At 44.9% G+C, this 72,089-nt stretch overlaps 1 long non-coding RNA gene across 2 annotated transcripts; it reads left to right on the top strand.

Annotated features, from left to right (window-relative positions):
- The first annotated feature begins 53,081 nt into the window (after positions 1-53,081).
- Positions 53,082-54,869, top strand: LOC133225555 (uncharacterized). Of its 2 annotated transcripts, none has more exons than XR_009729191.1 (4): positions 53,082-53,357; positions 53,677-53,818; positions 53,965-54,067; positions 54,739-54,869. It is a non-coding gene; the product is annotated as an uncharacterized LOC133225555 (long non-coding RNA). The 2 variants fall into 2 exon arrangements; XR_009729192.1 differs by having other exon boundaries at positions 53,556-53,818.
- The last annotated feature ends 17,220 nt before the right edge of the window (positions 54,870-72,089 follow it).

Raw genomic sequence — 72,089 nt, 5'->3', positions numbered from 1 at the left:
TTCCTATCTGAAAGCGTGGCTTCTGCCTATTCATCAGTAAAATCATATTTCTGACATTCCTTCTGGAACAGCTTCATAGCAATACCCAGCCTTCTCTGTGGAAGCCCAGATACACAGCAGCAGCTCCCAGAACAGCAGATCTGCCTTGTTCTTCCTTTAATTACCTCATTGCTTATGGAAAAAAGAATAAAAAATTTACACACTTTTCTTGCAAGTGGAGATTAAGCAGAAATTCAGCTCCTTAAGCAGAAATTCAGCTCCAGCTCTAAACTGTGTACGTCCCAGCTCTGATTTAAACAAACAGCTAAAGAAATCCCTAATGCCTAAAGCCAGCCACCTCAGACCGTGTGGAGGTTCCCCACATCACTAGCCTGATCTCCCAAGGTGACAAGCTGCATACGGCCCCCTAATCCTGGCATGAATTATCTGTATTGGGGGAAAAAAAAAGAGAGAAAAAGCCTGTGCAGAGACATGAACCCAAACCTTGGCTTCTGCTGCAACTTCCCTCAGCAATGAGTCCAGGGGATTTTAGTGGGTGACCAGCACTTTGGGTCAGTGTTGGAGCTATGAGGGCTGCAGCCAGACTCAGGCTTGCTTGGTGGATGCTGGGACCTGGCTCAGACACTGCTATAGCAGCCGGATCCTCAGTGAGCCTGGAGCTGGGCCCAAGCTGACCTGATCTGGCTCCCAGGCTGGAGGTGGCTTGTGCCTAGCCAGCCCTGAACATGGCCGGGGCAAGCATGGGTCTATCTGTACCTGACCTCCTGGCTGCGTATGAAATGCTTCCATCAGCTAAAAAGATTTACACCACAGGAGCACACCTATTTCAAATCTCCCCCTGGATCATTGTGGTTTTCAGGTTTTATATGGAAGCCAAGGAAAAAGGGTGCCCATCCTCAGATAAGGGATCCAGAGCTATGTTTATAAGGAACTAAAGATACATCTCTGCTGCATGATGCAAAGACACCCCAAACACCTCAGGAGCTAAAAATATTCGATTAAGGTTCACAGCTAAAATATTACAGTGTGTAATTCAGTTGTGGTTTTGCTGCAGAAAGACACCAAAACACAGTATTTCATCCTGCTGGACAGTGTCCAGCCACTAGCCCACAGCACATCCCAGAGTGATGGAGGTTACTGTGGTTCCTTGCCGGCTCCTGCGTAAATAGCAGTGTCCCCAGAGAGTCCGGAACAGAGCATGAGGGACACAACAGTCTTGGGGGGAGAACACCCACTTGGGAAGGTGGAGTCCCAACATCAGTGAATAGTTAATATGCTAATATTATTTAATCACTGATTTATATTTAACCACTTTGAGGGCACATAATACATATGTATTTGTGCTCCTCCCTGTGGAGAATGGTCCTTGAGTCCCCTAGTGAACGATACTTGAATTTCTCTTCCCCATAGAAATATTTCCTTTTGGAACAGACGATATGAAGCAGATATTAATGAATTTTTAGAAACAATTTCTTCATACTTTCTTTCCTGCCAAAGCTGTTTTCCAGTTTAAACTTCAACTGAACCGAATAATCTTGGCTTCCTACAAGCTGCATTTCTCCGTGAATAAATAATTTTCCAGTTCTCCCTCCTTCAGATCTTATGTCCCATGGTATGCTTGGAATATCTCTGCATAGATGCACGGCATCATTTTCCATATGGATCTGCACTCAGTTCCTTTACAGTTTGAGATAAATGATTGCACAAAATTAGTGCCTGAGTACGGGGAGCGCAAATGTTCCTTAGCATCCTCCCTGGAGCTCTGCAGCACTGTGATCTGGGCTACCAGCCTCCCACCATGAAGGCAGTTGCTGGCTTTCACTGCATACGATGTTTGCTGCTACAGGCAGTGCTCTCGGCACAGGCAAAGGGCACCTCCCTCATCCACCCATCACACTGCCCTCCTCCTCCTCCTGATTAGAGATGTCATCTGTACCAGCCCGCCAGGCTCCTGACAGTGTGGGAAGCCCGAACACAGATGTTCCTCTTGATCCCAGCCTCACCCTTGGCAGCACAGCGTGCTGCGCTCCCTCCCAGACATGCCACTGAGCCAAAACACACACACGGGGGGTTATTTTTAATTCAGCCCTTCTCGTAGCAGCCTAAGTTGTGTAAATCCTGCCCTTTCCTTTCCCGTGCTGTACTCCTATTTTGATGGCAGCGCACACTCAGGTTACATCCAAACCGGGCACATCGTACTGTGGAGCTGTGACTCTATTTTTACACCTCCTCCTCTCTCAGCTGCCGGCTCTGTGGTTTTTGATGCCGTAGGCAAACTGGAAAAAGAAGCACCCGCTGTAGCCCAAAGCCGCACACAACCAGCAACTCCCAACCTCCTGCCTGAGGCTGCCTCGGCCGCTCTGCCTGCCCGAGGCTGCCGCCATGCCTCAGCTGTGTGCATAAGGGCTTTTCCCTGCACACAGCACGGCTCAGCCTCGGGCTGGGTCAGCCTTTTCAGCGCTGTCTCCCCGGATCTGCTTCCAGACCCTGTGAATCCCCAGCTCCCTTTGCTGCCCGAGCTCCGAGACTGGGTGAGACCCTGAGGCTCCTACCACTTGCTCTTCCCCAGAAGCAAATGTGACAGAGGTTCCTTGTGACACCTGGGGGCTGCTTTGCTTTGCTTTGCTTTGCTTTGCTAGGGTTGTGCTCATCTTTCTCGTTGCTGCAGTGGCTGAGGGGCACCGTCTCTGTGACTGCTGTGCGGGGGGAAAAGCCGAGCTAGCGGAGGGACAACAGAAGGTTTTTTATTGCTTCTGTCCACCCTTACCGTGCTTCTTGAGCTATCCTTGCCCTCTAGCAGTCACGGGCACTGCAGCGTCACCAAGGGAGCAGACACACAGGCACGCAGCTCTCCCTCCTCCAAATCCCAGGGTACCTAAGTATTCATAGAATCAATGAATAACATAACCAACTAGGTTGGAAAACACCTTTAAGATCATCAAGTCCAACCGTTAGCCTAGGGCTGCCAAGTCCACCACTAAGCCAAGTCCACCGAGAGCTTCATCTACACGTTTTGTGAACACTTCCAGGGCCGGTGACTTCACCGCTTCCCTGGGCAGCCTGTTCCAGTGCCTGGCTACTCACCACCTCTTGGGATGCTCAGGATCGAGACCTTCTCCCGACCTTTCTGACACTGTCTCTGCCCGTCCGTCTGTCTGCTGCTCCAGACGCCGTCTCCCGGCGGCAGGCTGCAGTTTCGGGCCGCACACACAAGAGGCAGCCTGCCCTCGCAGCCTGCAGCCGCAGCCCGGCCGGCGGGGAGGGCACCCGGGACTCCCCATGGTTACCGAGGGAGAGATCCTTCTGCGGCACCAGCGATGGCTGCTCTTGAGCTGATGGCTCCGAAGTGCTCGGCGCAGGGCAGGAGAAGAAAAATTAAAATAGAAGGCAACTGCGATGTAATTAATGCTGTAACAACTTGTTTCCCCCTTGGAGAATTATACCATTAGCTGCTTCAATTGTGCATGAAATATAAATTACATTACTCAGAGGCATCGTGTCTAAGCAGACACAATCCTAAGTGACACGGCTTGCCACAGTGTATCATGCTCCCTGGTCAAAATTAACAGGAGCCCAGTTGCCTGAGGCTAGCAGATACTCATTCGGATATCAAAGTTACAACCATGGTAGTTCAACTGCCTTCCTGCCTCAGGGAATTTCCCAGGGGAAAGCAGTGTAACCAGGCTCTATCCCCCGATGAGAGCAACTCACAGGTTTGAAAAATGCTGGCGTGGCCCTGTCAGCTTCACAGCTAGCCTAGTGCTTTAACAACTCAGGGACACCGTAGCATTGCCGACCTCATGCCCACCTCTGATTTGCTCACATCTGATTTCTGTGTGACAGCAGCAATACCTGACCAGAATCGTGGTGCTAAACAGTGCAAGTATTGACAGTGAGAACTTGGCAGCAGGGTGGCTGAGGTGTAAAAGAGACTTGGAGGGCAGGAATCTTCCCCTCCCACTGAAGCAGGGCCTTTTCCTGGAAACAGGCAGCTTGAGTTCTTGTACTTGCCTGGCTCCTCTAATTTTAGGGTTAGCAGCTGGCTAGAGGACACATTTTATTCTCCTCGGATGCCCATCTATAATGAATGATTGCAACCCCGCAGCCTCGATTAGCTGTGTTTGTGAAGAATAATTTGCTCCACTGTTGGAATAGCATCCCAGTTTTGTTTTTTCCTAGTCACTTAATATGGACCTTTAGAGATGCAAACACTGAAAACACAGATGGAAATGGAACTGTAGTTTCCCTTCTCTGTCTTCGGAAGATTAGCTTTTGCCTTAGTTTGCTTTTGCAAAGTTAAAATCATAGACAAATCTCTTCCTTGGAAAAAAGAAGAAGATGGAAAAAAGGACAGTCTTGACAGCCAGTCAGAGCAGATCAGGCAGTAACTGCTGACACAGGGCCAAATCCTGCAAGGTGCTGTGTCCCATTTAAATCAAGGGGAAATGAGGATGCTCAGCACTTTCGAGGCTGAGATTTTGGCATTTCAGCATTTTATCAGTAACGTTGCCTAAGAACTGCCAACACAGAGCTGTCAGGGACAGTGGACTGTGCTGTCCCAGGGTGAGGATCTGATGCTGTGCAGGAGATGGCTCAGGCTGGGTATCACACATAAGGTATACTTTCTGAATTGCAAAAACTGCAACACCATTTTCATTGCAGGGGCCACATAGGTATGAGTTTTGCCAGTAACATTGCAAGCGGGGCAGTAGCTGTCAGATTCAACAGTAGGTGCTGACAGGTCTTGTCCAATGCAGTTTTGGTCTTTTGGTTCTTTGTGATCTCTGCTCCTTGGTAAAGCAGTAAGAGTGCATGCCAAGTACCTTGCTGTAAGCCAGCAAACTTGTCTGTTAGCAGAAGGAAAACAACCTTGGTCCAAATTGACTTTGGAAGGAAAGGTTGTTTTCTCTGTCTCTCATCTGCCTCAAAATCCAGGCAGCCAAAACTTCTTTACTCCAGAGAAACTATTACTAAATCCAGTCAATGAGCAAAAGCGGGATGATTTCAAAAGGAAGACTCTCAGCCTCTTTCCTATTTTTGATTTTTGAAGGGTTCAAAGTGCAAGATGCCTGGTCTCAATAGAAGGAAGTATTTAATAGAGAAGCAAAATCATCCCCAAGCACGTGTCTCCTGAAACACAGATCCCTTCCTTATTCGGGGAAGATGCTCCCTGCTGCTGGTGTATGCCATGTATCAAAACATGAGGGTGGTTATACTGGTCACTGCTGAAAGTCGTGCATGTGAATGTGCAGTCAGAGGGAGCTGGAGGCTTGAGTTTAACAGCAGGGCAATCCCAGGGGGACAAGTGTAATGCAAGGTACAACAGGGGGAGAGCTGGGATATGGCTGCTTCTGACAAACAGGAGACCTTACCAAGGGCTGAAATACCATGGCACCTTTCCTTCTGACCCTCATTGACTTCTCTTCAGCAGCCAGAATGGCAGCAAAGGTTTCTAAAAAAAGGACATGGAGGATGGAGGGAAAAGGGGATTTTCAGCAATATTGGTGTATGGGAGCCAGGCACCTGACTTGCCATGTGCACCTGAAGAAGTCTGTCCTGCCCCTACTGCTACAGATGATGCAAATACACCTAAATGTGTCAATATTCGCAACACAGCACTTCATAAAAAATAGCTGGAGGAACTCAAACATGTTGCTTCCTGAGAAGACCAGGGAATATCTATTCCCAAGCGCTGAGCAAGTTCATCCATTATACATTTCTATCTATTCTGCTAACTGCCTGCTTATCCCTTGCCTAGCTATGTGGGAGAGACTCTCTGGTTCTGTGTCCAGCACAGGGGAACTGCATCCATCTAAGGGACACCCCTATACCCATGGGTTTGCTGTCCCAAAACATTGAGATGCTGGCACTATTTCAGGGACTATTTTATTGGCAAGGTGTCCTGGGTTTGGCTGTAACAGTTATGTTTCTCCTTCCTAGTAGCTGGTGCAGTGCTGTGTTTCAGCTGTAGTCTGAGCACAATGCTGATAACACCGATGTTTTTAGTTGTTGCTCAATAATGTTCACTTAAATCAAGGACTTTTCAGTCTCATGCTCTGCCAGGGAGGAGTGGCACAAGAAGCCACACAAAGCAGAGACAGGACACCTGACCCAAACTAGCCCAAGAGGTATTCCATACCACAGCACATCATGCCCAGTATATACACTGAGGGGAGTTACAAGGAAGGGCTAGATCGCTGCTCAGGTTGGGCTGGGTATCAGTCGGTGAGTGGTGACCAATTGTATTGTTCATCACTTTTTTTTGTTGTTTGTTTTTTCCTTTCCCTTTTTAGTTTCATATTTTCTCATTATTTCCTTTATCATTATTATTAGGAGTAGCAGTAGTAGCAGTAGTTTTATATTATACCTTAGTTACTGGACTGTTCTTATCTCAACCCACGGTGTTTACATTCTTCTGATTCTCCTCCCTGGAGGGGGGGAGGAAAAGGGGGAGTGAGCCAGCGGCTGCCTGGTTCTGAGTTACTGGCTGGGCTTAAACCATGTCACAAGGGAAGATCTTGACTGTCTCTTGCACTTCGGCAGCAGCCGATATAGGAAGTAGCGATATAAATTCTCCTTCTCATTAAATGTGTCTGTCTGACTGATGGACGCCGTTAGAATTACACAGCGGATACAGATTTGTGGGTCTGACAGTAATAAACCAAATTTTCATATAGAATACATGTCTCGGAGGGGTGTCGGACGTGCTTTATTTCCATGAGTTATAGGTGATGCGTGACACAGGAACAGTGCTGGCCACCACTGAGGGGAAAGGCCACTGAAACCAGCCCAGCCCTGAAAAGCAGAGCAATGACCTCTCAGCCCTACACTGCATTCACTCCCCAAGAGGTGGGCTCACCCACTGCTCCTGTTCATCCAAACCCCCTTTTACTCTGAAAAGCTGCCCTGTATGTGTGAGCTGCTCTTGCACTCTGCTGCATCAGCCTTGGTGGGAACAGGCAGGAAAGGGAAAACTGGGCACAGGAGGGTCTGAGCTTGTCTCCCAAACTCACCATCATTGCTCCTGTGCCTGGTAACCTCTCCAAAGAGCTGCTGTGGCTAGGTAAGGGGTGGGGAAAGCAGTGCAAAGACCAGGCCACTGACCCTTTTCCCTTCTAAATGAAGTACAAGCCAAAGGTGTAGGTGCCAGGTCTGGGATACAGTGAGGCAAGGCAGCCAGGACACCTGGAGCTTTGTTTTCTGAATTGCCACAGCAGTGTCTGGGGTTAGATACTGGAGCTGTTAACTCATCTGCATGGCTGCCGATGGTAGAGTGGTGCCAGAAGGAAAGATCTGCACATTTTCCCACCGTGACTGTTTTTCAATACTGTTCTCTGTCCTGCTGTTTCAGGTGGGTTAATAAAAGAGGTAGAATAGTTCCTGGTCTTACTTTTGCACTTTGAGCTTCTGTTTTGTATACAAGGTTCTTCTCTTTTGTCACAACTTCTTCCCAGCAACCTGTTTCCCCCTGGCCCCACACAGCCGCCATGCTTACCCTTCAGACCCAAGGTGCAAGGTGCCATATCCCCTCTGCCAGCCTGGGGGCTGTTTTGGACTGTCCTCTCTACAGTGTCCCTCCCAAGCACAAGGTAAGGCTTGCGAAACCCTAGGACAGCTCACACTCACTGGCTGGTCTAATTTCAGGCCCTGTGTTCTGCACTGCCAGGCTGCCAAGCCCCATCCTGGATGTGCATCCCGTGCCCACTGCCTGTGGTATATGAGCATCACCCGTCTAACAGCCTATTTGCTGCTGTGATTGTGAGCTCTTCCACTGGCTTGGATTACTGTAAGTGAATCAGCCAGCAGCAGCTTTGCTTGCAAAGCCCTCTTGACAACACTTTCTCCCCTGGTGGAAGCATCAAAGGAAATTCCCCTTGACAAGGTTGCTGGCCATGGGAAATTAGCCAGGAGCTTGCAGAGTGGAGGGCTCTGGCAGGTCTCATGTTGCTGGTCAAATCCTGTGGCCCAAGAGGAAGGTCCTTGGGACAGTGGCTGAGTGGTCTGGGCTGCCATGCCCCAGGATTTTCTGAAAGAGGATTAGGCCAGCGCACTAAACAAACAGAGGGTGAGCAGAAAGCCCATTCATTTTGGGATTGCTCATCACAGCTGCAGACATAAAGGTGGAAAGAGAGACTTGTAAAATGAATGTGAAAGCAGGTCAGGCTTCAGGAGAGCAGCAAGCTGGTGGATGAGGTTACAGAACCCTCACACCTGGGCCCAATCTGACCTGACCATGCTCATGGATGAGGCTGGGAGCATGCCCATGAGCCCGTGAGCACTGAGGGTCAGAGGGCTTGCTGTGTGAATGATGGGTAGGACAGGTCCCAAGCTCGGGTCAGGGACCTGCTCCGCTGAGCCTCGCTGTGCCATACACGCTTCCCACCCTGCCCTTCACGTTGTGGTGCAAGAGGAAGCTTGGGGCAAGACATTTTACTACGTGCACATGGCAAGGCTTGAGGGAACACTAGGCACCTTCAGGATGTGTATTGAAGGGAAAAAGGCACAGACAATGAGACTGTGGTTAAGCAGATTATATAGAGATGAGGCCTCCTAATTGCTTTTTGTATCTATTTTCTCCATCAAAGGCTGTGGGCAGTTTCTGTGTTGATTATGGTCCTATTATCATGTTTGCTTAGACTAATATTTACCATGCAGTAAATGGTAAATCTGCCATTCCCAGCCTTTCTCCCCAGAAGTGCCCTTGGGGCTCCCATGCTGACAAGGCTCTCGCAGGGAATGCAGCTAGTGCTTACCTGTATGCTGGGGTTCTACCTTGCCCTAATTACTTGGAATTTTGTGCTGTTTCTAGAGTGGTGACCTTTCTCAGTCTTGGGGCTGTATGGAGTTTTATATTGGGTTTTAGGATTTGCATTTTTATTTAATACGTGTTTCTTTGAATAGCCATCCTCTAGCACAGATTTGTAATGCCTTGGAGGAGATTTCCTCAGTCTCCCCTCTCCTCCATGTCATTTAAAAGTAATATTTGATAAAACTAAGCTGATTTGTGCTCATTCCCCAGTTGATCTCCCAGAGTGATTGCGTGATTTCTAATGCCTTATTCTCCTTCCCCAAGCCCTGCATTATTCCTACAGGCCATGCAGACTGCTGCTCATCTGTATTGCTATAGAGGATGTCTGGAAAGAGGAGAACCAAGAGAAAACAGAGAAAATTGCAAAAATCAAAACCATGAACCCTTCCTCATGGCTTCAGAGAAGAAGCAGTGGTCATTTCCCAGATAAAAGCCATGTGTTGCAACACTTCCCAGAGATGCCTGTAATGCTGATCTGAAAATCCACCCTGAGCTAAGACTCATTTGAAAATCCCTCTTGGCAGTTTCAGATTTTGCGTTGAAGAAAAGGTCTTGATTCCTACGTGTCAACAAAATCCCTTTCTGAATATCTCAGTGTCCAAAGAGGTTGAGATCCAGCCTTGCAGTTCTCGCTTTGCTCTTTGACAGGCTGAACCAACCCTAATCCTCCCAGGAGGGCACTGGCTGTGCTCCATCCCTGAGCCAAGCTGCAGTGCCAGGCAAACTGCCTCCACAGAGCTTGGGCAGAATCGTGCCCCCATGTGTGCATAGAATTGAGTGGGACCTTGTCCTTCCATGCTTCCTTAGAAGCAAGGGAACAGCCACAAACCCTCACCCCACTTCACCCCATGGTCCCTTCCAGCACAGGGGGTCCTCTCCGCCAGCTCTTGTCCATGTGGGCACTGCTCTTTCGTTCCCACAATCTGCTCTCTCTGCTTCCCCAGTGCTGTGCTGTGGTCACCTCCCCCTGCTGTGGACTCAGCAATGCTCTTGTTTCTTTCCTTTGTCAGCTCAATGTGAAGAAACAAAATGCTAGGCCATTGTTTTTGGAGCTAGGTGTTCAAAATACAGTGCAGGTCCAGCAACGTGGTAAAAAGTTACACCAGTGAAGCTGCAAAGATGCAAGCTTTATCACTAATGGATATGGGAGTCTTGCCACCCAGTGTGGGCGGGTTCTAAATAATTTCCCCAAATCAGATAGGAAAGGGTTTTTCACTGGGTAAAATCTTCTGTTAAGAACAAGGTAAACAAAGAGCCTTTTCTGCATCTACCAGAGGGGAAGGAGATGGCATGGCTTTACCCTTGAGCCAGATGATACACTGGTCTAAAACAAAGTGATTTTACTGGCATTTGCTCTTCCTACCCCCATTTTGCAGGAGTCAGACAGCAGCGACTGGAGCTGTAGCAGCATATTAAAGGACTTGGTAAAGTTATCATAGCTTGCGACATATTTATCAGGAGCTTGAGCTCCTCTGAAAACCCTGATTGTACCAACCGTATCTGTTACTTGATTAAAAGTACTCATAATAATTCATACTCTCCCGCAGCTTTTGCAAGGAGCTAAGAGCTGAGCTGTTCTGTGGGAGCTCCTCTTGACTGATGTATTTCACCATGCGGTGTGTGGTAGATAAATACTATCGTTACACCAAATACTGGTTTCATTTTTGATAAGCTGGGCAGAGTTGTACCATGCTGCCATGAAGATGTTACAAAATACAAGCCGTCTGATTTGCTACCACTGGTAGCAACAGGCTGCACGTCAGCACTGAATTTGAGAGCACCGATTATACTTTATTTGGAACAGGCTCTATCTGAGCCAGATAGTTTTGTCCCATAGTCATTTGTGTGTTAGTGCTTAAAGACTTGCAATACAGTAACTAAATGGGGGTGCATATATAACTTTGTGCCCATTCCAGCCTCTGGGGGATGAGTGGATTGGGTTTCTTACTGCATTTCCTACTGCTAGTGGGTGGACGGAGGCAGAGCACAGCGAATCAAATGGCCGTCATATGAGCTTTCCCTACAGAGGCGGCAGCCCGCACCAACCAAGTCAAACTGAAGTCATGGCAGCTGATGCTGGCCACAGGTGCTTCAGGTATTTCTGATGTGACACTTTTGTGATGTTTCTATCCAGCAAGGGCTTCACAGTGGTGGTAGGGGAGTGTGAGGGCACCCCTTCTGAGGTGGGCAAACAAACCAACCAACACCCTCAATGCCTCTATTGCCCACTTTGTGGGGTGTGCAAGGGTTGATGGTGCAGCGTACAAATGGGCTGCCGGAGCACAGTGGGTACAAGCACGAGGATGTGGGGAGGAGAAAGTGGTTCTGAGCAGCTGAAGGAGATGGGAAGGACCAGGAGGACTTTAGCTTCAGGAGCTAGAGGAGAGTGTGAGGAAAACACCTTAGCTCTGAAGACTACACAGCTCCTGGTGGAGGAGAAAGAGCTGCAGAAGTGGCCCAGGAGCAAAAGGCACTCACCTCTTCTCTGCTCAGTGCCTTGTTTGGACTGAGTCCAACCCCAATCCCTTTGCAATTCAGACTCACCTACACAGTGTCAGCTAAGCCTGTGTGTAAAGTTAGAAACAAAAATCACAGTGCTGAAAATCAGAGGGCTTATGCAGACAGCTAAACATTAACAGTGAGAGTCCAACTTCAGGGCACCTTGCTGAGGACCTCACGCCTTGCACGTCAGAGGCACTCTCTCTGCTCGTGCTCTGCTCTCCTTCCAAGGGTAACTTGACCTGGCTTGCACAGCATACCTCAGATGTTTTGTGGGCATGAGAGGCTGTGGTAAGGAATATGGGAAGGGACAAAAGCAGGAGATGTATGTTGGGTGAAGGAGAACCATGCTGATGTCCCAGGCTGACCCATCTGGCTCTGGAAAGTATGAGGTCAAGTGCCCTCAGGCAAGCTGGGCTCCTGAGAGGGGGGTGGCAGGCACCCTGCGCTCCCCTGGGAGGCTGGATGAGGGGCTGGACTTGGTGCCCAGGCAGCCCCAGACCCGGTTCTGCTGCTCACTTCCGAGCTCTGTTTCCTGCACTCAGGAAGGGGGAATTTACGATCCTGACCTTCTTCCTGCTGTCAGATGAGCTGATGAAAAAGTACTGTCTAGGAACTGATTAGGGACCGGTCCAAATCACAACTATAAATCAAAATGCCCCCAATCAGGAGTTGCAATATAAGGCTGGATTTCAACATCAACCCTATCCATAATGGGCCAAATCTGAATTCTCAGTCTCCTCCAGAACAATTTAACTAAACTTTTCTGGGTTCAGCTCCTAAATGCATAAGTAGCAAGGAGTGAATTAGTGATCTCCAGCACTTCTGGAGTTAATCAAGAGTAGATTGACTTCTTCCAATAGATTCGGCAGGTCTGGCCATAAATCGTTTGTATGCCTGTATGATAAAAAGAAAATATAAATTAAAAAAAAAATTAACCTTGCATGGTGTATAAAGAGAATACATAATATTCTTGAGCATAAATACATCTCAAATCAAACCCATTGTGTATACACAGAATACGTAATGGGTTTGCTTGAGATATTTACCTCAAGCTGAGGCCAAACCAACAATCTTTTTATGACCAGTATGGGTCTTGCAACACCAGCTTGCTCCACACTTGTGTGTATACAATTTTGCAGGCACAGGGCAGACAGTCTTCAAGTACATATAGGTTTGCAAAGGCTATATAACACCTCCCAGAAAGCAGTGTATTAAATGAAGAGGCATACGTTCCAAGTGGAAGAAGAGGAAAAGAAACAGAGAGGATAGGCTGGAGTTCAGATCCCAGAATTGTAGAATCATAGAATGGTTTGGGTTGGAAAGGACCTTAAAACTCACCTAGTTCCAAGCCTCCTGCCATGGGCAGGGACACCTTCCACTAGACCAGGTTGCTCAAAGCCTCATCTAACCTGGCCTTGAACACTGCCAGGGATGAGGAAGCCACAGCTTCTCTGGGCAACCTGTTCCAGTGTTTCACCACCCTCAGAGTAAAGAACTTCCTCCTAATATCTAATCTAAATCTACTCCTAAATCACCTTTATCTGATGGCTTCAGGCAGGAATGAGAGACAGCAGCAAGAACCACACCAACCTGATGACTCTCAAGCACTCCCATTCATGTCACAAGGTGAGGAAAGATGCTGTAGCCACAGGAGGCACAGATAAAGCTATGTTGCTGCCCTGTCTTTGTGTGTGCTGTGACACCATGGCCCTGACCTGGCACAGTGCTGAACCATGCACTTCAAGCCAGCATGTGAACTAGCTACACAGGATTTGGAGAAGGCTGAGGTTCTGAATGACTTCTTTGCCTCGGTCTTCACTGGCAAAGGCTCTGACCGCACCACCCAAGTCTTGGAAGGCAGACACAGGGACTGTGAGACTGAAGACCTTGGGCCCACTGTAGGAGAGGATCTGGCTCAAGACCATCTTAAAAATCTGAATGTGCACAAGTCCATGGGCCCTGATGAAATCCATCCACGGGTCCTGAAGGAGCTGGCGAATGAAGTTGCTAAGCCGCTGGCCATCATATTTGAAAAATCACGGCAGTCAGGTGAAGGTCCTGATGACTGGAAAAAGGGAAATGTAGCCCCCATTTTCAAGAAGGGGAAAATGGATGACCTGGGGAATTACAGACCAGTCAGTCTCACCTCTGTGCCTGGCAAAATCTCTGGGAAGATTCTCCTGGAAGGCATGCTAAGGCACACGAAAAACAACAAGGTGCTTGGTGACAGCCAGCATGGCTTCACTAAGGGGAAATCCTGCCTGACCAACCTGGTGGCCTTCTATGATGGGGCTACGGAACTGATGGACAGGGATAGAGCAGTTGGTGTCATCTACCTGGATTTGTGTAAAGCGTTTGACACTGTCCCACACGACATTTTTGTCTCTAAATTGGAGAGACATCAATTTGGTGGATGGACCACTCGGTGGATAAAGAACTGGCTGGATGGCTGCACACAGAGTTGTGGTCAATGGCTCAATGTCCGGCTGGAGACCAGAAACGAGTGGTGTCCCTCAGGGATCAGTGTTGGGACCGGTCTTGTTTAACATCTTTGTCGGTGACACGGACAGTGGGATTGAGTGCGCCCTCAGCAAGTTTGCCGATGACACCAAGCTGTGTGGTTCGGTTGATACGCTGGAGGGAAGGAATGCCATCCAGAGGGACCTTGACACACTTGTGAGGTGGGCTGATGCCAACCTCATGAAGTTTAACCATGCCAAGTGCAAGGTCCTACACCTGGGTCAGAGCAATCCCAGGCAGAGCTACAGGCTGGGCAGAGAAGAGATTCAGATCAGCCCTGTGGAGAAGGACTTGGGGGTGCTGGTTGATGAGAAAATGAGCATGAGCCAGCAGTGTGCACTTGCCACCCAGAAAGGCAACCGTATCCTGGGCTGCATCAAAAAAAGGAGTGTGACCAGCAGGTCAAAGGAGGTGATCCTGCCCCTTTACTCTGCTCTTGTGAGACCTCACTTGGAGTATTGTGTGCAGTTCTGGTGTTCTCAACATAAAAAGGACATAGAACTGTTGGAACAAATCCAGAGAAGGGCCACGAGAATGATCAGGGGACTGGAGCACCTCCCGTATGAAGATTGGCTGAGAAAGTTGGGACTGTTCAGCCTGGAGAAGGCTGCTTGGAGATCTCCTAGCAGCCTTCCAGTATCTGAAGGGGGCCTATAGGGATGCTGGGGATGGACTCTTCTTTAGGGACTGTAGTGATAGGACAAGGGGTAACGGGTTAAAACTTAAACAGGGGAAGTTTAGATTGGATATAAGGAGGAAATTTTTTCCTGTTAGGGTGGTGAGGGACTGGAATAGGTTGTCCAGGGAGGTTGTGAATGCTCCATCCCTGGTAGTGTTCCAGGCCAGGTTGGACAGAGCCTTGGGTGATATGGTTTAGAGCGAGGTGTCCCTGCCCATGGCAGGGGGGTTGGATCTTGATGATCTTAAGGTCCTTTCCAACCCTAACTATTCTATGAATCTATGTCCACCAGCTGGGCAGTGGACTCTGGGGAGTATTGCACTGATACACCGATCAGATGCACTGATCCAGTCCAATGCACAAAGAGAAAGGAGCTGTTTGGGAAGTGACAGCAGCAATCACCCAGGTCATGATTTGCCTTTGCAGTGAGATGGTTCATTCTGAGATGGAGAGCACGCTGCCTGGTCTAGAGGCTGCAGGGAGCTGGCCTGGAGTGTCAAGAGATCACGTTTATGTGCGTGCAAATGCTCATGCACATGCACACGCACGCATTTGCTCATGCTTTTCCTGGACTGGTGTATGTCACGTCTGCAGGTCGAGAGTTCAAGTCAGATAATCAGACTGTTATTACTGTATCTGAATTAGTGTAGGGTTCATTGTCTGTGTTCACGTGGCAGGGCTCTGGTATCAGGGTAAACAAGTGCCTAACTGTATGTCTGGATGAGAAGCAGTGGCACACCATCCCCCTGTATATCTTTCCTGAAGCAAAAGGGGCAGCTGAGAGGGAAGGGGCAGAAACCAGATCCAGGCCCTACTCCTGCTTGGATACTTAGCAGTCAAACTGCAGCACGAACATGGGGACAAAGCTGTAGAGGGTGTGTGAGTTTCATAAGGGCATCACTCACCAGGAATGTCACTGGCAAACCCTTCCTGAAACACGAAGGAAGCTGGTTCCTCGAGGCTGGCCTTTTGCTTGAGGTCTGTTGCCTCTTTAATGTTAGCAAAATCCATCTCACCTCTATACTAACACCTTGTAAATGTAACTGCAATTCACAGGAAGCCAGCGCGTGCCAGAACAGCCGCGCTGCACACGGGAGACCTACTACAAGAGTGATATTTATTCCCCAGTTCCAGTCACAGGCCAGAGAGCAGATTTATGAAAGGTTAATACCCCCTTATATGGCTGCTGTCAGTTCTCACTTCTTCCAGCAGCTACGTTTTCGTCTGTCTTCCTGTACCCGATCCTTTCCTTCTACATCAGAAACACAGCTCCAGAAACATGAGAAGGAAGGAGGGAGGAAATGATGGCAGTGTTCCCAGCTGATCCAGGCACTGAAAGCATGCTAACGCCCGTGGCACTAAAAAACTGCCCGGGACTGCTCTCTCTGAGCCACCATTCTCTGCTCATGGTTTGACCATGTTTTCTTCTCCATCTAGTCCCAGCAGTGGCAGCCCTCAATCCAAGCAGCCACTCCAGCTACAGTCTTCTGTGATGCAACAGCTTTGTCCTCCTCCAGGGACATAAATTGTTCACCCCAAGTTTTGAGGTATGTTCACATGAAGCCCCTCCAGTCATCTACAATGCTCAGGTGGTATGGAGCCATCCTAGTGATTTCACACCCTGTTTCTTGGGACCACACTTGTATATGGGGTGAGGGTGTACATAGTGAGGGAATAAACAGGTCTACAAACTTCCTCCCTTAACCCTTAATTTCCTTACCTGTCTGTTTCAGGTGACACTAATAGAATTTGACATTGTGGCATAACTCGTTAGTCATCCTGCCAGACCAGTAATTTGGTCAAATGACAAACTTTCAATCATTTCAACAAATGGCTGTTTCGCCAGGGCATTTGATCAAATGAATAAAACTAAAAGGCATTTGGCCACATGATTGAAGATGTGATCGTGGCTCTGAACAGGTACCGGAACAGACTTTTATAAAACAATCAGACTAGAGTGTAATTCTTCATGCACCAGAGCTTCAATATGAGCAGGTCCTGCCTGCCACTGATGCTGTGAAGGAGCTTGGGTTTTCCTGCCTTCTCTCAGAATGACCACTCAAGTCCAGGGTGCCTGTATCTGACACCAAAGGCACAGGTGTGCTTCTTGACCCCTTTGGCCATGGGATATGGGCTGGAGAAGGGGTGGTCAAACTCCCTGTCTTCCCCTTTGCCTTCAACTTTGCCTTCACATATGCCTGCATTAGGGGTGCCTGGAGGCAAGGGCATCACAGCAACCCAAAGCAAGGGCTAGGGTCCAGCTGCTCTGCATGGGGAGGAAACATGGAAGGAGCTGAAATGTGGTTCTCCCTCTCATGTGCAATGGAAAGGCTCGGGGGAAATTTGTATTCAGAGGTGTGTCTGGGGTTTGATCTCTCCCCCAGAGATCCTTCTGGGCTCCTTATCCATTCCCTGTCTGTCCTCTTTATTTACGACAGCAGGATAAACACTTTCTAGGCAGAGAGGTGACCACAATCTCTCTTCTGTGGTGCTGACAAGCTATGACTGGAGAGAGAGGCAATGTTTATGGTGAAGAGCTCCCTGCAGTTACAGAGAGGTCAACAGGATGCTTACCAAAAATAAGGTTCAGTTCATTGAATTAATGAAGTTCAAGCAGAGAGCACAGAATGTACAAGTGAAGATAGGAATAAGGCTTCTAAGCCACAACCACTGTGGTGTATGTAGACAGTATTCCCAAATCACGATACTTGATGTTTTTACCAAAAGGTGAAAAAACCTCAAACCAACAAACCCCCCAAACCCAAGAAAGCATTAAAAAAAAGGCCATTTCATTGCTCAGCCACTGGCTCTTTTCAGGCTCTCTTGCACACTCTCAAGAAATGTGACCTTTGTATTCTGTTGCTGGGGCTAGGCCTGGCTTCTCAGAGGGATGGGAAAATACTTGATTCCTAGATGAAAGCAAAAAGGAAATGGCTCAGCCAGCAGCAACCCTGGAGGTGTTTCCAGCGCCTACTGTACTTGGAAGATCCAGCAAACCCATGTCTTCCCTCCTATGGACTCTGAAGGCTCTGAAGCCTTCCCTTTTAACACAAGAACACACAAAATGCTCCTCTGGGTCAGGCAAACAGTCCTTCATGCCCATTGCTCTGTCTTAAAAGAAGTAATTTAAGAAGAGCACATTAGCCCAGGCACTCTTTGTTACCCCCTCCCCTTCATCCATCCCCCAGCACCCACACCTGTCCGTGTGTTAAGGATGCTGAAAGGCAAATGGCTGTCTCTTCTTTTCCTTTAATACCTGTTTACAAACCTGTCACTCGTGACCATGCCTAATCCTTCCTATAGCTCTTTATAGAAAAAGAGAGGGGAGACCTCATCCTCAAGGCCCATTGTTTCATATTATGTCCAGTAAGCTGTATTCATAAACAGCCATTCAAAACATGTTGCAAGGGGTACAAGGTCAGCGGGTGCTCCAGCCTGAGGACTGCCTTCACCTGGTGTCCACACAATTTAAAGGGATCCCCATTTTGATCAGGAGCTCTCGGGAAGATGGAAACACAAAGACAACTACTTTCCTTTCTGCCTCTGTTCCTGCTTGTGTCTGCCCCTTTTGGGAAAGCCTTTTCATTTTTTTCTCCCAGTCCTTCCTCTGTAGAATTACATGATAAGAGGCTTTTTAACTAAATGCTTGGAAGTTTCTATTTGGCCAGGGCGCTGTGAGATTTTCATTAGGGTAAATGAGTGAGACTTTCAACCACTTGATTGACAGACTGTTCGGGGAGGAGTCTTACCTGCTGGAATGATTTCATGAATTTACTATTGCAATGACTATGATGTAGATCTGCACATATGGGAACTGCTTTCTCCCTAATAAATAATGCTGGCTCACTTGCTCCACTAAGGCATAGGGAAGACTCATTAATTACTGACTCTGTATAGCCTGGAAGTCAGAATATGCTATGCAAATACCACTTCCTATTTTGTAAAGCTAAAGGCTGTGTTTGGGTTTGAGGCTGTTTGGGATTTTTTGGTGAAGGCACAACCAGTAGTCTATTCTGTGGTAAGGCTATTCACACAGCTACTTGAAGCAAGTATAAATCATGTGGACTGGGCATGGTACAGGAGAAATCTACTCTATGCAAAATTAATGTTGGGCTGGCCCAGCAGAAGCAGTGCATGAAGCAGAGGTGAAGTGCACAGTCTTAGGGGGAAGCTGTGTGTCTGCCCACCTGGTAAATTTATGTCTTTCACCTCTAGAACTTCAATTCATGCACAGTGTGAGGTTGTAAGTGAAATGAATTTATTGGTGTCAGTTCATTCCCTAATGGGTAACAGTTCATGTCACAAAATCAGCACAGATAATTTGTCATGATTGGAAGTCTCTTCTAAGGAGAGGCTCCAGCACACAGGGGTATGGAGGAATTAGTTGCTGGCCCCTGGGAGAGATGGCAGAGCTTGGTAGAGAAGCCCATGCTCCAGCAGAGGAAACAGAGGTAATAACTAACCCTCCCTCCTTCCCTCGCTCCCTCCCTCCCTCCTTCCTTCCCAGCTCCTCACCCCCTTGTGAACTGCGTCAGAGAAAGTTCCTGTGCTGCAAGTTCAACACTAATGAAAAACAGGCCTCCTTCAAATTATACCTCGTCTTTGGATGGGAATGAGATGCAACAGTTATGTTAGATCAACACTAAAGTCAGTGTGAAAACAATGCTAGCAGAGCAGAACAGAGGCAATGGAGCATAATTGCAGCTGTACCAAGAAAGAAACATCACCTAATGACCCCTAAGTGTTTACTGAAGGGGAGATCCTGCTGGTATCTCCAACAGGTCTTGACACTGCATCAGGACAGCTTAGCCTCGGGAAGCTGGCCTTTTATTCCCCTCTTCAGCCTCCCTTTCCATCCCTTGGGGCAAAGCAGCCAGGAGATACTGACGCATAGATCAGACCCTTGAACCATGTGCGCATCTGACACAGAAATGCCACAGTGCTGCCGTCAAATGTTTCCCCAGATCTGAAATCCTCAAAATCCATCAACTGATGTGTAACATCAGTACTGGAAAGTACCGGTGAGCAGCATTTTGGAGCACTGCCTGTGAGAAGTGCCTTGTTCTGACCAGGATGTGATGGTCACACAAGTGTGACCTTGCTCGAGGCAAAGGCAGGCCTCCTTCTTAGTAACCTTTGGTGGGTCTGCCATGCTGAGAGGGGTAGCACAAGGACAGCCACATCACCCCAGTGATGTGTACACCAGCTGATTTTCTGAAAGCTTGGAGGCTACTGGGGAAGAAACAGCAAAACACGCGTTACACCCACCGCCGCATTACATCTTCGATCCCAGTTCTCTCGCCTGCTTGCCACAAGGAGAAGAAGCATCACAGGAGGTAAAAAAAGCCTGTAAGATGTCTCCTCTTACAAAAAGTTATTGCTAAAAGGATGACTAAAAACTCTTCTTCCTATGCCCTGGGAAATTCTGAATTTAAAACCTAAGGAGACAAGGAAGCAAAAAACCCAGCCAAAGAAACAAGCCTCAATCAAAATCTGATTCCAAAAGAGAAGGAAAACATACAAAGATAGGATTCTGTCTTCTGCAGGGTGACGTAGGTAGTCCCTGAGACTTCACAGAGTAGGCTGGCCAACCATGTGCTCTCTCCAGTGAACTTCCAGGACTCATTTGTTGGCAAGGAAGCCCAGCAACAGGGATGCGCTGGGAAGTCCTGCTGCCAGGGACCCAGGAAATGGCAGATTGGCAGCCTCTGTCCCCTGCCTGTCATCTCCTCACCAGCCTGCCAGGGGAGGGAAGGAGGTAGGGAAACTTTCAAAACTTGCTGGTGGGGAGGATGTCATCCTGCATCTGCCTGGTTTCTGCGAGGATTCCATCAAAACTGGGATGTTTTCAGTGTGTTTCAATGCTGGTGTTTTAGATTTTACTACGCCAGACAAGTATATGAGAAAATTTCTGACCAGCTGTACTGTGAACTGAGCACCAGCATCTACCAGCTTTAGCTCAGTCCATCTTTCCCATGAATGGCCTGAGAAGCCTGGGGAGCAAACTCACCCACCTTGATAGCGATGTTCCCGTGGCATTGACTTCAATGTTTCTATGTCATTGACTCCAGCACTCCTTCAGACGTGGGTAGTGCACCACTGGTGCACATGGGAAGCTGGTCAGAAGCTGGTCACAGCATTAGAAGGCTGGATCCACATCAAAGTGTGCAGAGGAGGGATGTGACCCGTCAGTCTTTACTTTATGCCTGATCTTGTAGATAGTCCCTGGGCTTGACTGTTGACCTGGGTTCATTTCCAAGCCCTCCCCTATCAATCAGACATGCACACATACTGTTCTAGTAATGAATCAAGCTGGCTTATTCTTGACCTCAATCAATCAAGGCTGTGTACCACACAAACTTTCATCTAGGTTGGAAATAACAGGTAAAAAAAGCCCCAAGCACAGCCTATGAAGAGTGACTCCCCATTGCAGCATTTCTGCCCTCTGTTGAGGGCAGAAATTTCTCAGTGTGCACAGGGTGCATGTGGTCACCAATTAAATGTGGAAAGGAAAAAAATTCAAACTCAAACATTTTCTATTAAAAATGTGTGAGAAGAAATGTAATACTATTGGCACAGAAAATTCAGAAGGCATTAGAAGCTCAGTCTCTGGGAGATTCTACCCTGTTACAGAAAAGCAGGAATTCCTGTCCTCTGCTTTGAAGCCTTCTTGAGAAAACCAAGCTATAAGAGTTCACTGCAGCATCTTCAAGCCAATAGCTGTGAATAGGCTGACCAGCAAATCTGTGTAACTACAGGTTTCTGCTAAGGTCTCATAAAGATACTGCGAAAAAGAACCATGCAGGCAGAGCAGAGGTGTTTGCTGGTCCTGGAACATGTCAGGGTGATGAGCCATCATATAACCTGACAAGGACTGATCTACAAGATAGAGCAGAAAATCCTTATTAAGCACCAGCCTGCTTATCAAGCAACTCGACAAGCTCTCCTTGAATCACTGTAAGAAAATGTACCAAATTCTATCTTTGTGAATGTCATTTTTCTCTTCCAGTTGTGCTGAGCTGACCATTCAGGATTAAAAAAAGAGCAAGCTGCACCGGACACACGCTTCAGACCCAACCAAACCCATGTTTATCAGCTCCTTCCAGATGTTCCTGCAGCTGTATCTCCTCAACATCACCACAATTTGATGTGGCACCAAAGCAAATTAAGAGCTGCATTTCTGTAGGCCTTCCCGAAGCTCTGTGCTGTGTGTACTCTAGCTCGCTTCGCAGCCTATTTTTTACACACTGGTGTCCTCAATTACATTTCCAAATGAAAGGGAGTCATGCTACTTTAATTAAACATTTAATTGTAGGAGGGGAAAAAAAAAGGCAGAGGGAGCTCATGTTTGCCAACAAGGAAAGGATAACGGTAAGAGATTGTGCTTCCAAATGAAACCTCACAAAGCTTCTTTCCGCAGCGAGAAGGCACCCTGGGCTGGGGCTCATGTATCAAAGTACAGCTCAGCTCCCATTCAATTAATGTATCTGTTTTGATGGGAAGGCTTTGTAAGGCATTGTTGGAAATGGTTTCTAATTTTCTCTTCAGTTTTTGGCTGGCTTAATTAAACTTACACCCACCGAACCCTTGTGTCTCTCCGAAGGCAGGCTGGTTATTGACCTAAGCGATTTTTTTTTAATCATTTCTATGTTTCCCTGGCCACCTTCACTGAATTAGTGAATCCAGCTTTTTTATTTGAAGGTTGATCCAGCACTGAGGTGTTTCTGCCCCCTGCCCCTCAAAGACCTGGCAGAAACGTGAATCATCTTTCCCTTGCTGAAGGAGTTTGAGAACTCAGTCAGCTGCAACTCTCCAGGCAGGGGGTTCCCCAAATAAGTCATGCAAACTAGAGGCTCCACATCAGAACCAGGATGTCTGGGCAGGAGTAGGATTACCTGTGAGAGCAAAACCACTCACACATATCAAAATTCATGGGAGAGGATCCTCATTAACTTATGGCACAGGTTTGTTTTGTGAGTAAACTGATGAGATCTGGTTTGCTATCAGCTTGGGTCTCAAGAGCAAGCGAACCACTGTGGGTTTGCTAGTGTCTATGATGGACGGAGTCACACAGTGGCATTGTCCTCACTGGGTAATTAGTAAAGTCTTTCTTCAGTTGCCTGGTCTGAAAAGACTTGGGGGTCTTATAATATATGGGACATCTCTCTCTTTCAAATGCAGCTGAAATTTTCTAATGGGCTTATAAGTTATGGGAAGGTCAAATGAACAAGCACAATTGTAGAAACCTCCTCTCCTTTGGAAAGCAGGTTAAAAATGAGGTTGAAGCCTGGGTTGTGTGTATGGCCAAGTGAAGGTTCATGCCATCCCGGTGTTATTTACTTGTGGGCCTGATTGTACAAAACGCAACACCCATACTTCATCTGATGTCATCACTGCAGGCAGAGAGCACCCTTGAAATCTAGGCTCTGCCTGTTTGTTAAAGGATGACAACACTCGCAAATGTCAAAATACAAAAGAAGGCTTACACAAAGAGAACATCCTGCAGCATATGAACACTGCTGTCACACAGTCATTCTTGTCACTAATAGAGGAGGGGGAGAGGGTGGGTAAACTGGGCTGGACTCATGAGGAGTGACTCATGGTGGAAAGAATAACAAGCCTGAGATAGAAAAGTGAGACTCTTATGACCAGGGTTGCCTACCTTGTTCTCATTTCCAAATGCTGTGTAAAAGCATCAGGATATGAAGTATTTCTCAGGGTATGGCTGACTAAAAATTCAAGAAGAAAGCATTCGTGTCTGCCCACAAAAGACTACGTAGGCTTGCTCCTGTCTAGGTCACAAAACTGGTGCCGTTCAGACCTGAAATCCTGTTGCCACACACTCTGTAGTGGAAAAGTGGTAGAAGTGCATCAACCAGCTGGATTTCCCACCCCCAGCAGGCAGGATAGCTACTCCTGCAGGGAGCAAAACATGGTTTCTGCTCAGCATAAGGACTGTGCTATGGATTAGATGCAGATTAACCCAGCAACCTGCCATCCACTCTCATCCATACCTAAGAATATAAGCAAGGGGAAGCTGATGAATAGGGAGAAGAACAGGTAAAGTTCAGCTTAAAGTTCAATGTCACTGAAAAAAACATGAATACCTAAACCAGAGCGGATCTGGTTTTTTTCTGCCCATAAGCCTGTGCTGAACCCTCTGGGTCATTCTGCTGAGGGTTCAGATGAGAGCCATAAAGGAGGGGTCCAACCTAGACCAAGGTTCCCAGAATGGGGTCTCCTTACGCTCTGTTCTTGTTTCTTCCACCAGCCAGCTCAGGGACAAGCCACACCACTTCTTCTTGCTATACTTCATTTCAACGACTTCTGAAGTGAAGGTACTAAAACATCCCCAACCACACTGGAATCTTGGCATTGTGGGTGTTTGCTCTGAATACTTGGGGATTACAAATGCAAGGTAAATTAGAAACAAACATAAACCAAACTCTCCAGCACAACCAGTTCTGAGACTCGTTTAGGAACAGAAGGAGAGGGATTGAAGACAGACTTAGTTTTACCTAGAAAGGAATAAACTTAATTTCTAGGACTGTTTCTAACACAGTAAAGACAACTCTTTCTGGCTTATGGCACCTTGCTAATCACTGTAGCTGTGATACAAATTCATGCATGCTTTTATTCTATATTCCTTTTCTAACTTAGGTAAAGGAAGTCTATTCAAGCCATGCTTAGAATGGAAACCCATGATATTTGTTGTTAAGTTTTCAGGTAACTAAAATCATATTGGCTTAAGAGTTTACCCTTCACGTGCACTTTACCCATGAACCTGAGGAACACCAAAGCCCAAAGCAGGTGGGGAAAGCATGATGAAGCAAACTTTCCCTGCATGATGTAGGTCAAAGTGGCTGTCTAGATCATTGCTTTCCATATGAATATATCTTATCTGGGCACTACTGTTAATTATTATTAATGTTCAGATAAGATATGGGCAGGAGTGTGGGAGCCTGGGTCCACCAGAGCTCTGTATTGCTGTGACAGTGTCTCTGTCTGGAAGGGCAGCAGTCAGGTTGTATACCCAGAGCAACCTATGTGCTTATTTTACCTTTCTTTCAGGGCAGTTGCATAATGTAGTGTATTCAAATATATGTTATGGTGTGTTCTCTCACTTGCTTTGAGACACTGTTCAATGAATAAGCAGTTCTGTGGATGCAGGCACTGAGAGGAACAAAATGCATGGATTTGTGTTTCAGGCATGGCTGGCTTTGAGCCAGAGAGATGAGTAGTGTTTGTCCCTTGATTTAGAAAGGCTCTCTCACTGGTGTAGGGTCTCCAGCATCTAATAGAGGCTGAGCTTGTTCATCAGCATGGCATCCTATCTAGTGGCAAGTCTCTTCTCTTCACAACTGCCTATTTTCACAGACCTTGTAGGAACTGAATTAACTAAGCAGCCTGTACCGTGCTTTTGTATTTTGTTTGCTTTGGCTCAAGGGTTTCAGAAGTTAGCACAGGGAGAATCACATACACACACCATGCTCACATAAGCTTTTAAAAATCCTGATCCTGCTATGCAGATTACCGTGGATAGTCCCCTTAACTGAAAAATGAGTCATAATTGTAGAAAACAGTGCAGAATTTGAACCTAAGCCATTAATGCTAATGTATGGTGAGAAAATACTATTAACATTTGGATGAGTTACAATACTCTGATTACCACACATTTGCATTCCTTAGCTTCTATGTGATTACAACCTCAGCTTTGAAGTTGTGTTACCACAAAGACCTCTTTTGCTGTTTCAATTTGTTTTCCTGGTGTGTGTGTATTTAGAGCCAGAGTCAGTTTGCTAGTATTAATAATATTGATTGCACAATGATTCCTTCAGTGCCCAACTAAGACCTTAGAGAGGGAGAATAGATGATCCTAAGAAGGTGAATTCCTTCTTAGGAAGGGGATTTCTGGAGATTTACATGGAATTGTGGCTGTTTAATAGCTCTTTAAAGGCCCAAGTCCAAGGTAGTTGTCCAGGCTTCCAGTAAGCCCAGTGGAGAGGGAGAAAAGCACCTCTAGAGGGCAATTCATTCCACTTATTGTGGCTGCCTCTGGCGCAGGGATCTCAGGCACCTGCATCCGTTTAGGTGGCTGGAGCTGGCTGGAGCCAAAACTCCTCAAGGTGACTGTGCTGGCTGCAAGGACTCAGACTGCGCAGAGGATGCTGCATTGCCATCCAGTCGGTCAGCAAAACGGCTTTTGCTGACTCACTTACCTGTACTTTCCTCCAGGTTTTTGCCTACAAAGACTTTTCTTGTGCATAAGGATCTTTTCTGGTCAGCATAAGGATCAGGAGGATTCTCTTCATCTTCCTCAGAGCTGCCATGCTTCATGCTGAGAAAGTCTTGTTCCCTGAATATATAACTCTGAGCAGCAGCAATTCAGAATCACCTTGAGAAAGGTACTGGAATATGTGCTGGCAAACTCAAAACAGAGCATACTCTGTTGCAGAGAAGGGAGCTTTCTATCCATGCAGTGCAAAGGGTGCAGGTGCCAAAGCTCACTCAGGAAAAGCTGAAGGCAGCATCACAATGCTGATCTGCCCCAGCCTTGGGCCTGGCCAGGAGAAAATGCTGACTGCTGGTTAGTATATCACAGTATCACAGTATGCTAGAGATTGGAAGGGACCTCAAAAGGTCATCTAGTGCAATCCCCCTGCCGGAGCAGGAACACCTAGATAAGTTTACACAGGAACATGGGAGCATATACACATCTAAGGGGAGGAAGGAGGTGCTGATTTTGTAACCAGCATCTATATTGCAGTTTTAAATTAATGGCAAGTTGTCTTAATCTTGGGACAGGTGTTCTTTTTTATTCTTGTCCCTGTAGCAGAATAAATGAATGAAATAAAAAATGACTAAGAACTTGAGCCTTCACATAATGAATATTGTGGATACAACTTCTTATAAATTACATTCCAGACTCCCAATGGGTATGTCTCATATATTTCTTGGATACTTACATGTTTTTTCAAAGGCTCTCTTACAGCAAACCCCTGAAAACTTAGCACAGCTCCTGCAGGTTAGAGATAGCCTCATGGAGGAGGAAAAACAGTAGGGTCATTAGGGAACATCGTTAGAGGCTTAAGAGCTAATGATCCAAAGCACATTGACATTAATGTGACTCTCCTCTGGACTTCAGGTAGCTGAGCACGAGTCCTTGTTTGTGATGTTCAACGTGTCTGGTTTTCATGCATGATTATTTATTATGGAACGGGAAAGGTTTTTTACTTCTCCTCTGTAGAGTGAAAAGCAAACAAAGAAGATCCTTGTGCTGGACAAGTCAAACTGAAGAACTGGAGACAACTTTTCCTATAACTGGTGTCATCATTAATTCTGCTGCTTTAATTGTTTTCTATGTTTATAAAGGCAATAACTAGTTCTATTGAAAGGGTTCAGGGTTTTAATGAAATTAAACATTGGAAATTGACAGTCACTAAAAGCATTCCTCCATGGCTGTCACAAAATACTGTTCCCATTCACTACACTTAGTCCACAGGGACATAACTAAGCCATAGGTGTAGCAGATGCATGTGATGAGCTATTCTAGCAGCCAGAGCCCATGAAGCTGCCCTATAAGCACGCTGTTCCTCCTTCCCCAGTTACACCGGGCAAGGACATAGTGAGCTCTCCTTTTACAAGAGTCTGTCCCACGCTACCAGCTAATGGCAGTGGCCAGCACTGACCATGGACACTGATGATTCAGGGGTCTCTGGGACAAAATTCACTGCCATACAAGTAAACCTTGCTCTTCCTGGCCAGTGGAAGCTAAGGCCAACACCAAGGGCACTAAAATACACTTTGTCTTCTGCTGCAATGAAGACACAAAAACCTATTGTCAAGGGATTAGCTGCAAAATCAAAATGTTCTCGTCAGGGGACACTGCTTCATGCTCAGTGGGTAGAGGGTTCAGACAACAGCGTTTCTGTGAGGGGCTCTGCACCTTTTGTGGTTCTATGTGAAGACTTACCCATCCACTTAGAATCCTAGAATCATAGAATAGCCAGGGTTGGAAAAGACCATCTAGTTCCAACTCCTCTGCCATGGGCAGGGACACCTCACACTAAACCATGTCACCCAAGGCTCTGTCCAACCTGGCCTTGAACACTACCAGGGATGGAGCATTCACAGCTTCTTTGGGCAATCCATTCCAGTGCCTCACCACCCTTACAGTAAAGAATTTCCTCCTTATATCCAATCTAAACTTCCCCTGTTTAAGTTTTAACCCATTACCCCTTGTCCTATCACTACAGTCCCTAAAGAAGAGTCCATCCCCAGCATCCCTACAGGCCCCCTTCAGCTACTGGAAGGCTGCTAGGAGGTCTCCACGCAGCCTTCTCTTCTCCAGGCTGAACAGCCCCAACTTTCTCAGCCGATCTTCATATGGGAGGTGCTCCAGTCCCCCAATCATCCTCGTGGCCCTTCTCTGGACTTGTTCCAACAGTTCCATGTCCTTTTTATGTTGAGGACACCAGAACTGCACACAGTGCTCCAAGTGAGGTCTCACAAGAGCAGAGTAAAGGAGCAGGATCACCTCCTTTGACCTGCTGGTCACACTCCTTTTGATGCAGCCCAGGATACGGTTGGCTTCCTGGGCTGCGAGCTCACCCTGAAGCCAGCTCATGTTCATTTTCTCATCGACCAGCACCCCCAAGTCCTTCTCTGCAGGGCTGCTCTGAATCTCTTCTTTGCGCAGCCTGTAGCTGTGCCTGGGATTGCTCTGACCCAGGTGTAGGACCCTGCACTTGGCATGGTTAAACTTCATGAGGTTGGCATCAGCCCACCTCACAAGCGTGTCCAGGTCCCTCTGGATGGCATTCCTTCCCTCCAGTGTATCAACCGAACCACACAGCTTGGTGTCATCGGCAAACTTGCTGAGGGCGCACTCAATCCCACTGTCCATGTCAGCGACGAAGATGTTAAACAAGACCGGTCCCAACACTGATCCCTGAGGGACACCACTCGGTACAGGTCTCCAGCCGGACATTGAGCCATTGACCACAACTCTGTGTGCAGCCATCCAGCCAGTTCTTTATCCACTGAGTGGTCCATCCATCAAATTGATGTCTCTCCAATTTAGAGACAAGGATGTCGTGTGGGACAGCGTTGAATGCTTTACACAAATCCACGTAGATGACATCAACTGCACTACCCCCATCCATCAGTTCCTTCTATGTCCATCATAGAAGGCCACCAAATTGGTTAGGCAGGATTTCCCCTTAGTGAAGCCATGCTAGCTGTCACCAAGCACCTTGTTGTTTTTCATGTGCCTTAGCATGCCTTCTGGGAGAACTTGTTCCAGGATTTTGCCTGGCAGAGTGAGACTGACTGGTCTGTGATTCCCCGGGTCTTCCATTTTCCCCTTCTTGGAAATGGGGATTATATTTCACTTTTTCCAGTCATCGGGAACTTCACCTGACTGCTATGATTTTTCAAATATGATGGCCAGTGGCTTAGCAACTTCGTTCGCCAGCTCCTTCAGGACCTGCAGGTGGATTTCATCAGGACCCATGGACTTGTGTAGGTTCAGGTTCTTAAGATGGTCTCAAACCAGTGTCTCAAACCAGTTCCTCTCCTACAGTTGGCCTAGGGTCATCATTCTCACAGTCCCTGTGTCTGCCTTCCATGACTTGGGTGGTGTGGTCAGAGCATTTGCCAGTGAAGACTGAGGCAAAGAAGTCAGTAAGAACCTCAGCCTTCTCCAAATCCAGGGTAGCCAGTCCTCCTAATAGCTTCCAGAGAGGGCCTACATTGTCCCTAGTCTGTCTTTTATTTGCTATGTACCTATAGAATCCCTTCCTGTTATCTTTAACATCCCTAGCCAAGTTTAATTCTAACTGGGCCTTAGCTTTCCTAACCTGGTTCCCAGCTTCCTGGACAACATCCCTGTATTCTTTCCAGACTTGAAGCAACAGTTCCTCTGCATGCATTTTGACCTGATAATGGCTGTGTGACAGTCCAGGATCCCACTTATTTACATTGCTCCCTGACAGTTTAAAAATTTGTTAGTGGCTCAGAAATAAATTCTCAGCAGACTTCCCTAAGGAGATGAAAAATGGGGGACATCACCTAATGAATTATCACAGAAATACTCTGAACAGAGAACCTGCTCTCCTCTTCCACCCTGTTCCTATAGCTAAATGGAAAGGGGCTTAGGTTTTACATTTCAGTTTTTGTCTCTGTTCTTCTGCAGAATGTGGCAGTAATGGAGAGGACCTCCCCATCTGCCCCGTGCAGTCCATATGGCAACCGTACAATCTCTACCTCTCCACCTCAGTGACCTCTGAACTGGAAGGGCAGCTCTGTCTGAAACCCAGCATAAGCACCGAGTAACTTTCAATTCCCATCTTGTTCTCCCTCCTGCCTGAGCAACTTATTTAACGGTGACAATTTACATACAGTGGTTTTATAGTGTGGACTAGGACGCCTCAGGGACTGATTTGAGACTCACAAATCCATTTCAGAGTCTCTGCGCTGAGGAGACAGTGGGGCAGATTCAATATTCAGCTATGCTCATCTAAATCTAGAGGTTCTTCAGGGAAACTAAGCCCTCCAGATTTACCTTGGTGTAGGAGAGCAAAATAAATGCACCTGCCTGGACTTGTAGCCGCTGTACATCAGCAAAAAATACCCTGCATACCAAATTCGCAGTGCTTTTTAGCTGAAGATATATAACAAGCATGCCACTATATATGCAAATATTGCAGAAAGCAGGAGGAGAGCGAAAAATAAACAGATCTTTTACTGCTAGGTTACTTTTCACTTCCTTCTTAAAAATTCAGGAGGTTTAGACAGTATGGAAAGCTGAACTAAACTTTGTCCTTGTCATTTCTATGATGAAGTTACACTAAAAATCGTTTTCAAAGTAATTCTTTCTTATGGATTGCACGGATAAGTGACCCCCATGTGAGCCACATTAATTTTTACATTTACAAGGGATAACAAGGAAACCCAGCTCAGAAATCACTGACAACACAAAACTAAGAAGGAAAAGAGTTTAAATAAAGTTATGGAACTTTTTTTAGCCTTAGTTACATGGAGATAGTGAAAATGTGTATTGGGAAAGGGAAGCCCTTTCACAGTAGACCTTTACCAGAAGCACTTTGCCAGGAAAGACCTTAAGCACCATGCCATTTGAGGCTGAAACAGCTGAGAGAGAAATAGAATGTGGAGCAGAATTCCTTGGCCTCTGTCACTTTCTAACAGGCAATTAATTTTATTTAAACCCTGACAGTTTTACTTAAACTCTGAATTTATTTTTTTTGCCATATATAAACATGAAACAGTGTCCTGAAATTAATAATAAATGGCAGACAAAAAAGTTGAAATAATCATGGTGAACACATTAGTTTTCATGAATACAATTGGTTCAATTCCAGTCTCAAAATTTAAATGAAAATGAGAGGAAAACCAGATGTAGATTGCTTTGTGCTAAAACCAGCTATTTAGGACAGCCATCCAGCTGCATGGTGCCATAGGCTAAAACAGCATGAAGAGCCACCAATTTTCATGTCAAAGGCTTGTTTTCCATCAAGAGTCTGGGAGCCCATGGAAAGAGTCAAGAGAGACTACTTCTCCACCTACATGTTTCCATTAGTTCTTGTGTAAGCAAACGCTGGGCACATTGCTGCCACTGGTGAGAAGTCTGCCAGCCATGCTACTTAACTGACTTCCAGCAAGCCTGAGGGTTGCTGGTGTCACAGCCATCACCTTCCATACCATGTGGGGCATCACGGTGACCTGCAGTGTCTCAAAGGGGACACAGTGGTCTCCTGCCTGCCTTCCTCCCATGGACATGGGCCCATACCCCATACAAATTCATCTCAAGTTTTCCCTCTCCAGCCATACTCTCCTATAGACCCCTGTGCTGCTGTGGATCTTTCATGGACCATCCATGCAAGGAAGGGTGTCCGCATTTTGAAGGGGAAGCAGCTTGGGAAATTTTCTAAGGTACTAATAATAGGAAAGACCCACCAACTTTGGCAGTGAGGGTCTTCCAACTTCTAATATGTATAGCAAAACCACTTCAAATGCGAAATGGCCCAATATAGACGAGAGTTGTCATGACTGATGATATTAGCTACACCAGCTTGCCTTCTGCAGGCAGTACTTGGGGCACTGACACCCCTCAGGCTAAGTTCAGTAGTTTTGCCAATAACCCTACATGCAAGTGAATAAAACCTGTGTTTCTGACTACTCTTCCCTACTCAATTGAATGATGGCCTTGCCACAATGAGTTCCAGAAGTAAATCTTGGCAAAGAGGATAACCCAGCTGTGATAGAGCAGGTCATGGGTGGGCTGTAGGGAAAGCATGCTCTGCAGGTGTGAAACTGATGGGTCAATTCCCTTGCTACTAAGCAGTTACTTAGAAACTGGTATAGGACAGTGTGTTTTCCAAGGAGGCTATTTGGTCTTTTATCAGTTAACAAGACACATGAATGTTTTCTTTTGGATGTATGTCAAGAACATTATATATGTATATGTTCCTGTGTGTGTGTCGCTGTGTATGTATGTTTTAAAAGAAAAAGTACTCACAAGCTCACAAATAAAAGATAAATGAATGACACTGTTATCCATGAGACACTGCCCTGGAGCAGAAAGGCCTAAGGCAGTTTCACATGCAGAAAATCACACTGGCTTTTCTCCAGCATCCCCTGTACTCAGACACCCACAGATCTGCCAATGGATTTCCAGATTCAAAGCTGCTCTGCACTCAGATTTGGTCCCTTCTGCCAAGCTGCAACCTCAAATCATTCTGAAATTACAAATCTTCCAGCAACCCTTCTACAGTTCTAAGACAAATATCCAGACTTCAATAGGACCATCTGAATTCTCTGAGCTCTCGGATTTCTTGGCAAGGTTTTCATTCAGCTCATGGGACTCATTGTTCCTCCTGTTGGGATGATGGAAAAGAAAAACCTACACTTGGATGTCAAGAGACAAAAAAAACCCCAAAAAACAAAAATCCTCACCAAAATCAGACAACAGAAATGATTAAATAGGAAAATATTTTTTAAATATCTCAAGGTCAGATACAAAAGAAATAATGAACAGCAAATGCTTTCAGCAGGTGTCTTCTAACCAAATCTCATCTGGAGAGTTCTTTCCTGATCATTTTTGCAGACCCATCAGGTGCTGTATACACGTTGAACTATTCACATGATTTCAGCCCTCCATCCGAGAGTAGCTCAGCCTCATGAAGACACAATCCTAATTCCCCTAGAATGGGGCAGCACAGTGTAGTTGGTGTGACCAGGGTGCAGCAGAGAAAGAGAGTCCAGCTGCTCAAGCAGTCCAAACTCAATTAGTTTACATTAGTTCTTCCATCACTGCTATGTTACAGCCTGATTCAACAAACACAACATCTCTGAGTCAGTGGACAACCAGAATGAAAAGCCATTTTGCATAGCTCTCCCATGTACATAACAAGGTTATATAAACAGCCATTAGTCTGCTCTTAAACTAACCATCAATTATTTTTTTTTTGCCTGAAAATGGGCAGAGAGGGCATGAGATGAATCATACACGTACACGAGCCTTCCTCCAAACCTCTGTGCCAATTGAAATTACTTAGAAGCCAAGCTGGCATCAGAAAATTGTTTCTATCAGTGTCGGGCCACAGCCAGCTGTGGTTTCCTGTCCACCTTGCAGGAGTTTCCAAATCACTCAGTTCAGTACTGCTCCTGGTGAGCAGGAGGTGTATGACTTAGGAAACAAGATCTTCCCCCCCTCCACCTCTGAATGTGCTTTGACTCTTTCCTGTGAAAGGACACACGTTACTTGTTACTGTCCAGAAGCCTGGGAACACATTCAAAAGAGATACAAAACCAAAAAAAATCCCCCTAGCCTTATATGAATCTCATTTATCTTGTCAGCTTTTCAGGGAAACATTTGAGGATCTTTGTACTGTGCCTAGCAAAAGGCATCCTTTCAGCTTTCTTTCAACTCTTTAAGAAGTAAAATGTGTTTAGTAACAGTCTCACTGAAGCTATTCAATCAAGAAACCCATCTTAACCACAAATAAAGCACCAGAACAGGACCCAGGAGGCCTTCTCTCTGTCCCACTCTGCTGTCAGTCCAGAAGGGCACAACCCCACTGTTGGGAACCCGACAGATGGACATGGTGCATGGCTTCTCAGACACAGCACAACAGTAGTGTGCCTCTCAAGCACTCACCACCAAGGCACCCCCAGAAAGCCAGAAGGCTTCTCCTCTCTCACCCCTGTCTTTAAGAAAAAAAGCCAAATGCTGTCCATTACCTTCCTACAGTAAAACATTGCTGCCCAGCTTTCACAGATGGAGCCTTGTCCTCTGCACAGACCCTAGCATGAGCGATTCACGCAGTCACAACCCATGCATGTCATTCACACAAGCTGCCAAGAAGCTCAGAGCTTTGAGAGAAGGTTAGGGCTGACTTACACTCTGCTCTTGGGAAGGTCTACCTAAATGTCTTGTAGAAACAGTACGCAAGGATAAGCACATACAGGCTCTGTATGGAAAAATAAAACAACAACAAAAATCTCCAAAGAAGTTAACTGTGTTTTGAAGGCTTGCTTTGTGTTTTGCCTTGTCCCCTTTATGGAAATTTGGAAGGATTTTTAACCTTTCTCCCATTCCCTGATCTTTGGTGTTTTGATATACTGGGGTCCGGACCCAAATGATTGTTGTTACAGTCCAAACCACAACATACTGATATTTGGAAGATTGAAGTTACTCTGATTTTAGTTTGCTCAGCCTTGGTGTCAGTGGAAGGCTGTGCTTGAAGCAGGAGCGCTGTTGTTCTGACATGCAGTCAGTAATAACACCAACCACAAAAGACGCAGAGTAGGGTATCTGGTCAGTGGTGCAGCTCTTCACATGTGGTGCAGGAGGTCTGCAGAGGTTACTCTGCCAGGCTGTATCGCAGGCAGGGATCTGAGGCTGAAGAGACTCCTGTTAAATTTCAGAGAGTTCCTGGTGGTGCCTGAATAATTTTCTGGTTGGAGAGGCTGTGAGGAAGGGAAGGAAGGAAAGAGATTTCCTTGCAGAGCTAAAAACTAGACATGTTCAGCATTACTAATGTTCCCTATTGGTCTAGGAAGCCCAATACTGCCTAGACGAAGCTGCTGGGGGCTTTGTGCATAGACCCAGTCTCTTGGGCTTCACTCTCAACCCCCTTCCCTCCGAGATCATGATTAACTCTATGGGTCAGGCTTAAATTTTAGACAGTTATCATTAGGAATTTGTCCCACTGTGAATTGTAAGTTTTCTGTCCTTAGTTATTTCCCTACAGTTTTCCTGGGAATGAGACTTTCCTGTGAAGCCCTCTAGGATTTGACAGAGCTCTTCACCAACACTGCACAGGCTTTGCTGTGCAATGCAGTCTTGAAAGGACAAGGAGGTTGAAGGCTGAGGTCACTTAAGCTTCATTCCTGTTCCTCCAAGAGATTCTGAACAATCTTTGAGGGTTTTTTGCTAGCTACATCCCCTGTGTGGCAAAATTGGGAGGGGATGATCTGGCTTCGAGCACTTTTTAAAAAGCTTGAGGACTAAGAGCATTAGCTTCTCCACGCTGGCTAAAAAAAGGCCTGCTAAACCCCTTGAAACCAACTGAGGAGCAGAGCAGAGTTAATCCTGGAAAAAGCTCACAGTAGCTCAGTGACGCACGGCCACGCAAAGGTAGAAGAGTGTTGCTAGTGATCTACTCAAAGAGGACTAGGAGAAGCTGCAGCTAAATTTTGGGGTGTGGGTCATCCCTCAGGGCTGCCTGAGTGAAAACGAGGGCTGCAGCTATGAAGCTTCTCACACTGCATCTTTAACATGTTGCTATTCTTTGTGTAAGATTTTCTCTGTTGGGAGTTTTTGACATGTTTTCTATCTCTCTTCTGAATTCAGGCTCATGGAGGACAGCCAGGAAGCACAGACACAAATGCTTTCTGCTTTGCAAGGGCTGTGAGCTCTAGTCTGTGCTACAGCTGGAGTAGTATTACCACTACTCTTTATTTTGCAGGGGTACAAACAGCACCTGTGTACCTGAAACGAGACTAAGGTCTCCCTCTTTGTTCCAGACACTGTACTTCCAAGGAATAAAATCTCCATTTTAACTGTATAGTTTAAGCATCAGAAAACATATTTAAAGTTGTGATGGCATTCTGACTGGATTAAACATACTTGGGTGAAACATCTTCCCTTCATTTAAGGTGTAAGAGGCCATAAGCACCTTTATTAAATTAGCTTGCTGAGGAAATAGCACCCTTCAGCCAAAACATGGGTTCATCTCAAGGTCTAGATGAAAATGTCTGAAGCTTCTAAGGAATCTAAATTGCATGGAAAGATGAGGTTCCCTAAGTATAGTTTTAAGAGAAGGCTTTGTCTCTGTTGAACGCAAATGCACAAGAGAAAGAAAAAGATGCACATGCAGGAAAAATTAAAAAAAAAAAAAAAAAAAAGAAAAGAAAAGAAAAGGAGGAAGCAGAAAGAAAACCTCAGAAAGGGATACGGAATTGCTGGTGGCAGGACCCAGAGAAATATCTGAGAGAATAGATGTTCAGAGTCTGAAAAGGGCTTGGAAGTTTGGCAAAGAGGGCTACTGACTGCTGTGTGCTTCCCTTGAGATCAAGGTCTTTGGGCAGTCCCTCTAAATTAAACGAATTGCATCCAGGAAGAAACTGTCATTAATTCCTTTAATTGAATCACCCCAAAGCTTTGCTAGTGGCTTGAGTTACAAAGAAATTATACATCTTAGAATAGAAATACACCACTTTTGCTCATTTCTAACATACTTCAGTTCCAACATTGAGTTCTCAACAGGCAAACAAAGTGTTGGAAATGAAAATTATTTTCTACAAATTATACTGCTGCAATATAGTGCTGATAGGACAGGGGGTAATGGCTTTAAACTGAAATAGGTTAGATTTAGATCAGATATTCAAAGAAATTCTTTACTATGAGGGTGGTGAAGTGCTGGCACAGGTTCCCCAGAGAAGTTGCGGCTGCCCCACCCCTGTCAGTGTTCAAGGCCGGGTTGGATGGGGCTTTGGGTAACCTGGTCTGGTGAAAGGTGTTCCTGCCCATGGCAGGAGGCTTGGAACTAGATGATCTTAAGGTACCTTCCAACCCTAACCATTCTATGATTCCATAACAAAAATCTTCCATGTGTCATACTGTATGTTATCAAAACTGTGCCAGACAACCTGAATTTCAAATTCTAGGTAACTTATCACACCTCTGTTTTGGTTTCTTTCAATTTGGTTTTGGTTTCTTTTAAGTAGTTTCTGTTGCTTTGCTGTAGAAGGATGACAGCCAGTTAAAGCCTGCAAGAATCAGGCAAACATTATCCTCCTTATACAAACATCACTGAAATCCTCTGATGCTGTTTGTTCCTTGACATGGTTTCCACAGGGGCCCCTCCCTCAAGTCCTTGTTTAATTTTCAGATTTGCCCTGGAACCAAATTATTCAATTATGCTCTGACCCCATGAGATTTTGCAAAGGCAGCTTAAGTGCAGCATTTCCAAACTCCAATGTGGCAAGACACAAGGTGTCCTCTTTAATGTGTCAGCAACCTGTCCCAGCTCTCCATAGGTAATCAGGAGGATGACGACTCTACAGCTCAGCTAATGGAGCTCTTAAGGATTTCAGATATCTTACTGACAAGCTAAGAGGTGTCAAGTATTTCTTCATATGTCACTTTGCCGTAAATATGATAGCCTAAGTAATTACAAGCTGGCATTAACTCCCTTACTAGGCTGACAGCTATAAAAAAGCTGGAGCTCTGGCCAGGGTCTTGGAAGAGATCCCTCTTTTGCTGCTGTTTTGCTGCTGTCCTTAGTTTGGACACAAGATCTGAGGAGGCAGGGTAGTCCTGACTCTCTCCACCTGCAGCATCATGAAGAGCACAGCCTCTGTGTGACATGGGCGAAGAGAAACTTCATCTGAATATGCATGACACTGTCTTTTCAGCTGTCCAGGCAGCTTCTTTTGGATCATTTCCAGGAGAAATCACATGTTGAAAAGGAAAAAGCAAATTCTAGTGCTGATACGAGTATCTGATCAATGCCAGTACTTGCTAGTCAGATGAGAGTTAAACACTATGTCCTCCACTCTTCTCATCCTTTCTCTACTGTAAATCAAAACCAACTTTCCTGAAGCCATGAAGTGTATACTGAAACAAAACAATCTATCAGACTGAGAAATCACATCTGTTCTTTCCCCAAATAAATGGCCATGTGCTTCCCTTCCCCCTCTATGGCAATGAGCTGATTTGATAGGCATCTAACCTGTGTCACTCTCCTGTCGTGTTCTTCACATAGCGAGATTTCTTCTACTTCTCCTCTATGCTGTTCTGTTCTCTAATATGATGACAAGGCAAAGTGTGGAAGTGGGTGTGAAAAAATCCTGAGGCTGTTTTCATTAACATGGAGAAAAGATTCAGAATAACCCTGTTTCTTGGAAGGTTTGAGAGGGAAAAAAGAAATATCAGAAAAACATTAATAGCACTTATTCTTTTGTTTTAAATCAGATCTGATGCATCCAGACCAGTTGAGAACTTCAAACTTGGTTATAGGGCTATAGTCCATAGACTCTTTTCACCACTGTGGTAAGGGGCTCATTTTCTTGAGAGAGATGCGATGGGAGTTTTCCTAGGGTACACAGAAGTTTTACCTCTTCCTCCCAAAGGAGGAAATATTCATGAGCTGCATCTGTAGGGCTGATACTGCAACACTAGCACACAGTGGTTTTGTTTTTCCTGCCTGAGTTGCATGATGCCTCATGACTTGAGAGCTCGGGTACAGCCTTGCCCATTCCTAAGGACCCCACTGCTGTGGCTGGCTTGTATTTCAAGGTTTGGCCACTGTTATGCTGCAACTGCCCCATCCTGCTCAGGAGCACGTCCTCCAGCCCTCAGTCCGGGCCACACTCTGCCCTCTTTGCTGAGGCTGCTGGCCTCTGTGGTGAGTGATTTTTCGTCAGACATGAGAGGCTTGGAACCACACAGATCCTACTAGGATGGGCAGCCAGAGGCTTTTGTTAATTACTCTTGCATGCTTCCTTGGAAAAGCTGCAGCACACAGGCAAGGCACTTATTTTATTCCCAGGCTAGCCAGAGGCTAGCCAGAACACACAGGCTCAGGAATCTGACCAGCATGTTTAAAATGAACAAATTCACTCCAGACTCTGCATGCTAATTAGAATCTACTTACTAGTAAAAGAACAGCTTTACTAGAAATAGGACTGATAGTATCCCTCTCACTGGGTTAATCAGCTGTCATCTGGTCACCAGAATAAGCAAGCAGATCTTCAGATTGGTGATGGGTTCTTTTGCAGATATGACCCTGATTTAATATTGTAAACAGAAGGAAATTCCTTTAGGAATTCTAGTTTATTGGATAAGCCAATAATCACTGGTCACCACCAACTCAGACCGGTTTGAGCAATTTACCAAAAAATTCAGATGTATGCACACCTGGTCCATTCTATGTCTATCTGTCTCCCCTTATCACTATCATCTCACAAATAGCACAGAATATGCACCAGGGCAAGATCTTAATGCTCTTGTTAAAACATAACACTTAATCATTGTCAGGCAGATAACCAAAGCCCACTGCTGAGGATACAGTGCACTTTTAAAAGGACATAAACAATTTAGCACAAATGAAAAATAAATCTGGCCTGTCTTAATAAAGACCTCATAAATGCACTCGTGAATTACAATGAGGTATATGGAGCTGGGGGGGAACATACCACTCTAATACGGATTTTTTCATCTGTGGTGTTGTCTCACTTAAAACAAATAAGGGGGGGGGGGAACTATGCCAGGTTACAAATGCGAAAGAGAACCAAAATTCTTAGCAGTAAATTCTCTCTTTCAAAATCAAGAAATATCCTTTTTGATGCTAAATGGTGTGGTTTAACCTCCCTGGAGGTGCACATAAAAACATACATAGGAGAAGAGGCTACTCACTGTCCCTCCACCTTTGTGCATTTTAAATACAGACATTCATACTTGCACATAGATAACCCTCTGTGTGTGTGTGTTTTTTGTAATTCCTGAGGTATGAGAGTTAGTGCTTCCCACAAGAAAGAGCAGTACCATCAGTCAGCCTCTCAAAAGTTTCTTGTGCCTGTATGAATTGTCACAAGGGAGGGAATCATGGCCCTACACAAGCAAGATTCCAAGTAACTCCTGGAGCCGTTTCTTTTTCCTTTCATGCTGGAAGGACAATGGAGAAAGGTTGTCCACTTTCGTAATAGGCATCAGTACTATCAAGCAGCATAATCACTGCAGGGAAAAGTATCTAGACTTTTTGGAAAGTCAAAATAGGTCTGTAAGAAAGAAACCACGAGAAACTATCCTAGGGAATGCCAGCTCCATTTCTTGAGTGGTGCTCAGCCCAGTTGCACACCACCAGTGCCTCATCTCCGTACAGGTTTTGTCTCTCCATCCAGCAAAGCCACAGGAATATTTTTGCTAGGTTCTGCCCTCCAAATCCTAGTTCTTCCTTCATACAAAGCAGTTGGCAATGATTCTACACTTTGATCTACATTTGCTCACAGCATCAAGCCTTTTCTTCTAGGATCTCTGCAGTCAACCCTCTGTTGCAACAGAAGTATGATCCTCAATAGACGTGAAACTCTCAGGTTTTAATAATCACATCATCTACTCCTGTTTCAAACAGATGTAGGTGGTGTTTTCAAATGGGCAAAATATTTTGGTATGGCAAAGCTTTGCAGAGAGCTATTGTACGCAGGGGTAGGTACCTCCTGGTGCCAGAGCAAAAAATTAGGTAGTTTACATGCAAAGTCTCCCTGGAGCAATGAAAGAGCAGATAAAAAGTGAGAAAAGGAAACGTTAAAGCTTAAATTTATTGCATAACATTAAGTATGCATCTCCAGACTTTGACTGAGTTCAATGGTAGGAGGAACAGGTTCTTCTTCCAAAATTTACCAAATATTCGCTCTTCTTTCAATGCAACTCTCTAGCTGATCTAAAGCTTCATTCAAATACAATATTCTAGGCTTGCTAAAGAAGCTTATGTTAAGGGTTTTTTTGTTTATGTACTTCTCATGACCTGTGTCATTTTCCCACATATGTCTGTTGCTTCATCTTGACCGATGTGCAGCTGCAAACATTATGTGCCAAAAATATCCTGGCTTCTTTTGCAGTGAAGGTAACATGAAATAAAGTTATTGCACTGCAGCTCTCTCCAATTTGACATGACAGATTTTTGTCTTTTGCATTTGTTTGCATTTGTCCCTTTTACCCGCTCATAGAAAACAAACATACAGTATCGTCACATTTGGTAAGAACATATAAAAGGAGACTTTACCAGAATTAGCACATTGTCTACAGAAACACACAGTCCCTGTGTATCGCTTCTTAATGGAGTAGACCCAGTGGTGTAGTAGTTCTGGGGAAATAACCCATTTTTTAGCTATTGATGAGGAAGTGTGAAATAAAAAAAAAGAGTTCTTTTCCAGTGGGAAATATGAAACTAATTATTTTTTCCCTTAAGACCACACATAGGCAATAACAACGTTTCATGAGAAGTATTTTCAAATAAATAAATATTGTGAATCAACCCCTCCGCCTCAAACCAACTCTGAAGACTGAATCTCACAAACAAATTTGGCCTTAGAGATTTCAGGTCCAGAAACAAATCCAGGATTTAAAATGGTCAGAAAGCAGTGCTAATTTTGTCACTTCTGAATAAAATTTCTTTTGCTTGTAGCAGCATCATTGTTTAGGATGCCCCCTAGATAGCAAATGATGTGCTTTAAGAAACTTCAATTTCTACCAGATCTACAAGTTAGCCCACTTTAAGCCCTGGAATTAACTACAGACAGCAGGAGCAACCTGCATATCAAAGGGAATAATATGGTCCTTAGAAACTGAGAAAAGGAAATGGGAACCTTTCAAATGAAAGGGAGAGAAGAGACCAACATCTCTCTCATTCCTCATTAACGAGCAAAGTGAACAAGCTTCTTTTAGAAAGGACAGATTTTCATCAAATTAGTTAACTGAGCAAAAAAATTTAACAAAGACTAGGAAGCTGCATGGGCTATATTTCAAGCTGAGAAATATAAAGACAAAACACCACCACCTAATTCAGTTCTCCCTCATTTTTGAGAATATGGTGTAACGTACTTGTTTTTCAGAAATGAAAGAAATCAGCGAATCTGTGTATGATGGCATTGGTGGCAGGCATCTGAAAATTACTGGAGGAAGCACCAGGTAGGATTTATAATGAATAATGTTAGAATTTAATTTTGTCTTTACAAACTTAGAGGTGAAGTAGACAGGATAAACTTCTTTAGAGAAGCCCAGCAAGCAGATAGCCTGGACTTACCCACATACTGCACCTCTCAGGGTGGCTAGTTCAAATTAAATCATTAGCTGAGAAGGAATAATCCTGGTAGGTTCAGAAAACCGGATTTAAATTTGGCCTGCTAGCAAAATTTTGAATGTATTTACTTTGGATTCCATTTCTCAACCCATATTAAAGCTCCATAGCATAATCAATTATGGGCTTATTGCAAAGTACAGTAGGATTCAATCTCCAGGAATGCCTCAGGGTATGTCTTAGAAGAACGATAAAACTAACAGTAATGGGTCTACAGCTTCTAAGGCTAATTTCCACAGTTACAAATTTTATAAATAAATAGAAGGAATGTCAACTCTCAGTCACTCAGCTTGAGGTCTCTCATGCTGACAATTCCTCTCTTTTCAGATACTCTCCCGTTTCTCAGATATATTCCTTTTTCTGTTCCAAAGCCCCTGTGATTTGTTCAAAGCACTCACATTCCTACCTTTTATATCACTAAATGGAGCAAAGAACTAACACATCCAGGAATATAGAGCAAGCACAGAAGGGGATAGCAGCCTCACTAGTCTTGAAGTTGCATCTCAAGGAACAATCATACCACCCATGACTATGATTTCATGAGATCTCAAACTAAGCAGCATGAGACATGCAGCAAATGGAATAAAGGCTGCCTTGGAAAATTCAAGAGCTATGGGTAGTGGCATTTGTTGTTTTGCAGTAGTTTCTCTTCAGTAGGCTAGATGACACAAGAAGAAAGACTCCCAAACTCGGTTGCTGTCTGCTGAAGTTCGTGAGATTATTTATTTCATATCATGTGAAGAAAAAACATGAGAAGCATTCTGCCATTGGAGTTGTGTTTCCCACTGGACACTGCTGAGTTCCACTACCAAGCATGATTATAATCAATTACATTGTGTGGTGTCCCACCAGCAGGCGAATTTCAGCAGAGACTGATGTTTGCCCATCAGTCTGTGCAGGACTTTGCAGAAGGGCATGCAGGGGGAGGCCAGAAACTCTGCTGGGAACAGTGTTCTTTGCTCAGCAACAGTGGTGCCATGCTATAGGGCAAGGCTACCCTGGCAGCTACCCCTGGCACATCAGGGGTGCCAATCAAGACCAAGTTCCTGAGCAGGAAGAGATTGGATCCACCTGATCAGGTGGGACAAAGCACCTTTGTCAACAGGCTCACTCAACCTGGTGAAGAGTACATTATACTAGGACTGGAGTGGGAGAGAGATTACCTGAAATCAAGTCAGGAAGTGGTAGAACAGGATGGCAAGCAAGGGTTACAGGGTAACAAGAGAGGAACCCCTTTTAAACAGAAGAAAAAAAACATTTTTTACTATAAGGGTGGTTGAACAGGTTGAGCAGGTTGTCCAGAGGGTTTGTGGAGTCTCTATCCCTGGAGATACCCCAAACCTGATCAGACATGCTCTGAGCAACCTGTTGTAGGTGACCCTGCTTTGACCAAGGGGACTGGGACTAGACAATTTCTAGTCTGAAGCAAAAAGAGGTGCCTTCTTGCTTCAACTATTCTGTGGTTCAGTCTTTCCTCTCCCTCCACTCCTTCCTGCATCTCTTTCAAACATGTTGTCTCACTGTTTCACACGTCAGTGCAGCTCTTCTCAGAGGTGCCAACACATACAAAAAAGTGTATGGCACTGCTACCTGATGGTGTGGTTAAAACTCCAACAGCATTTTGTCAGTTAACGTTTCCAGTGTCCTTATCCTAGGTGAGATTGCACTGGGACCAATGAGTCTAGAGACAGCAGAGGAAAATATACCTCATTACTTTGGAATCCTCCATTAAAATGTAATCTGTTGTACGTTGTTATAAATTTTGTCAACAAATATTGGCCTTAAAGGATAAGATTAAAAACCATGGGGAAATAACATGCAGTTGAAATGACCAATAAAAGCATACCAATATCCACACAATCTTCAAGATCTAATACGATCTAATAATAGAAGATCAACCTGGAAACCAAGACTGTCTAAAACCTTGCCTCTGCTGCTCCCTTGGCTGTCTAACCTCACACAAGTCATTTGATCTTTCCATAATATCACTTTACACACACAGTACTACTTGCTCCTACACCTAGCTGTGAAATGGGGTTTGAAACAATTAACTACCCACACTTCTTATTTGATGACAGAACTAATAAGTTCCTTTGTGTATGAAGAATTCTAATGCTGCTATTGCCATCAGAGTATTCCTTCTAGACAGTAACTGCATTTTATAAGAATACTAATACTGTTTCTAAGCAGTCACACAATGGATGTCTCATCACATACAAACATCATCATGCTTTGTATTGGATGTTTACATAGGAGAAGGGAAACTTTTGGGGGTCATTCCAAAATTCTCCCTCATTGAGAAACCCCTGGACAACATCATGCTTGCTGCCAAATTCTTAAGAGAATTTCAGCCAGGTTTAGAGTCACTGGCTGTCCCCCCTCTCCCTTCACGATCTCCCCCTACAATCGCCCTTCAATGACCATGGCCACCCGTCATCTCCCTTCAAAATCTTCCTTCATGGCTGCCCCTCCTTTCCCTTAATGATCTCCCCTCATGACTGCCCCTTCTTTCTCCTCATGATCTCCCCTCATGACTGCTCCTCCTCTCCCTTCATGATCTCCCCTCATGGCCGCCCCTCCTTTCCCTTCATGATCTTCCCTCATGGCCGCCCCTCTTCTCTCATGATTTCCCCTCATGGCCACCCATCCTCTCCCTTCATGATACCTCCTCATGGCTGCCCTTTCTTTCTCCTCATGATCTTCCCTCATGGCTGCCTCTCCTTTCCCTTGATGATCTTCCCTCATGGCCGTCCCTCTTCTTCCCTCATGATCTCTCCTCATGGCTGCCCCTCCTCTCCTCTCCTAATCTTCCTTCATAGTTGACCCTTGTTTCCCCTCGCAATCTTCCCTCATGGCAGCCTATTCTGTCCCCTCGCAATCTTCCCTCATGGCAGCCTATTCTGTCCCCTCATGATCTTCCCTCATGGCTGCCTGTCCTGGGTTCAGCAGTAGCAGTCATTTTTCTCCTTCTTAGTAGCTAGTGCAGTGCTGTGGTTTTGACTTTCAGCCTGGGAACAGCACTGATCACACAGATGTTTTTAGTGGCTGCTCAGTACTGCTCAGTCTGGCCAAGGACTTGGTGAGTCTCGTGCTCTGCCAGGGAGGAGGGGAAGCCGGGATGAAGCAGAGACAGGGCACCTGACCCAAACTGACCAAAGTGAGCACGTCATGATCACTATATAAACTGGGGGAGTTACCCAGAAGGGTTAGATCACTGCTCGGTCGGGCTGGGTATCAGTCGGCTGGTGGTGAGTGGTTGTATTCTCTCCCTGTGTTGTTTCCCTTATCATTATTATCATTGGTGGTAGCAGCAGTGATTTGTGTTATACCTTAGTTACTGGACTGCTCCTATCTCAACCCATGGGAGTTATAATCTATCGATTCTCCTCCCCATCCCTCTGGGAGCAGGGGGAGGAAGTGGTGGGGGAGTGAACGAGCGCTGCATGGTTCTGAGTTATGGCTGGGCTTAAACCACGACACTGCCCCACCTCTCCTATCATGATTTCCCCTCATGCCTGCCCCTTCTGTCCCCTCATGGTCTTCTCTCATGGCTGCCCCTCCTCTCCCTTCATGATCTCCCTTCAAGGCTGCCCCTTGTTTCCCCTCTCAATCTTCCCTCATAGCTGCTCCTTCTGTCCCCTCATGATCATCCTTCATGGCTGCCCCTCCTCTTCCCTCATAATCTTCTCTCATGCCGCCTCTTCTTTCCCCTCACAATCTTCCCTCATGGATTCCCCTCCTCTCCCCTCAAGGTATCCCCTCATGGCCGTCCCTCCTGGAAGGAGGATGCATGAGTATTTCATGTGGCTTTTCAGTCTGTTAGCCTGCTGGATAGCCTTTTTGGCTTTATTTTCAGCAGAACCCCACAGGCTGTTAATTGCTTAGTGGTACCTGCTCCCCATTCAAGCAAACCTAGCTCACCACTAGTTCTGGTAGGCCAACAACTGCAGGAAAAGCACCCATTTGCTTTTTCCTAGGTGTAATTCACCCTGAAATGCCAATAAGAAATTTTTACATGGAAGGATGCAGAATGAAGCAACTTTTCTTGGTATCATTAATGCTGTTGTAAATTCTGGCCTCTGTTGTTCCACTTGTGGTGCACAAAGACTGTCATTTTTCCAGGAGCTCAGTGTTACCCAGAATAATTCACTTTCAAAAGCTGCAACTGCCCTGACAGGCTGGCAGGACTAAGAGGAATAAAGATTGAATCACCAAATTGCAGGGGAACTGCAGGCAGGGTCAGTCACCTATATATGTATGGGACGACTGTGAGAGGGAGACACAACACAGGACAACATGGTGGTCTCTTGGGTCTTTAATATGTCTCTCATGTGGAGTGTTGTAGCACTGAACAATATAGGCCTTTTAATTAGAGGTGGAGACAGATACCTCATGCATCCATGCCAGAAATATCCAACCTGCCTGTTTTAAATAGCTTTTCATCCATGGCCGAGCTCTTTAAACTTTCTCCTTTTATTAAAACAGCTCAACTGAGACCATTTTAATGTGCCCCCATCTAGTTATTTTATTGGAAAATATTAAATGTGTGGACCAGATGAAATTAAATGCTTTGAAAGTGGAAATCAAGCAGTACTTTCAGTTTTTAAAAGCAGCTTCCCCTCCTTGTGCTGATGCACTTAATATTATCCTCTTATTTAAGACCTATTGTTTGAGCTAAAATTGTGAATAACACCTTAATGGGCACGAACAAAGGAAATGATAAGTAAGAAAAATACAGCTCATTAAAGAGAGTGTGATTAAAAGGATAAATGGACTTCTAAAGGCTTGGGACATTTTTCTCTGGTTATTAACCAATCTTCTTAACATTCTTTCCATGATGTGCCAAGGATAGAATAAAAGCATGAGAAGCCAAAGATAGCATGTCCTCCCCAGCTGCCGAGACCAGCAGGTCACCTCCAGGGGCAGGCTGAAAGGGAGGCACAGAACAGACCACTTCTATCTTGAGCACAGAAGTCATGTCTGTTTTGTGGAAAAGACCAAGCTGTTACAGATGCCACTTTCCAGACTGGCATGTCCTAGCTGAAGGCTTAGCCTGGATGGTTAAGCCTCATGCATGGGAGTCAGCTGACATCCTCACAACCATTTGGGCAAGTTAAAGCCCATAACCAGAAAGACAGCAGTGCCCATATGCCTCTTGCCAAGCCAGGTAGACAGCCAGCCTTCAAAGTACTTAAAATTTCAGGTGAGACTAGCTAAGAGAAGAGGGGGCTTTAGGACAGTAGTTGGCAAGAAACTAATTCCTCAAGTGCGTACACTGAAATTTTCTTTTGAGCCATGATTAAAATACCTCCTCCTGGTTCTCACTGAAGTACTGCGTTTTAGGGCCCATCTGACACTAAGGTCATTCATAGAGGACAGGAACAATACTGTTATCACAGACACAGGACTGTCACCACAATGGTATTAACAGCTGTGGTCCAAGCCCTGTGTCAGGGTGTATACAAGCCCAGTATGGGAATATAACCGTGCTCCTTATCCCCAGCAAAAGCTGCCCCTGACTGGGCTGCCCTTCTGTCAAGAGCAAGCACTGATGGAGTTGTCTGGACATTCAAAGAGTTCTCCTACCCCAAACAGGCATTCTCCTTGGCACAGCTTTAAAATAACTTGCATATCAATCGTTTGCCGCACCTGGTGCAGAACAGCCCTTTCTTTGTAACTAGATGTGTGTGATACGGTGGTTGCAGTGGGATCCCAGTGCATTTTTGTGGTTCACATCATGCAAAGGCTGAGAAACATTCCTCTAGGCAAAAACACAGTTCAAGAGCTAGCAAAAAGGAATTCCCAGAGCTGCAGGGGGACAGAGGGGGACTACAGGATACAGAGTCAGTGAGGCAAAAGGAAATAGCCTAGTGTAATCAAGCTGTAAAGGCTGACTGTTAAAACATGCCTATCCCATCTACCTTGACAAGAGCACCAGAGTAAGCTGTACTAATTCAGCTGGGAGGGAGGTGAGGACTTCCTTAAAGGCAGCATGACAAAGACATGACACCAAAGCTGGCCTTTCATGAACCTGCTGCAAGATGCAGCAAATCCATTTTATACAGCCCTGCTGAATGGACAGCTGTGTATGTTCATATCACAGCACTCTCACAAGAAAAAAGGAAAAGAGACATATGGGAACAGTACTTCGCCCAAATTTTGGGTTGTTTCACATTTTATTTTAATGAACAAAGCAATAAAGACATAGTAGTACAAATAAAAAATGTAAAATATGACTTTGAGAAAAAATGTAAAATATGACTTTGAGTTGACCTAAAGAGGATATGGGATATGGACAATAAATAAAATATTTCTGAAACTAAGGAATAAATCTCGCTCTGGGAATTCTCAGGGAGGGGAAAAAGCATTCATAAAAATCCACTCCTCTCTGAGCTGCAGCCCTGAACCTCCCATGCACTAGATGGGAGACACTGATAAATCTAGGAGGCCAAACGTGCCAACCAGCTCATATGTTTTCAGTGAACAATGACAGGGAGCCAAATTGCTTTATTCCGATTAGTGAAAGTCCTCTGACTGCAAAATACACTGTGTGAAAAAAATATTGAGTTTTAGTTTGCTGACACATCAATTTAAGAGAATTATTGCTCTCACATAGAGGCCAAAGCATGTACCTCCCTTCATGTATGTGCAGAAAAAACTAATTGCCAACTTTTATATAGGGGAAAAAGGGGAGGGAGGGATGGCAACGGTATCTTTCAGACCTGTGGCAGCATGTTCTGACTCTCACGTGTTATCTCAGTGGTAAACTACTGGCGTTTTATTTTATTCCCATGGACAAAACAAGCTCTCCGTAAATAGCATAAGCATGACACACATTTTTTTAGCTGCCTTTTCTCTAGAGAAGTTTCCAGAAAGCTGTTTCATCCAGCTTCTGAGCCATAACGTCTCACAGATGGCAAAAGAGACCACTGATGAAATCCATGACTAGACTGTCTCCCGCTGCGGCTTAAATCTTGCTTTCCTTTCAGAATTAATTAGGGGGCAGTGGGGGAAGCTGGATGCCAAGGTGCTTGGGGTATGTTGCCATTTCAGTGCCTCGTCCAGGTGGTTTTTAAGCCCTGTCATGTGCTGGAGCTGATTCAATTATGCTATTTCCTGATTTGCCATGATGCTCCCCTCACTCAGAGAAAGGGGGGCTGCGAGTCCTACGCACGCTAATACCACTCAGACAATAGGCATGCAAAATTGATGTTCATGCAATATCTTTAAGTCTCCGGAGATTTGTATTTTAGCTATTGCACGAAATGCTTCGCTTCTATTGCCTTTCTCATTCACCTCTGTTTCCCAGCTCACTGTCTCATCTTCCATGTTGGCTGGGGCTCCTGACTGCTGCAGGTTCCTTCATTGCATATTCAGGAGATCTACTGGTGCAAAGCAACTCATTTTCACCACCTGAAATTCACACCGTGAAGGCAGAAATAATCAAATATTTTGAAAAAAACTGGTGAAGCGAAACACTGCACATTAATTATTATGATAGTTATAGGATAATTATTAATTATGCTTTCCAGCAATTCCTCCCTAGTATTTCGTTGAAATCTTCAGCTCGACACAGAAATTTGTATAAACTCTTCAAAAGCAGCATTTTACAATGAAACTATATAGTTTCCTCCTGGTTCTGCTGGAAGGTTTTTCTCTGCAATAAAATAAGGACTAGCCCTCCCTAGGATCAGAAAATAAGAATTTACACGGCTTACTACTCTGGTGCTACCTGTGCCAAAACCAGAAGAAGAAAGAAGAAACAAAAATGGGTTTTTCTAATCCCAGCTTTCTCTTATCCCCAGTCATTTTGCCACTTCTCCATTTTCTCACAGTGGACTGCCTTTGATTTGCTTTCACATGAAGGCCTAGCTGAAAGACAACTGTAAGAACAAAGAGGCCCAAACAGGAGAGGAGACTCTGGGGAGGTACCAGCCATGAGGATGAGGTGATGGCTTGGACCCGGCAGGGGAGACAAGAGGGTTGAGGAGGCTGAGGGCAGGGCAGTGTTGTGCACAGTCAATAGGCAAATGAGAGGCAATGGCAGAGAAGAGGGATGGAAATAAATGGGATATGAAAAGCAAGGAAAGGTGAGGGTAAGGACGTGGAGTCATGGGGTGTCTTATTGCCTAGCCAAAGGGAAGAAACCGAGAGAAGCAGGATGACCTGCCTGCATGAAGGAACAGCCATGCCAAGTGGAGCTCTTTCTGTGACTGCCAAGGCTGAGCCCTGGTCCATAGGGCTTGGTTAGATGTCCCTGCTGAAGGGCAGTAAGATCCAGGAAGGAAGTATGAAAATGACTTTAGGAAACATCTTACACCTTTCCGATGTATTTGAAAAGGGATGTGGGACACATACCCTCACAGCACACTTCTCATGGCTGGGGAAGCATGAGGGTTCCTCTAGACCACCCTGTGATTCTGCCCTTGTGCCCAGGGTTGCCAGGCCAAGTGCTTCCTTCTGTGGGGTCAGTCTAAAGACACGGGTCTCAAACTGTGGGCAGGTCACTCAGGAGAGCAGGCACAGAGCTGACGATAGAGAGAGAAGTGGAAAAGTGCTGTGGAAATGCTACCAGGCCTTCACCTCTGTTCTTCTGGGTCTCCCAACTCCAGCAGCTGTTTGCTTTATGCTACTAGAAGACAGAGAAGAGCAGGACCAAAGGCTCAATAGGGGTGGAGATGTGCCTTCCTTGTGAGGGCTGGCTCACACTCCTCATCTGATGAGCTATGGCAAGCATGTCTGCATTTCATTTCCCCTGGGGAAAGCCCAGCCTTGCTGGCTAGGATGCGAGTGAGAGGGAACAGGGCCCCAGGACACCCAGGAGATAGAAGCCATGGATGTATGTCAGTGTGACAAGGAGCTGGGGAGGCAAACAGGAGGGGATGAGCAGGCAGGAGGCAGAGACAGGGTACAAAAACCTGCCACTGGGGAGATTTGTGGGACAGCTCTGAACAGGGTTAGGGTTGACATTGCTGGACTTCAGGATGCAGCAATACTTCAGCTGGGTACTAGACAACATGGGTTGTTCTGCATAGGGGAAACTGGAAGGAGCTGGAAGCAGGCAGGCAAGTGTTTGGGATAGACCAATGCATATTAGAAATGCATGCATGGGAGGAAGCCAAAGTACTGCAGGATTTAAAAAAAAAAAAAAAAAAAAAAAGTAAAAAGAATATTTAGGTTGTTTTAGAGCCACTACTTGACATAGCTGAACAGCATTCAAACATTCAGAACCTTAACAGCACTAACAGAAATGGAAATTTCTTAATGACAGCGTTTCCTACACAGTCCTTTACCATATAAGAGATGCATAACGGGAGCTGGGCAATCTCATGGAGATTAACTGCTCAAAATAAAAAATTAACCCCACAACACTTCTGCACAGCACTGGCTGCTGCCTTAGCTCCCCATCCTCTGGCAGCTTCCCAAACGCACAAGTTCATACCGTGAATGCTGAATTGGAAAAGCTGGAGGGCAGAGCTCTCGTGAAAACCACAGGGGGAGAGCATACATGAAGAAAAAGCTTTCTGCATGACAGGATTTAAGCTGGAAGGTACTTCTACTGGGGAAATAGTCCCACACACCAAGGCTGAGCTAGGGAAAAAATGACCTCGCTATAGTGTTGATTAAACCTACTGTAATCCAAAGAAGCAGTGATTTGCTACTTAATTGTAGCCATTCACAAAAGGAAAGAAAAAGAAAAAAGGAAACAGTAAGAGAGTATTTCCCCACTTTTTAAATTTTTGTTCGTGGTGACTTATTACTCATGCAGGGTGTAGGTATTTATTAAAATAATAGATAGATACCTACCTCCAGGTACAGAATTGGGCATGCTGCAAAATATGTAAACAAATTAAAGCTGGGCCCAGTGCCCAGATAAGAAAGCTCACCAAACCCAAACAAGCCAACCGCAAAAGCTCAGTTCTTAGCAAAAGAGAAGAGTCCCAAAATAATGTATGAGGTATGAGAGTAAAAAGCTGTAATGCTTTTTTACCTGACTGGAAATGCCTGATTAGTAGCATTACATCAGCCTGTGTGTCAAGGCTTTCTTATGATAAGCGCTGTACAACTATAATAGCGTGAGATGGCTCTTGCTGCCTACAAAGAAGAGGCAGTCAAGTCATGGGAGAGGAATCTGAGATTTAAAGAAGGTATGGGATTTGGCGCAAGTTGCGCACAGAGCCAGGATCAACTACATACTGCTTTCCTCCCAGTCCTGAATTCAGAGAACACATCACTGCTGAGATTCATGGCTTGTCTCCTGAAATCCAGCATGGTATATTAAATGTAAGCCTGACCTTCCTCCTATGACCTCATACCGTTCCTTCAAAGTCAGCGAAAGGAAATTCAGGGCTGAAGTCTGAAGCTGTTAAGGATGGGGTTGGGAAGAGATGAGAAAAAAAACACCTGTGCAAGAGATTTCTAGTTTGAGAAAAATCATTCAGGACAGAAAGCAAGGACGATTCTGTATCTGTCTCATTTGCCTTGGAAGGACATGACAAAGCAGCAGTCACTCAACAGCCACAGGCCTGGATAATTAAAACCTTTATAAAATATGAGGCAAAGGAGTAAACAGTCCTTCCATGGTGCTGTGTTTTAACCACAACCCGCAGCTCAGCCCCACACAGCTGCTCACTCACTCCCCTCGTGTTGGGGTCAGGAAAAGAATCAGAAAAGTGAGAGAACTCGTGGGCTGAGATAAAGACTCCTTAATAGGTAAAGCAAAAGCTGTGCACACAAGCAAAGCAAAATGAGAAATTCAAAGCAAAACGAGAAATTCATTCATTGCCTCCCATCAGTAAGGCAGGTGTTTAGCCAACTCCAGGAAAGCAGGGCTCCAACACATGTAATGGTGACTTGGGAAGACAAACACCTTCACTCCGAACATCCCCCCCCATGCTGCCTTCTTCCCCTAGTTTATACGATTATCATAAACCCATATATTATGGGATATCCCTTGATCATTTGGGTCAGCTGTCCTGGCTTTGTCCCCTCCCAATTCCTTGTGCACCCCCAGCCTACTCTCTAGTGGGGTGGTGTGAGGAGCAGAAAAGAGCTTGGCTCTGTGTAATCACTGCTCAGCAGCAGCTAAACCATCCCTGTATTACCAACACTGTTCTCAGCACAAACCCAAAACATGGCTTCATACCAGCTACTATAGGGAAAATTAACTCTGTTCCAGCCCAAACCAGCCTGCACGGCATACTGAATTCAAATGCCCCTTTCCCACTTGCACCTCAGGGTTGTAGGTTTTTCTCAGAGCATCTTGAACAGATAATCAGAGCATGCTGACATTCAGCAGTAATCAATTAGCGCCTACTTTAGATTAAATTGAGAATATGTAAATTAGGCTCCTCATCAGGCACCACAGTCAACATTTCAGAGACACTCACTGTGCTCTGAACATATCAAACAGATGAAACGCAGAAGTTGTTCCAAATCCTGCTCCAAAATGGGAGGCCAGGTGGGCTATACCAACCGTTTAAGATTACTTTTTTCTGGTTTTGTTTCTGACCTTTTTGTCATATATAATATGACATATATATAATGTTACTTACACATGTAATATGATAAAATGCACCACTTAGAAATTAACACAAGGATTCTGGCTCCTGAAAGGTGCATTACAGCATTCCCCCTCGTTTTCCTTTGGTCCTTCCAGTGAAAACACAGCCACCACCAGGTGTCAAGAGCTTATGCTGGTCCTGGCAATGCTTGGGATAATTACACTTTGTTTCATAAAAAGACAAAGAGGATAAGCCTTGGTGTTATTCCTCTCCCAGTGTCACAGCATCCACACCTACTGCTTAGTTAAGTTTCTGCTGGACACAGGCCAGAAGTCTTATGTTTGTATGTATTCAGTGGAAAAGACTTGCCCATGGAAGAGGAACCGCCTCTTTCTTCAGACACTGAGCAAGGAGCTTGGTGAGAATGGTGTAATTATTCTTACTCTTGGGATTTTTTTACCCACCTTCGTAGCAAACTTTCTGTCAGACCCTATCTTGGATCAGTCTGCCTGACCTTTCACTATGAATTAAAAATGCTGATTCTTCACTACTCCCCTTTCACAGCACCCACCCCCAGCTGATCACATTTGGAGAAAGAGACAATAACTGGACCCCACCTAGAGTAGATATTGTAGTTGGTGCTCATTAAAAAGAGCCTCTAACCTGTGTGAGGATAAAGGCAAGCATGGATGTGTTAAAGATACATGTATTTAAGCAGGTTTTTTTATATCCTCTGTCTCTGAAGATCATCACGTATACAGAGGGGCTTTTCTTCCGGCCTCTGAATGCATGTGATTGCCACAACTATAGGAGTTTCGCATTTCATTCTGACTCAACAAAAGCCGTATGATTCAGCCTCCTTTTCCCCCACAATGCCCCCATTATATTCTAGGTGAGCTTGCTCCTCTAGAGACCAGTTTGTCATTTTTGCTCGAATGTATTCCATTTACATAACTCATAAGGCATTAGCAAAAATGTACCCCTCAAACCAGGGCACACTCCTGCATATATATCCGTATAAAGCTGTCACACCGAGCCTACAACAGCATAACAATGTACAGCGGAGAGATGACGCTGGTCCCGCAGTTTGTTTTTGTGATTAGCAGGCACGGCACAGACCCAATAGATATTAGCATGTCCGGGAAGCACTCACAATAAATTGCAGAGCTACTAATAATTTAGATATTTTTATGACTGTTCAGCGGTGGCTAATTTCGCCTAATAAAACCCCATTAAGTTGCTGCCTGGTCCTCTCCCTTCCTCCAAGTCCCCGAATGGGACTCATATGCTAATTGCAACCAGTCTATGCTAATTAGACCTCATTTCCATTTCTTAAAGAGATAAGCACTGCCTTGTGCCAACCCATCACTCAAACGTCCCACCTTTGCCGCAACCTTTCCGTCTGGCTCACGCAGAACCGCGATAAGCCGCCGCTTCCCGCCCCACAGGAACGGGGGGTCCCTCAGAAGGGGGCGGCCTGACCTGCCCTTCCCGCCTCTTGATTCGTCGCTCGGGGCATATACAAGGGTCTCAGTATGCGAGAGAGAAAGATAGCGAGGCAGGGCTGCGGCGGGCTCGAAGCCGGCAGCTCCCTTTCCCTCAGCGGAGGAGGAGCAGCCCCAGCCCACTCCTCCTGCTCCTCACGCCCTGGCATCGCTCCTTCCCGCCCGCCTGGCCGTCGCGGGCTCATTAGAGCTTCGGGGAAGCAATCAAGAGTTTATCACGCTTGAAGGGGCGGCGAGCATCCTTGCGCTGCCTAACGTGATTTCGCGGCACCGCAATGGAGTCAGAATTAGATCCGTATTAAAGCGGGGAGAGAGCGCAAGAGTGAGCGAGTCAGACAGACAGACAGACACGTTACTCGGCTCTGGAAGAGCACAAGGTGCTTTCTCAGCTGCCGGCTGCAGTACCACCATACGCTCTGCTCAAGGAAGGATGACCTTCAAATCCCTGGGATGAGGCTTGTCAGGGTTGGCCCAATACTTAAGAACTCAGGCAAATTCCATGCTCCGTGTCAAACCATCAGCCTTCCCTTGCGCGCTCAGGACCAGAATCTGAGCTCGTTGGCACCACCAGGGAAGAAATCATGCCTCAGAAGTTCAGAGGGCAGCTCCCGAGTTACACCAGTGCCAGTTCAGAGCACTGTCACCCGCACAGAGAGGCTCAACGGGGAGTTTGGGTGAGCAGTTCATCAGCACATACCTCTCCCTCTACAAGGCATCTCTTGAAATTATTTAGAAATGACATTTCCCCTCCACCCTTCCCAGGAAGCTAATTGTAACATTTTACTGTTTGAAAAAGACAATTGTGAAGTCAAAGGAGCTGGGAACATTAGCGATGCCATTGTTTGAAAAATAAGCAGTCTCGAAACATCATTTGCAAATCTATTCGTTATTCTGAAATGCTAAATGCAGTAAGAATGGGTTTAGCATCTGTCTGCTAACTAAATCCCTTATTATTACCCAGTGGAAGAAGAGCACCACAGACAGGCAGAGTGTTATTTCAGGAAACCTGAATGCTGCAGACGTGAAGGGCTCCCAAAACATGCAGAACCCTCAACCCCCCCACGACAGGGCTCTTCACATCTTTGCTTTGTGCTGCCTGACAAATGAGGGTCGAGTGGCTCCTTATTTTTGTGGGTAAAATGAATCCCCAGTGTTGTCTCTGGGAGCTCAGTGATGTTACACCAGGGATGAATTTGCCCACATATGCTTCACACTAATGCAATTCTCCCCATAACCAAAATCATTATCCGCCTGATTTCCCCTCCACCTTTCTTATCTCTCCGCTCTGTGTACACACACACACACACACACACGTACATGTACACGTATACACGTACACTCTCTTTTGCAGGCATGTCAGTCACACCTATCTATGCAAGAGGACTGAACTTCACTCCTCAGTGTCTCCAGAGAGGTCACAGACGGCAGACACTGATATGCGGCAGGTTCTTGGAATTCTCTGTCTGGGGCAATAGGACAAAAGGGCAGCATCCCCTTTGGTGGTGGTACCAGAGCAACCATCCGCCAAAGGTAACATTTAATCACAAGGTGTGGGGGAGAGGCAGAGTGGAGAACTGGCAGCTATCCAGTGTAAGATAGCCTGTAGCGGTATCAGCTGCACACTGATGCCGCGAGGGAGTGCCAGCAGCAGCAGCAGGAGCAGCACAGAGATGCTCCTGTAAGATGGAAGGAGAGGGAAAGGGCACACAAGGCGAAAATCCATCAATATGTAAAAATCATTGCAAAGGCTACTTGCTTTCAGTAAAATTAAACGGACTGGAGGGGGGGTTCCTGAGAGCTGATTTTTTTATTCCTTGCACATCTCTTTTTATACCTCTCCCTTCTGCTATACTGATTATTTAACTCTGTAGCTGCACTTTTACTTTAGGAAGAGCCCTGGGATAAGTCAGTTTGAACGAGGCCATACAAAATAAAATTTCATATCTTATTGCATTGCATTGTTGAGCATTTTAAAGAGGTAAATTAATCACTAAACTGATGTTTTGTGCTTTAAACTACCAGCTGTTCAGTGCTCTGAATAACAAGATTTATCCTTCAGGATTTTTTTGTAATTTTTTTTTCCCCCCACCTTTCATATAAGGACTTTATAGAGAAATAAGAACATCCTGGGGAGTGGAGGAGGGGATTAAGAGACAAAGAATCACACCATGCTTTGGTCTTCATCCACATCAGATGACTTGGTGACAGCCCTTTCTCTGTGGGCTTTACAGCTTAATTACCTGGATTGTGGGCTTTCCTATTTCCACTCCTTCCAATCACCCTTCGTCTTTATTAGTATTTAGATGGTGTTGTTTAGTGTGTTGAGTTTTCTCTTTACCCTGGCATCTGCAGTGTTAAATACACACACAAAAGGCCTTTGGTAAGCCCTCATCACTGTGATCTGTGCTGAAATCAAACAACACGAAGTCTTACCACAGCGGGGACCTTTTTTCATTACAGGTAGAAGTGAGGCAATAAAAAGAAATGTGTACATGTATATGTGTGTGTTTGCAAATGCCCACCAAGGTGTCCACAAGCCCCCTCCTTTTAAGAGAGTGTGTAGGGCTAATAAATGGTGTAAGGGAGGATGGTGGAGCAGTGATTCTGTGCATTCAAATGCTCGTCTTTTCCTTCAGCTATTCTGAGTCACTTCTCACTGAAGAACAGTTTTGAGCTCTGGGTTAAATGGCAGGAGCCATCTGATCCCTCCCCTTTCTGTACATCTGGCTGGTGCTAGCTCATCTGCAGCATGTTCTCAAAGCATCTGCATCATGCTCAGAAGAGTCAAGCTCAGGGTTTCTGCTGGGCAGCAATGCCAGCATGCTAACGTCAGTTCCCAACCCATTCAAATGAGGTGTCCAGGCCTGAGCTAGAGCACAGAGTATGACTGGGGTCTCCGCTCTCCACAGAGCAGACAGGATAGACAAACCCAGAATCCTCTTTGTCACTCCAGTACGGCTTCTTTAGCCATTCTGCCATTCTGCCTACACCAGTTTCTCTCTCCTTTGCTTCTGTGTTATACTGGAGAAAAAAGACTTCTGCAGAGAGTGGAACATGCGAGGGAAGAGAGCAGGTCTCTGCCCCTACACTGTAGCTAACACTTAGCATATTACACTGCAGTGCTTCAGTTTGGTCTCTCCTTTGTAAACTGAGATAGCATTGCCAGTCTATTGTTGTGAAGTGCAAGATATAGATGGAAAGTCCTCATACGCTTTCTAGGACTGGGCTGAATGTTCTGCTACATAACAGTTAGCCCCACACACGACCTGCATCCTGTATAACAGGTGAGAATGGAAGTTGAATGCTTACAGTGTGTCAAGTAACCAGTGCAAACACAGGAGATGGAAGCCTCTTGGTAAGGAGAAACATCACACAAGCTTTCTGAGCATATGTTTGGCAGTAGGTCCAGGTTTATCGCTAAGACGTTGCCTTCAGACACCAGTGAAAAGCCCCAAATCTCAGCCACCGCCTTTTGAATCTCCTTTTACCTAGAGCTACAGTCCTCCCCCTCCTCCAGCTGCAGAGAGATGGTAACTGCTTTAGTCCAGAGCCTGAGTGACCAGTGGGCACTCAGGACCACCTAAGGGCAACGCTACTTCCTCCCACCATTCCTCAAAGCATCTTGTAGCCAACAGCTACAGATGTTCTCTGCTTCTGTAGTATCTTCCCAAACATCCTTTCCCATATGCAGACACAGAAAACATCACATGCTAGTTTCTTGATGCCTGCATAGAGCATCCTTCTAGTCATCTTCTCAACCTTTTCTGTAGTTAGATCCAAAATGCCGTTTTCCCCTTTCTGTTCCCCTGAAAGGTCTCACAGGTTTCATTTTTGAACAGCACTTCACCATATAGCTATGTCAGTGCTATTAATTTTATTAAAAAATTCTAAATGAGAATGAGATGCACAGCCTGACATGAGCGTGTGTGTGAGCTTAGACAAGAGAAAATACCACTCCCCAAATGCTGGTAAAGCATTTGTTAAACTGTGTCTCTTGCAAACCAGGGCAGTAAAAGCAGCTCTTGGTGGCACATATAGGAAGGGGTGTGAGGGTAGGTAGGAGGAGAGCCTTGGGCATGACTGGAAAGAGCAATTTCAGTGATTCATGAGGACAGGATGTCATGAACTGTGTACTATAATGCAAGTCAGTAGGTTACTTGGTCACTTGAAAAGCATTGCAGGGAAGCTAGCTTTCATCATGGCATGCTCTGAATTTTAAGCAATCCCTCTGAAAATTACTTGAAGGCTCTCTAAAATGTTCAGACACAGAAAGCTTGGTGAAGTGAAGTGTGGAGATAATGCAGAAAGTTTGAAGATAACTTATTAATCTTGAAAATGTCTATGAGATGAGCTTGTTATCACTGTGCTTTTTAAACCTTTGATAAGGTAAATCAAAACATATCAGTTCAAAAATAGTTTGCCACACTGATAAAAAAAAATCTCATGACATTTCAGATGCCAAATCTTTTCCATTCTCTGTGTTAATAGCATGTCTGGATCAGTTTCACAGCCCTTTAGAAACACTATCTACAATTATGAACTTCAATCAAAGCAAGGAAGACAAACTTTAAAGAAAATTTACATCAATTTTCCTAACATTTGGAAAAACCACCCAAAGGTATGCATCCCAACATCCTATGGTTCCAACTGTAATTTTACCTCGGAGAAAGCAGTTTCATGCACTGGAACCACACGTGCACTATGAAGTGGTACTAAGTCTGGAATCAATGAGGCATTACATGAAATATCAAGGACCTAATTCTCCATTGTTTGCCTCTTGTACAGTCATTTACAATGCTGCAAGTCTCACTACATCATTCTCTGCATTCTTTATGCAGCTGTTCTGCATAAGAATAAATCTTAAATTTCTGTGAGTGTTGTGCATTGTGCAGCAGCAGAGCCTGTTGTGACATGTGAAGGCTAATGTACCAGCTTGTGAGCTAAAAAAGTGCTATGTTGCACTGCAGTTGGGACAGTTACCGCTTTCTGGAGCCCTTCAAAGCACCAGGCCTAGTATAATCTCCAGATCACATAGTTTGTCTTCCCTAACCATCATGGGCAGAATTTGGAGTCCACCAATAACCATATTTCTCAAGGAACAAAGCAGTGGGGATTTTCCACATGACAGCCCAGCAGTGAAACAGTGAAGTCACCAGTGGATATCAAGACATATTGAAAAACTGAGTCTGGAGTGTTTTCTGGCTGTTGTGTAGCTCATATGAAGAAATGGTGTCTAGCCAAAGACTGGCACCAACTTCCCATTGGATATGTATATAACATGAAGAAACAGAAAACAATGGGAAGTCTTCCAAAATAACCTTACTTATGGTCATACCAATATAGAGATGCACGAAGCTATGCAGAGAAGCAAGCATATCACTAGAATGACTCAGAGCAGAACTGGAGAAGAAATCCTTTGGTGAGCTGTGCTAATAAACAAGAAGACTGGAGCTCACCAGCACTGAGAATAGTATTCAGAAACACCCAAAACTTACTACTTTTTCTCTGCTTAACCCAAATAAAAATCTGGAAGTAAAGCACTGGGTGTCCATGACATGGTCAAGTACTCTGTTGCCTGGTGGTGGTCTAGAGGGGAAGATTTCTGACTTACACAGTGGACCTAACTACCTCACCTTGGGATATGAAGAACATATTGCACATGCACATATAAGAGATTTACCATATCCATTCACAGACTGTTCTTCCCTACACAGATGGTGTTTATCACCTGAATTTGGTTCAGATTTTTTTCCTGGGGAATTACTGAATAATCAACTTATCCCTCACATAATCATTTCCTTATTATCCAAGGTAAACCCCGCTGGATCTAATAGAAGACCTGCCACAAAGGGCAAATAATATTCACCACAACTGAACAAAAGTAATTCTTTCTTTAAATTTCAGATGCTACACTCCACAATGGCATTTTTTAATCTAATGCCATACCAAAATCTGATCAGATAAAGAGAAGTGGAATTGGTCCAATATTGAATTTTAAGAATTAAGAAACCAGAACTCCCCTGATCAATCATAATTCGCAAGAAAGAAACCCACCAGCTTTGCTGACTTGGATCCCAAAATGAAAACCTGGACATAATGCATACTCTTGACAGAGGAAGGAATAATACAGTCTTACTGAACACACTCTGGGGACAGGTGTAGAGGAAGAAAATAATAAACCAATATGAATTTTGGATTATATTTAGTTGAAGAGTCACATGCAATTTAAAATCAGATTGGTTAACTCTGTGAATGAGATGTGCCAACACATGATAACATCATAATATGCTGCATGGGATATTTTTCTGAAGAGTTTTCTCAAGCCATGAGCTGTGAGGGAGTGAAGGGAGGCTCAGCACAGCTTATCCAGATCAACATCTCTCTTCAAGACTGACAATGAGATTTTTAACAAAACCATTAGTCATTTGATTGAAGGCAGTTTGACCAAAATTGATTCTCCCTAATCCAAAGGAATTAATTTCAAACACTGCAGGGTGTTTTCATGTAACATGAAAGGGCCCCTTTTGTGCTGCATGAGATTCAGACCCCACAGATCTGTTCTTCTGCAACTCCCATCTGTGCATGGAAAATCCTTGACAGCTAGTTATCCAGATATTTAATGTTTCAGAGAAATAATATATTACAGGGCTCTGGCACCTCTTCTGTAACCATGTAGCAACAAACACATGCCACCCACGTTATTAATTACTCTATTTTCAGGAAAACATAAGAAAAGGGCTACAGAAGGAAGGAAAAACATAGGGGGGCATATATACATATATATATGATTTTAATTCTGATGGTACACTGCTTTCTTATTTCGTTGGTAAACTGGAGCATCCACTTTTGGCAGACTACAATTCCCTCTGATTTGTACTGGCTTGTCTGCACCACCTTGAGCCAATGCTGATCTGAAGAAAGAATCAAGCTCTAGCTCAGGAATCCTAGGCTGTTGAAGGCACGTCAGTACAGCTGTCCATGCTACCTTGGACCACTGTGTGACTCGGCACAGAACAGGGACTTGCTGGGTGCCCAAGGACAGTGACAGCACTAGTTGCCACAGAAGCTGTCATAAGGGGAATACAGTGTGTGTGTGTATCCTGGGACTCCCTGTCCCAGCTGGTATAATTGAGGACATGGCAGAACCACACTTGCTCTCAGAAGCTGGCAGCTAGGTTAAAATGCCCTTTTATGCCCAAATTGGCATTTAACTTGGTGGTTTGGGTACTTTTGGGGAAGATGTGGATTTGAGTCACTTTGGTAGAGCCTTGTGAGTGAAGAGTAGACTATCAAACCAGTAGGCTATTGTATAAGAGGCACTTGCCCCTGCCAGGTCTTAAAAGAAAAATAAGGTTTCCACTCCATTCTGTTTGAATCCTATGTGCCAGATGCGCTGTGACAATACTTAGCAGCGTAGATCTCTCTGGGGAAATAAGCACTGAGTGCATAATTGCTGGGTTTAAGATGGGATAGGTGTCACTCTGCTCGGCTTTCTCAGAACTGAGGGGTTTCCAGGCATGAGCAGATACATAGCTCCAGACTGTTAAGGAATATATAAGAGAAAATTTGTGACATAGAAGATGAGGTGGACGCCTTCAGGTATGCAGCTTTGCACTTAGGCACCTGTATTTCAGTTATATGCCACATTATGTGCATAGGTCCTTTTTGGGATCAGCCCTTCCTATCTTCTTGGTTTCTTTCACGCTTTGTTTTCACAGAAGACAAAGGGTTTCAAGAATGTTTCTTGCACAATCTGCATTAAGGATTAATTTCCTTTTGAGATTACTTTTATTCTTTCTTTCTGTCCTCATTAGAGAATTCTAAATCAGAAAGACAAATCTCTTTTTCTGCTGTCAGCATGTTATCCACATGGGAGGTTAACAGTCACATGCTATTCTTGGGGTCAAATAAATAGCAGGAATGAAAAATGAAAGGCCTGAACAGTTCATGAAAAAATAGTTGCTAGCGTACAAAATATGTATTTAACTTTTCATTTTAGATATAAGCCAACAATTAACTGCTTATTGCTATGAAGAAATTTCTATTAACAGCTTATTTCCCAACTATGAAATTGCTTTTTACTTTGCTTGGTAGTGTCCCTCCTGGTCACCCTTGCACATGTGACCCTAGAAAAGGAGACCATAGACTAGGGCACTGATGCAATCTGGTGATTTCCAGATGACTAGCAGGAGATGACATAGTTTTGCAGAGACAATGGGCAAAGAACAAATGTATTGTTACCTGTTAGAAGATGTCACAAAATAATGATTTCTGAGAATCAAAACAGCCATATCTGCTCAACTCTGAACCACTGCTAGCTGATCCTTCTGGTAGGCCTTTCCAGCTCTGCGGGAAGAGGGTGTAGTTCTGCACAGAGAATGAAATAGTCATACATGCTAGGCAGAAAGACACCACGAATGACAGGGATAGACAGAGGAACAGATAAAACATTTTGCTGGGGTGAACACAAAGCTTAACCTGAACAGAAGGGCTGAGTATACACACACCAGATTGCTGTTATGAGCAGACTGCTGTATGTCTCATGTAAGCTGTAAGGCCTGAAAGTGCCCTGGTGGAGCATGACTGTACAACACAGTGGAACAGCACACACACTACCTCTGTCCCATTTCAGGAGTAGAGATGACTTTAGAAGTGGAAGGCACCTCTTGTTCCTACTATGTAAAAACGTGTTTACTAGATCTATAGCTAAGCTGGTTAAGTAGAAACGAAAGGTGAGGAAAAAACAGGACTGTACCACTACTGCAACAATAGCAGTGTTTTTTAAGGAAGGTTGCACATTTGGGGATTTCAGCAGCACTGAAGTCCTGGGATGTTACATTATAAACAGCAGTGTTCAAGGCTTCCTAAGTGAACACTGACTATTTTACAAGAACACTTGAAGCTCAGGTACAGCAGAGCCAAAGTAGGCACTTCGGCTGCAAACATTTCACCAGATTTTGCATCCTCTCTGTTTCCCTATAAATGATTTGCAAAGCAAAGGTGATAACCTTAGGTCACTGATGTTGTTGCTGGGCCTCTAAGATCCTACCCTCGCTACCAAGGGAAATTCTCTTTGTAAGCAGTGGGAAAAAGGGACAAGATGGTTGTCTTGGACAAGACACTTGAAGGGATTTCTAGAAGGGACTTAATTCAGGTTGTGCTAACCCAGGCAAAAGTAACCCTTTTCAGGCTTTGAGGCCCATGTAACCTTCATGAGCAATTCAGCAACACACGAAAGTGGTGTGGAAAGACAGACAGACTGGATAGGAAGTGTGAGCTTGTGCAGTCCTGGAAAAAAACCAAAACAGACTTTGATACAGAGAAATGTGAAGTACTTTAACAAAATATGAAATCTCTTTTGAAGCTTGCTAGAGCCACTGGACCTTCAGTGAATGAAAAAGAGAAATCTAATGTGCAGCATCAACTTGTATCCAAAAAGATTAACTTAGTATTGCAGCCACCTCAGAAAGTGGTACAGAAGATGAGAAAAAGCTCAAGCATTAACTTGGGGAAAGATATTTCTTTTGTTATAAATTATGATTGGGAAGGATTTGGGAGCTAAGTGGTTCAGTTTGCCTGGAGTAAATAGTCAGTTTAGGAGCCAAGATCCCAATACCCTTGAGGGTATTGCACCCACCTCAGGATGTTTCTCCTCTTTTTTACCTCCCCACTGAAAGTTGGTCCAATGCAACTTTGCAATCTAGATTATATAAAACTGGTTCCAGCTCAGATAGAATTTTCTGCTATTTATCTGAATACTTCAACAGAGCGTATATCCAAGTTCAAAGGAGTAGGAAAGGGAAGAAGAAGGAGGATGCTGTGAGCAAGGACTGTAGAGATGCTTTGATCCCTTATGGAAAAGCCCTATCACAAAAGACTGTCACAGAAAATAAAAGCCATCAAGCAGCACCATTCCTCAGAGTTTAAGAAAACCGTATCTCTGCCCTTCAAAGTACAACTGATGAGGACAACCTAGGGAAAATTACATTAGCCTTGACAGAGCAACAATTCTCCATCTGAGGTACTTCTACTAGTGTAACATTTCCGTGTCTCACACTTGTAACTATCTAAACTTCATGTCTGTGAGGCATAGCAATTCTCTTACACCCTCTTACAGATGAAAGAGTTGAGAGCTAGTGCAGAGTTCTGGCTTAGGAGTGTGATGGGTGTACCTGTGTCAGCAGTAGCTCAGTGCCTCTACTTGTTACAGCTACAGTCAGGGTTGCAACTTCTCCACTGTAGGAAAGGTTTGTCTGTTCATGTGGCAGACACCATATCTCCGCTGCTCACTGTCTGAGACAGCACAAGCCATGTAGCTCTGCTGCTTCTATATAAACAGCTGAGCTTCCTCTGAACCCCTGTTCAGAGGGGAATGGAGCCAACAAGGTGGGAAAGAATGGCTGTGGAATTTTTCAGTTACTCACTGCAGGTCACAAAGAAGACAGAGCAGGGGAGGAAACTGTACCTGCATTTTACAAGGCTACCTTTCTCACCCTATTTCTTTCAACATCACAGTTCTATTTTCATTTAATAGTGTTTATCTTTTCTACCTGTACCAGCACCTTTAATAGTGATGGATTCAAGTGGGGTCTTGATCATCTTAGAAGATAGTACTTACCTACTTAAAGAAGGATGATGCAAAACTGCTTATATTGTTGGTGAAACCAACAAAACAGCAAATAATACAAGAATTAAATGATGGTATCTGTCCATATACTCCAGACATGAAAATAGTGGCCTTTTCAGTTTTGAGATTCCTTATCCTTTGATAAAAGTTTGTGGACTTCTTTAAGAGATTAGTCCAAGACCTTACTTGATACTCTTCAGATCAAGTTCCTACTGACAACTAGCCCTTACCTCAGAAGGACAAACTTCAGTAGGAAAAAAGCTAGTGCACATTTAATCTCACAGCTCAAGGTATGGACCACAGAGGAAAAAAAAGACAACCCCACCCCAAACCTTTGGTCTTCAGCCTTATGCTCCATTGCAATGTTTATTAGCTACAAGCAAAATTCTGTTATACAATATAGCGTGGAGAAAGTCAGATTCCACATAGCAGAGTAGCACCTGCTACAAAACAATACAGTACTACTGATCAGACTTATGACCTAAGTGAAGTAATGTCCCTCTTCCCCCATTACTGCCCCAACAACTGATAAAAAAATAAGGCTATCTCCTCTTGGTTCAGGTGCAGCCCCAGCTAGAATTCTGATGCTCAGGTACACCCTTAACCACATGTGTTTCATCTACCAAAAATCTCACTGCTAGTTAGCAAAAACCCAAGCTCTATTGCACATACCTATGATGTAACAGAAACGTTCTTAGTCAGGATGCCAGAGGCATATAAACTTTGGCAGCACTGCCACTTTTGCAATCCACAGTGACAAAAGGATTGTTGCTAGTTTACAAAACACAGCAGCTGACATGCTCCTCTTGGTTGCTTGCCAGCATGCTGTCCTGAGATCCCGTCTCACAGTCTTTTTTGACACAATCAAACTACAGTACAGACCTGCTTCCTGACTGTCCTCAGGTCCCCTGCCCCAGGAAATATGACTGTAGTGGTGACAAATGTGAAATTGAGGGTGGGATATGAAGGAAGTAATGTGAACCCTGAATCAAGAACGATAGTGACAAAGAGGTAGGAAAGATGTTTGTTGGATACCACAGCAGAAGATTTGTATTTTACCCTGTATTTAAATTGATCTTAATTGAAACATGAAGTCCAGATCCTTCCCTTAGACACGTATCCATGAGTAATTCCTAGTAGCACAGCAAGGGAAGAGTTAACTTGATTCCAAGGTAATTAAAAACCCAACTTTTACAGCATCTGACTAATTAGATTGCAGCCTTCCAGGAAGGAACTGTGGGCTTATTACAAATGTCGGCTTTTATGTCATCATTAACTAATGACCAACTCTTCATACCCACCTAGAGATGAAAGTGAAAATTTGCACATGTAGTGTCTGCTTCTTCTTATGTTTCCCTAACAGACTTAGAAACTCGTAGTGGGGCCTGACCCTGCATTTACAGTAAATTCCTATGAATACCAGTGTGATATGAGGTCATGTAAAGAATACAAGCCTGGGAAACTGTTAAGTGAGAATTTCACACTTCAAGTTCTACAGTAAGAAAGTGCATTAAAGTATCAGTGTATTGTAAGTGCAGATGCTCCTGAAGGCTTTTAGAAATGCCAAAACACTCAGTCTTCAATCCCACGGTAATCAAATTGTTAGCTAATTGTATCTGTGGATGTGTTCAGTCTCTTAATACAGCTTTCTATGTAATTTTTACCCTCCTCCTTTACCATGAGTAAGCATCTATGTTTAATAATGGTTTGTGCCACATGAAACCCTCTGAATAGATAACCAAATGTAATTAATTTTTTAAGTAAAGGTATGTTGTAAATATTGAGTAAATAACCATGCAGACAAGTTGGCAAAAGCATGCAACTAAAGGTGTGCATCACCTCCAGGACTGGGTGAAGGGCAGGTATCAATCCTTACTGTTTAACATTTGTGCAGAAAGCAGGCAAGATTTATATATATATTTATTTATATATAAATCTGGACACAAGCTGGAAAGCTTTATACAGTAATAAGCAATAAGTAAGCGAATCACAACCTAGAATTACACAACTGTTTGAATTCTGCTATGGTATAGGTAAGGTACCTTGTTTGTCTGTGCAGGTGTATGTAGCTATGCAGCCAAAATAAGGGTTCTACTACTTTCCTTATTCTTGCAGCCAAGATTTTCTTTATAATTACATCATGGACTTAATTCATAATTAAAGCATGGCTAGAAATACAGGCTTCATGTAGCCAGAAAAGCAAGGTAAGGTTTGGTTAATTGTCTTTGGCCTTTCAAGAAGTGTACTTAAGGTGTTCAGTGGCCCTTTGCTGTCAGATACTCTTGTTAAATTAGAAAACATGGTTTAACTCTGTGGGTTTTGTTACATGGATGATGAATTAGTCAGTTTTCAGTACATGTGCATTAAATGGGATTATTTGGAAAAGAACTGCTGATTTATTTAAGAGGGGATTTTAAAGTAAGTTTCTCCTGTGGGGAGATTTTGCCCTGAACAGTTTGTCTTCCTCTCCCTCGCTAAACACTACTCTCTAGCTGCATCCCCATCTGAACTCTTTTAAAATTCACTTTGTGGCATTCTCCCCCCCAACCAACTGGGAAAAAGCCCTCTCTTAGGCTTATAAATTTCTGAATATGTCCTGTGCTTCATCATTAGGAGAAGTGTTAAACATGAAACCATGCTCTCCTATTTGTTCCCTGGCAAAACCGGCCTGCAGTATGTCTATATCTTGAGTTGTCAGCCCTTCAGTGTGGGGATGGCTTTTATTTGTATTGTCCAGCACTGAACTCCTTGGCAGGACTCTGAGCAAAAGAATTTAACAACATTAGCACCTCCAAAGGGCAATCATTTGTTACCTATAAAAAGAAGGCATTATTTTCTATGCTGATTTTGAATATTGCTTCCATTTAAAGGACATGGGGCCAGGCTCTTGGCTGGAATTCAGTCCAATAACATCCTGGTGATCTGCACCAGCTAAGAATCCATCTGCTTGTAGGGATTTGAGGGATCACTGGTCTACCCTTTCCCTTTAAATTTCCAGAAATTAAAAAAGGGAGAATCTCCTAGATTGATACCCTGCAGAGAATGTATCCCAGGTACATGAGATCTGTCCCACCTCTGTTGGCTCCTTCTTTAGATCAGCCCCAGTGCCTGCAGCACTCTCCAGGAATCAGAAGCAGCAGTGGATCCAGGCTAGAGATGTCCAAGACATTTGGATGGATGGACTCAGCCATCCCCAGGAAGGTGGTGACAGCCCCAAGCCAGGGAGGAGCAGTGATGAGAACTGGTCCAACCCCCTTAGAGACAGGGGTTCCAGCTTCACCACATGTTCCCAGGCAGTGAGAGTGAGAAAAGCAGAAGCTTTCTCCACAGCATTTTTTGAAACCTTTGGTGGAGAAATACTGGCATGCTCCCTGATCCTTTAACATAAGATAAGATTTGGGATGGGCCACAACATTCAGAATTACGGGAGAGTTTTGCAGGCACACAGATTGTCCAGTGGGATTTCATAAGACATGCCGAGAAAGAAAAACATTCTCATTCATGACATTCCCTTGTGCAATTCCACACTTTCAGAGACAGGAGCAGACTCTTTTCCCACTGTGAAATCTCACCAAACCTCATTGAAGCTGTGGGCAAGGTCTGAGTGCAGCTGAATACTCTCCAGTTCTGGTGAAAATCAGTGCAAGGGCTAGAAGTTCCTTACTGCTTTGTTGCAGCAAAAGAAAGAAACAGGCTGAGAGAAAGAGAAAAAATAAAAGTTTGTTTTCAAGGGTACAGCTCAGAGCAAACAATTAAGCCTCATGTTGGTCGGCCAACTCCCCCTAATAGCTGACTATCTGCAGCACCTGCAGGCCCTATAAAAAACATGTGGGAGGTGGGAGAGGAGAAGAGGGAGGTGTGGTCTGGCTGTGGTGCAGGACTGTTAAAACTGATATTCTTCATCACTGACCATAACAAATACCTTAGCAATGTTTGCTGAGTGCTGCACAAGGGGTGGGAGCAACCAGATAAAGTGACTGTATGAAGAGCCAGGCTCGTTTGAACTTTGGCCTGATTCTTCTTACTGTTTGCTCAGTTTACTCCAGGGCCGTAACAATAGTGCTAAAGAAGTGTCTAGATAAACACTCATGTCAGTGAAAGGGGAGTCAGTCTCCTTGTCCTTCACGTGCTCTTCCTGTCCAGCATCATGCTGGCCATTTCAGTCTGTGACTGACAGCCATTCTACAAGCATTTGAGTGCAGTTAGATGCCTTCATTTACCTTCTGCCTAAGCCAGGAGGTAACACACAGGTATCTCCATGTCATGGCTTCATTTTCTTCAGAAAAACGCAGGGAAATGGGTTGCCGTAGCTCAGTTCTGCTCCCATTCCCTCCAGAGTAAACTCCAGGCACTGCAGTGAACTCAGAGGAGATTAATTCAAAGGGAAACAGGACAACTGACAGTGGTTTGGCTGGATAAACTTAAACAAAAGAATATCTGGCTTCTTTTAGATTTAACTGAAATAAATTTGCTTCTGAAAGCAAATGCAAACCTTAGCTCCTAGGCTTAGCTCCTGTTCCCTGTCACCCTGTGAAAAGGCACAACTGATAGATGGGCTTCCAGAAGCTGCAATCTGAGGCACGTTTATTTGGTGGCAGTGCTGGCTTAGTAGACTTAGTCTCTTTTCACTACTGGCTCCCTCCTCAAACCACCTATCTGCTGTGCTGGGACAAGTGTTTGCTCCACTGGAAGAAGTGGATCAGGGAACTGACATGGCTGAAGAATAACTTCCCCGCACGCTTCCAATGTTACTTTTCTGGGGGAGTGAGTTCTCCAGGCTGCTTGGGAGGGTGCAAAGGACAGGACAGGGAAATCCAAGGATCTTCAGGTTACCTAAACACAGCTTAACAAAGGTTGTAAGGTGAGGCGCCTCATGACACCTGATACAGATACCCCCATTCCCAGCTTTGCACTGTCAAAATAGATGTGCCAACTTTCATGAGCCACTGGTGGGGCTGCGGGACCCCCTCTGGAACTTCTTAAATCTGAGCTGCCACTCAGAACTTTTATGAACTTAAAGGAACTTTTAGGCTGGGGTATTATCCCTGCCTTTCACCTTCACCACTAGCACTTTATCAGATTACCAGTTCCAGGATGGAAGTTACTTCTGCTGCCTGGCCTTGAAGCGCAGCAGCACTGCACCAAGTTTGTCACCGGAAAGGGGCAATCAAACAACACAGATCAAAGCAGAACAAACCCATTCCTTTCAGGTACAGGTTTCCTCACACAAGGTCTTTCCCCTTTTCTTTAAATTATACGTACATGTTTGGGCCCTCCTGTAGCCGGAGGACTGGAAATGCTTGCTTTGACTTCTGAGGGCTGCCTGGCACATGCTGGCTGTGAATGCAACGTGAGCAGTGGTGTCTTGGTGCAACTGCACAAACCATTAGGAGCACAGTTCTACACAAATACGTGGCCCAGCTAGCAGTACCCTGTTGGTAGGCCAAGGATGCTTCAGCCTTCACCCTGAGTGAGCACACCAGGAAGGCAGCATGTGTTGTAAATGGGAAAGGGAGGCAGGCAGCAGCTTGCTGAGGGTGATACCTTGCTGTGCAGGCTTTCTGCACAACAGAATGGTGGTTGTGTTTCTGCATGGGTTTAGTTTGGCCCATGTGACATCCTGCCTGGGTGGCTTCTTCTTACCCTTAGCAGGAAATCAGGATTATAACTGATCCCTGCTGCTGGCTGGGCTGAGGTGGATAAGAAAGCCCTGAAGCTATGAGGGGAGAAAGCAGCTCTACCTCTCCTGTGTATCACCCTCATCCCTGGTAAAGGGCACAGGCAAATTAGTCAACCTTAAGGGTTATTCTAATTTATAGTAGCAAAGAATGGGCCTCTGGGAACCATTATAACTAGGCAAGGGTAATTGGAGAGCTAACACCCTTTAGCTAGATGTCCTTTTCTGAACACTTTGTACGTGGGAACTGCCAAGAAGAAGCCAAATGGCATCAATTTGGATAAATTCCCCGTCAGGCATACCTTCTGCCCCTTATCCATAGGAGTATTACATCTCTTTAGCTAAAAGGTGCTGGCATTGTCCCATGTGTGCACAGTATGTGTCTGTTCTTAAGACTGATGATAACTTGTGCCTCTCCCCAGTTACAGAAAGTACTTTCTTGCAAAGAATCAAAGCTTCAGTTCATTTTATACATAACCAGCCCAGGTACTACCTTTGCCACAGCCACTCCTGCCCCCAGTGATTGCAACTGCTTACTTAGGCTCTCATCTTTGATCTCAAGCACCTCTTCTACTGTTTTGCAGTGATCTCAGTCCCACAGAAAATAAACTGATCAGGGCACATAATCTCATCTACTCATTCTGTTCCCAGGATAAATTTGCAGGAAAAGTATGCAGAGAAGATCATACAACACATGGAGAGCTTTTCCAAGACATTAAGGTGGAAACTGATCCCTCTTTGAATAGTAGATAGTTGCTAAATTAGCCACACCTCTGCTTCAGGTACTATTGCAAGAACTGTCAGTTTTGCTTCTTGCTATAAACCTGATGGCTGACTCAGTATGTGCCAGTAACTATTCTTCTAACTAAAGCTAGCTCAA

Source organism: Neopsephotus bourkii, unplaced genomic scaffold (genome assembly GCF_033783945.1).
Source record: "Neopsephotus bourkii isolate Nb327-2 ecotype Australia unplaced genomic scaffold, CSIRO-AGI_Nbou_v1 NB_1763, whole genome shotgun sequence".
NCBI classification, from domain to species: Eukaryota; Metazoa; Chordata; class Aves; order Psittaciformes; family Psittacidae; genus Neopsephotus; species Neopsephotus bourkii.
Note: the sequence above shows the minus strand (reverse complement) of the source record. Positions and strands in the feature narration are given on the sequence as shown.